Source organism: Lathyrus oleraceus, unplaced genomic scaffold (assembly GCF_024323335.1).
Source record: "Lathyrus oleraceus cultivar Zhongwan6 unplaced genomic scaffold, CAAS_Psat_ZW6_1.0 chrUn0001, whole genome shotgun sequence".
NCBI classification, from domain to species: domain Eukaryota; kingdom Viridiplantae; phylum Streptophyta; class Magnoliopsida; order Fabales; family Fabaceae; genus Lathyrus; species Lathyrus oleraceus.
The window spans coordinates 506457-578545 of record NW_026112392.1 but is presented as its reverse complement, the minus strand read 5'-3'; the positions used below and the strand labels follow the sequence as shown (position 1 = coordinate 578545).

The 72089-nt window shown below is 35.9% G+C and overlaps 2 protein-coding genes and 1 non-coding gene across 3 annotated transcripts; 1 reads left to right on the top strand and 2 right to left on the bottom strand.

The window, feature by feature from the left end:
* The first annotated feature begins 29970 nt into the window (after positions 1-29970).
* On the top strand, positions 29971-32668 carry LOC127110540 (mitochondrial arginine transporter BAC2). Its single transcript, XM_051046117.1, has 2 exons — positions 29971-30591; positions 31749-32668. Exons 1-2 carry the CDS (start codon positions 30355-30357, stop codon positions 32427-32429), a joined length of 918 nt encoding a protein of 305 aa, XP_050902074.1. The 5' UTR covers positions 29971-30354; the 3' UTR covers positions 32430-32668.
* Positions 32669-34307: 1639 nt separating this feature from the next.
* On the bottom strand, positions 34308-35803 carry LOC127110538 (pyridoxal 5'-phosphate synthase-like subunit PDX1.2). Its single transcript, XM_051046115.1, has one exon. The coding sequence runs from the start codon at positions 35530-35532 to the stop codon at positions 34564-34566; it is 969 nt and encodes a 322-aa protein (XP_050902072.1). The 5' UTR covers positions 35533-35803; the 3' UTR covers positions 34308-34563.
* A 16759-nt stretch (positions 35804-52562) lies between these two features.
* LOC127110551 (small nucleolar RNA R71) lies at positions 52563-52669 on the bottom strand. The gene has a single exon (XR_007797337.1). It is a non-coding gene; the product is annotated as a small nucleolar RNA R71 (small nucleolar RNA).
* Positions 52670-72089: the final 19420 nt, after the last annotated feature.

Genomic DNA, 72089 nt, shown 5'->3' with positions numbered 1-72089 from the left:
TTTTCACCCTTATGCCTGAAAATGCATGGTGAACAGTACGAATTTTGATCCAATTTCACTCAAAATGTTGTTTTGAAATCATTTGTAATGGCCAAAAGTTCAAATAATTCACCAATTTTAAATATTGAAATTTCCCTCCAAAAATCCAAAAATTTGCAAATGAACATGTGATGATAATTGGTGTAATGCAATGTATGTTTTGGAAACTAGAGGTTAAAAGGAGAAGAATGCAAAAAGAGCCACTTGAATTGGAGTTTTGGTTGAGAAGTTATGCCCATTTGAAGTTCCATGTTCACTTTGTCAAGTTTTGATCATATCTCCTTAACCACACATGAGAAATTGATGATCTTGGACTTTTTGGAAATGGGATAGAAGGATCTACAACTTTCATGTTCAACAAAGTTTCATTTGAAGCTTTCTTGATGATGTAATCTTGAGTTGAAAACCTTTCCATTTTTGGCAAATTCAAATTACAAGTCACTTTCTATTTTTGGAAAGTTTTGTCCTGACTTTATTTTCTTCAATGTTGATGTTTGAAATGTCAAATGAGACTTGTTTGAACATGAATGAAGTATTTCCACTCACTTCCCACCTCCAAATCCAACAGTTGACTTGGCAGTTGACTTTTGTAGTTGACAAAGGACTTGGCCATGCACAGATGATTTTGAGCCTCAACCTCTTGATGAAATGGCTCCAAAAGGAAACCCTAGCTTATAAAAGCTCAATAAAATCATATGATGATCTCCATCCCACTAAAGACCTCATCTCCTTGAAAAACCTTGATTGGTATAATGCAACTGATTAGGGTTGACCAGAGGTCAAAACCCTAATCCCAAGGAATCTGAGCAGAAATAATAAACCATGATGATGATGTACCATTTCAACCAAGATAATACCCAATCTCCTTGAGGAACCAAAAAAACCCTAATTGAAGCAACAACCTCAGATGGCTAGTGATCAATTCATGAGACCCTTAGGCTTGCATCTCTTAACCTCTCCATCTTCTGATAAAGACCTAGGAGGATGACTTGCTTACTTCACATGATATGCAATATGCAAATGCCTAATGTCCTACAAAATGAAATGCAATATGCTAAGCTAGTCCCAAGAGAGGAGGGCAAATTTTGAGGTGTTACAGGGCCACATACACTTAAGTGGGCTTTTTAGCTTGCGGCCCACACAAGTGGTTCTATAAATAGAACCATTATGCAGAAGCATATGTGCAGTTGCAATTTCGTTTCTCTCTCTCTCTCTCTCTCTCTCTCTTTCTCTCTCTCTCTCTCTCTCTCTCTCTCTCTCTCTCTCTCTCTCTCTCTCTCTCTCTCTCTCTCTCTCTCTCTCTCTCTCTCTCACACACACACACACACACACACACACACACACACACACACACACACACATATACACACACACTCAAAGCCTTCATTCGTAGAAGGAATCCGTTCGTGTGGACTGAGTAGAGGCGTTGTCACCATTCAACGTTCGTGATCGCTCCGTAGATTTGCATCAAAGGTTTCAATCGCCACAAGAAGTAACGATTCTATCACTGATCATTCCCATTCGTAAGAATCACTAAAGGAGAAATTTTTAAATTCCGCTGCGTTTTGGATCGCCCTTCTCCTTCAGTGGTATCAGAGCCTGGTTACGAAACCATGCATATGATAGCTGTTTATTTTCTGTATTTTCTGTATTAATACGATTAAAAGACAAAATGAATCAAAGAATAAACGAGTAATTAAATGTGGCATCATGTGTGTACGATTTGGATGATTGATGTTGACTATGCTTTGGAATCCGACGTTAGTATGGTGAAGCAGCGATACATCGATTGTCCATAGGTTACGCAATTGAATTGATCAAGTTATATATATGATATAAGTAATCCTAATGCAAAATACGGTATATATGATATATTTTTTCTATTTCGTTCATTCAAACATTTAATCGTTGTTTTCCTTTGAGCCATCAATGGTCATTTGCTTCTTGATCCGACATTAGTATGGTGAAGCAATAACGTGTTAATCAATCATACTGAATTAACAATCAAGGTGTGTTTGACGGTCTGAAATTAGTGCATTAGGGTTCATGGCGGTACAAGGGTTGTGATATCAAAGAGTTATGCGATTAGGGTTGTGACTGCGCAAGAGTTGTGCTTTAAATTATCAAGTGTTGATGCAAAAAACAACGTCGATTTCAAATGAATTATTCATTAAAATTTTGCGTCGGGGCGCTGCCCCCTTGACTGGGCAGCGGAACCCCCGGCTAACTCTGCGTATTGTGATCGGTCGGCGAAATTTAATTTGGTTTTAATTAATTAACATAATTTGAATTAATAATGATAATGTGTTTATTATTATTGTCTTGTGGTGATCGGTTATGGCCTTAGTTTTCCTTTATTTTGTTTTGGGATTTTAAAATACGACTTGTGTGTCGTGCCTCTCTTTTAATCTCTTAATGTAACTTCTTTTCTCATCTCACTCCCTCGTATGTAAAACGAGTTTCTTTTATGTAATGTAATGTTATGAAGAAAGAGAAGAATATAATATCAAAGGAGGACAACCGTGAAGATCTTGCTTGGAGAAGCTTAGATCGTTATTAGGTTAGCTTATGTTCTCTCATTGGCTTGGGAGAACAATTGTGCTAGGGGCCATAACTGTTTCATTATGTTTGTTGATGCATGTGAATGTATGTTGATGCATGTGAGAGACGATTTATATGATAAATAAGTCGGTGAGATCAAAATAATTGCAAATTCCCTCAAATTAAATATTAAATTTATGCTTTCCAAGTTTTAGCACTCATCAAGATTAGTATCGAATAACGTAGGTTTCGCCTACGCGAGGAGCATGTTCTATATTAGTAAGGTGCGATGGGATAATTCTAATATCCAATTGCTAAAACAATGGGTCAAACTTAACTAAAAAAATTATAATAAGATTATATATGTTTAGAAACAAGAGTTGGAAATGATCCATGTGATGGATTGGAATAAGGAGTTATTCACCCAACTAAAATATTCGAGAGTTGTATTAGATACAATTGGAAGGAGTTCCTACCTAAATAACCTAGTTTTGTATAATCCGCCTACGCGGACTTAAAACAAAGTGAAATATGGATCTCGACCCACTAGAAAATCTTCCAACGGGATTTTCCAAATCAAATGGTGAGGGTCATTTGTTTTGAGTAAAATAGTGGGAGCATATTTAATTAAAGGCATAATTAAATATGTTATTGATACTTATATTTTCATTATTTTCATGTAGATTACCATGACAACAAACACCTCTAACAACATTTTACGATCAATCATTGACAAGGAAAAATTGTCTGGGAGAAATTTTCTGGATTAGCACCGAAATCTGGGGATTATCCTCAAACATGATAGAAAGCTGTATGTCTTGGAGAAACCTGTTCCTGAAGAGGAACCTCCTAGTTCTGCACCTAAGGCAGAAAGATATGCTTATAAGAAGCATGTTGATGATGCCAATGAAACTACTTGCCTCATGCTAGCTACCATGAACTCAGAGTTGCAAAAGCAACATGAGAACATGGCAGCGTTCGATATGATCGAACACCTGAAGATGCTTTATTAAGAAAAAGCAAGGCATGCAAGGATTGAAGTTTCAAAAGCCCTTTTTCAAGGCATGTTAGCTGAGGGAGCCCCTGTAGGTCCCCATGTGCTCAAGATGATTGGGTATGTGGAGAACCTTGAGAGGTTGGGTTTTCCCCTCGGAAAGGAACTTGCGACTGATTTGATCTTGCAATCGTTTCCAGATAGATTCAGTCAATTTGTCCTTAATTTCAATATGAATGATATGGACAAATCTCTTCCTGAACTGTTGGCCATGTTAAGAACTGTTGAGCAGAATCTGAAGTCAAAAGGGAAGTCCATTCTGATGATCGGAAATGGAAAGAGACAGAACAAAAGACCCACCAAGCAGAGTGATAAAGGGAAAGGAAAGGAAGTTGCCAAACCCAAACCCACTTCTCCATCTTTGAAGCCTAGTGGAGGCATAGCAAAGGAAGGCACCTGCTTCCATTGCGGTAAGATCGGACACTGGAAGAGAAACTGCCCAAAGTACCTGGAAGATAAGAAGAATGGAGTAGAGACTTCAACTTCAGGTATTTTTGTTATTGAAATTAATTTATCTACTTCTGCATCATGGGTATTAGATACTGGATGCGGTTCTCACATTTATACCAATGTGTAAGGGCTAAAAAGGAGTAGAGATTTGGCAAAAGGTGAAGTTGACCTACGAGTTGGCAATGGAGCAATGGTTGCTGCTTTAAGCGTAGGAAGTTATGTATTGACTTTACCTAGTGGTTTAGTAATTCAGTTAGAGAACTGTTATTATGTACCTGCAATTAGCAGGAATATTATTTCCGTTTCTTGTTTAGACAAGTTTGGTTTTTCATTTATAATACAGAACAATTGTTGCTCCATTTATTTGAATGATATATTCTATGCTACTACACAAATGAACAATGGACTATATGTCCTTGATCTTGAAATGTCTATTTATAACATTAATACTAGAAGGATGAAACCTAATTAGTTAAATCCAACTTACCTTTGGGATTGTCGATTAGGCCACATAAATGAGAAACGCATTTCCAAACTCCATAAAGATTGACTCTTAGACTCTTTTGATTATGAATCATATGAGACATGCAGATCTTGTTTAATTAGAAAGATGAAAAAGTCTTCATTCACAGGAAAAGGTGAAAGAGCTAATGATATTTTGGCCCTCATACATACTGATGTATGTGGACCACTGAACATACCAACCAGAGGAGGTTTTCAGTACTTCATCATATTTACTGATGATTTCAGTAGATATGGTTATGTGTATTTAATGAAACACAAATCATAGTCCTTTGAAAAGTTCAAGGAATTCAAGAATGAAGTACAAAACCAACTAGGTAAGAATATTAAAACTCTTCGATCAGATTGAGGTGGTGAGTATTTAAGCCTAGAGTTTGATGACCATCTGAAAGAGTGTGGGATCCTATCCCAACTTACTCCTCCTGGAACACCCCAATGGAACGGTGTATCTTATAGAAGAAATAGAACCTTGTTAGACATGGTCTGATCCATGATAAGTCACGCCGATCTTCCAAACTCCTTTTGGGGACATGCACTATTGACAGCAGCTTACACACTTAACCGTGTTCCATCCAAAAAGGTTGAGAAGACACCATAAGATATGGAGTGGTAAGAAACCACATATGTCTTACCTGAAGACTTGGGGTTGCGAAGTTTATGTGAAACGACAAATTTCAACTAAGCTTGAGCCAAAATCTGACAAATGCTTATTTGTGGGGTATCCTAAAGAAACAAGAGGGTATTACATTTACAATCCTTCTGAGGGCAAAGTGTTTGTCGCTCGAACTGGAGTTTTCCTAGAAAAGGACTTTATTTCCAAAGGAATCAGTGGGAGGAAAGTAGAGCTTGAAGAAATTCAAGAATCACAAAGCATTGATACACCTATGGAGGAATTAGAGCAGGAAACACAAGTAGTTGTGGAAGAGCAACCTGCTCAAGTAGAACAAGACCAGCGTAGGTCAAGCAGGATACGTCACCTACCTGAGAGACATGGATATCTTATAACTGATCAAGGTGATGTATTGCTCATGGATCAAGATGAGCTTGTGACTTACCAAGACGACATAATTGGTCCCGAGTCCGAGAAGTGGCTAGAAGCCATGAAATCTGAAATGGATTCCATGAACACAAACCAAGTTTGGACCTTGGTAGAGCCTCCTGTAGGAGTTAACCCTATAGGATTCAAGTGGGTCTTCAAAAAGAAGACTGACATGGATGGTAAGGTACATACCTATAAGGCAAGACTGGTTGCAAAAGGATATAAACAAATTCATGGGGTTGACTATGATGAAACCTTTTCACCAGTTGCAATGCTTAAATTTGTTCGGATTTTACTTGATATCGCTGCATATCATGATTATGAAATATGGCAGATGGATGTCAAAACTGCTTTCCTTAATGGGAATATTCTTAAGGATGTGTACATGACACAACCTGAAGGATTTGACATACCAGAAGAAGCCCAAAAGATATGTAAGTTACAAAGATCAATCTATGGATTGAAGCAAGCTTCCAGAAGCTGGAATCTTTGTTTTGATGAAACAGTAAAACAATATGGATTCATCAAGAACGAAGATGAGCCTTGTGTCTATAAGAAGGTTAGTGGGAGCATGATCGTTTTCCTGGTATTATATGTAGGTGACATATTACTCATTGGAAACGATGTCCCTACCCTGCAACAAGTAAAGTCTTGGTTGGGGAAATGCTTTTCTATGAAGGACCTAGGTGAATCGGCCTATATAATAGGAATCAGGATCTATAGAGATAGATCACAAAAATTACTTGGCCTAAGTCAGAGTACATACATAGACAAAGTGCTAAGACGCTTTAATATGCATGATTCCAAGAAAGGATTCATACCTATGCAACATGGCTTGTGTCTATCAAAAACACAATCCCCTTCAACTAAGGAAGAAAGGGATCGCATGAATAAGATTCCATATGCATCTGCAATAGGATATATCATGTATGCCATGTTATGTACTTGACCAGATGTCTCGTATGGTTTAAGTGCAACGAGTGGGTACCAATCTGATCCCGGTGATGCTCATTGGGTAGTTGTCAAGAATATCCTTAAGTATTTGAGAAGGACTAAGGACTCATTCTTGATATATGGAGGTCAGGAAGAGCTTGTTGTAATTGGATACACCGATGCTAGCTTCCAGACAGATAAGGATGACTTTAGATCACAATCTGGTTATGTGTTTTGCTTAAACGGTGGCGCTGTGAGATGGAAAAGTTCAAAGCAAGATACAGTTGTTGATTCTACAACTGAGGTCAAGTATATTTTTGCCTCAAGTGCAACAAAGGAAGTTGTTTGGATCAAAAAATTCATTAGTGAACTTGGCATAATTCCTAGCATTGTGGATCCCATTGGTCTCTATTATGATAACAATGGTGTTATCGCACAAGCTAAGGAGCCTAGATCTCATCAACGATCCAAACACATACTTAGGCGGTATCACCTTATTCGAGAGATAATAGATAGAGGAGATGTGAAAATATGCAGAGTACCTACACTTGACAATATTGCTGACCCACTGACAAAGCCTCTTGCGCAGCAGAAGCATGATTGCCATACTAGATCTATAGGCATTAGGGGTATGCCTGATTGGCTCTAGTGCTAGTGGGAGATTGTTCGTGTAAGCCCTAGAGGCCAATACTTTTGGTACTTGTATCGAATTATTTATTAATAATAAAAGGCTTCTTCTTTATTATGTTTGTTTAATAAAGCCCCAAGAATAGTTAGTCCGTTTAATGTATCAAGTGTGACTTAATCATGAGATCACATTAAACATAAGGATATTATTCTTAAAGTATCTGTAGTCGAGCTTTATTGTGAAGTGGGATAACATTAAAGCATTAAGACTATTATGTATATAGACTGATGATCACATCTCATGGATCATGGATAAGGAGTTATCAAGTCTTAAACATAGGTATGAATATTAAGAGTAATATTTATACTGGATTGACCCGCTATGAGAATACTATATAGAATGTTATGCAAAGTGTCATAAGTTATTCTCATGGTGATAATGGTGTATACTACCCTTCGACCTGAAACCACTATGGACCCTAGATGTAGAGTCGAGTGCCTTATTGCTGATCAAACATTGTCCGTAACTGGATGACCATAAAGACAGTTGATGGGTACTCCACGAAGCATGCTGAGGGACATGAGTGACCTAGATGGAATTTTCCCATCCTGCGTAACAGGATAAATATTTATGGTCCCAATATTGAACTAGACAAGGATGACACAGTTTATGCCTTGTGTTCAATATAGACATAAGGGCAAAAGGGTAATTACACACATAAGTATTATCACAAAAGGATTTGTCAGATCACATGAGATTTTCGTGTCTTGGGTAGCAGTGATGTGTTTCTAGATACCGCTAATTGTTTATCATGTTAAATACGTGATTTAATATAATTGCTAATGTCGCGAAAACCTACAGGGTCACACACAAAAGGACAGGTTGATGAGAGATAGAGTAACTAAGGAACATCGTAAGGTACGATGCACTTAAGTGAATTGTAGAACATCGTAAGGTACTGTGTACTTAAGTATAATATGAAACACCGTAAGGTACCACGCACTTAAGTGATTTTGGTGTAACATAAGATATGGGCCACATACACTTAAGTGGGCTTTTTAGCTTGCAGCCCACACAAGTGGTTTTATAAATAGAACCCTTGTGCAGAAGCATTTGTGCAGTTGCAATTTAGCTTCTCTCTCTCTCACTCAAAGCCTTCATTCATAGCAGCTAGCACTGAGATTGAAGGAATCCGTTCGTGTGGACTGAGTAGAGGCGTTGTCACCATTCAACGTTCGTGATCGCTCCGTAGATATGCATCAAAGGTTTCAATCGCCACAAGAGGTAACGATTCTATCACTGATCATGCCCATTCGTAAGGATCACTGAAGGAGAAAATTTTTAAATTTCGCTGTGTTTTGGATCACCCTTCTCCTTCAACATTCTCCCCCCCCCCCTTAAATTGAAATTCGCCCCCGAATTTCCTTCACTCAACAAACGAACAATTATTGCATTAACGTCTTAGACCAAATTTAACTTCTCTTCGATTTCAAGCCTCTGACATACTCATTATTCTAACTTGTCCTTGCTGACAAATTTCCTTATAAGTCTTTCAACACTTGCAACAAGTTTTATAATCTGTGTATTTATATTCTTATTAACTTCACTTGACCTGGTACCATATACTACAATCTTCAACACCTGATGCTTCACTTCTCTCGTACCATTCTATTAAAATAAAACACTTGGCGTGAGATTCTCTTAGTTCCATTCCTACGAGTAGTTACCTCTCAGGTCCTCCACAAGACTCCATAATTCTTTCCTATTTGAAACTCTTTACTATGCAATTCCAATTGAACATCAAGGAACAATCGGATCTTAGAGATATCCTTGACTGGCTTATAGGACTTCGTAGAAAATCCATATCTTCCAGCACCAATTGACCAATTATTAATGTTATAAAAAATGTCATCTCTTGTACTTATTAATATTAGTCTGTCTCTTTTATTAATAATTAATCTCGTCAGAGTTCAATGGTTACTCTATTGGTCCCAACCGACAACACTTAGAGCACATAGGAGCTCTAATTGTTCCAACTGACAAAAGATAGAGTACACAGGAACTCAATTGATCTCAATTGACAACTAATTGAGCATTTAAGGGAATATGGGATATTACATTCTCCCCCCCTTAAATCGAAATTCGCCCCCGAATTTCCTTCACTCAACAAACGAACAATTCTTGCATTAACGTCTTAGACCAACATTTGACTTCTCTTCGATTTCAAGCCTCTGACATACTCATTATTCTAACTTGTCCTTGCTGACAAATTTCCTTATAAGTCTTTCAACACTTGCAACAAGTCTTACAATCCGTGTATTTATATTCTTAATAACTTCACTTGATCTGGTATCATACACTACAATCTTCTACACCTGATGCTTCACTTCTCTCGTACCATTCTAGTAAAATAACACACTTGGCGTGAGATTCTCTTTCTTCCATTCCTACGAGTAGTTACCTCTCGGGTCCTCCACAAGACTCCACAATTCTTTCCTATCTGAAACTCTTTACTATGAAATTCCAATTGAACATCAAGGAACAATCGGATCTCAGAGGTATCCTTGACTAGCTTATAGGACTTCATAGAAAATCAATATCTTCCAGTACAATTTGACCAATTATTAATGTTATCAAAAATGTCCTCTCTTGTGCTTATTGAAGGAGAAGGGCGATCCAAAACGCAGCGGAATTTAAACTTTCTCCTTTAATGATCCTTACGAATGGGCATGATCAGTGATAGAATCGTTACCTCTTGTGGCGATCACGAACGTTGAACGATGACAACGCCTCTACTCAGTCCACACGAACGGATTCCTTCAATCTCAGTGCTAGCTGCTACGAATGAAGGCTTTGAGTGAGAGAGAGAGAGAGAGAAACAAAATTTCAAGTGTGACAATGCTTCTACACAAGGGTTCTATTTATAGAACCACTTGTGTGGGCTACAACCTAAAAAGCCCACTCAAGTGTATATGGCCCATATCTTATAATATGCCAAAATCACTTAAGCGTGTGGTACCTTGCCATATTTCGTATTCTACTTAAGTACACCGTACCTTACGATGTTCTATAATTCACTTAAGGGTACCGTACATTACGGTATTCCTTAATTACTTTATCTCTCATCAATCCGTCCTTTGTGTGCGACCCTATAGGTTTTCGCGGCATTGGCAATTATATTAAATCACGTATTTAACATAATAAACAGTGAGCGGTATCTAGCAACACATCACTGCTACCCAAGACACAAAAATGTCATGTGATCTGACAAATCCTTCTGTGATAATAATTATGTGTATAATTACCCTTTTGCCCTTATGTCTATATTGAACACAAGGCATAGACCGTATCATCCTTGTCCAGTTCAATATTGGGCCCATAGACATTTATCCTGTTACGCAAGATGGGCAAATTCCATCTAGGTCACTCATGTCCGTTAGCATGCTTCGTGGAGTACCCATCAACTGTCTTTATGGTCATCCAATTACGGACAACGTTTGATCAGCAATAAGGCACTCAACTTTACACCTAGGGTCCATAGTGGTTTCAGGTCGAAGGGTGGTATACACCATTATCACCATGAGAATAACTTATGACACTTTGCATAACATTCTATATAGTATTCTCATAGCGGGTCAATCCAGTATAAATATTACTCTTAATATTCATACCTATGTTTAAGACTTGATAACTCTTTATCCATGATCCATGAGATGTGATCATCAGTCTCTAAACATAATAGTCTTCATGCTTTAATGTTATCCCACTTCACAATAAAGCTTGACTACGGATACTTTAAGAATAGTGTCCTTATGTCTAATGTGATCTCATGATTAAGTCATACTTGATACATTAAACGGACTAGCTATTCTAGGGACTTTATTAAACAAACATAATAAAGAAAAAGCCTTTTATTATTAATAAATAATTCGATACAAGTACCAAAAGTATTGACCTCTAGGGCTTACACCAACACTTATTAATATTGGTCTGTCTCTTTTATTAATAATTAATCTATTTAGAGTTCAATGGTTACTCTATTGGTCCCAACCGGCAACACTTAGAGCACATAGGAGCTCTAATTGTTCCAACTGACAAAAGATAGAGTACACAGGAACTCAATTGATCTTAACTGACAACTAATTGAGCATTTAAGGGAATATGGGATATTACATTCTCCCCCCCCCCCCCCCTTAAATTGAAATTCGCCCCCGAATTTCCTTCACTAAACGAACGAACAATTCTTGCTTTAACATCTTATACCAACATTTGACTTCTCTTCGATTTCAAGCCTCTGACATACTCATTATTCTAACTTGTCCTTGCTGACAAATTTCCTTATAAGTCTTTCAACACTTGCAACAAGTCTTACAATCCGTGTATTTATATTCTTATTAACTTCACTTGACCTGGTACCATATACTATAATCTTTGAACACCTGATGCTTCACTTCTCTCGTACCATTCTAGTAAAATAACACATTTAGCGTGAGATTCTCTTACTTCCATTCCTACGAGTAGTTACCTCTCGGGTCCTCCACAAGACTCCACAATTCTTTCCTATTTGAAACTCTTTACTATGCAATTCCAATTAAACATCAAGGAACAATCGGATCTCAGAGGTATCCTTGACTAGCTTATAGGACTTCATAGAAAATCGATATCTTCCAGTACCAATTGACCAATTATTAATGTTATCAAAAATGTCCTCTCTTGTACTTATTAATATTGGTCTGTCTCTTTTATTAATAATTAATCTCTTTAGAGTTCAATGGTTACTCTATTGGTCCCAACCGGCAACACTTAGAGCACATAGGAGCTCTAATTATTCCAACTGACAAAAGATAGAGTACACAGGAACTCAATTGATCTCAACTGACAACTAATTGAGCATTTAAGGGAACATGGGATATTACATTCTCCCCCTCCCCCCTTAAATTGAAATTCGCCCCCGAATTTCCTTCACTCAACAAACGAACAATTCTTGCATTAACGTCTTAGACCAACATTTGACTTCTCTTCGATTTCAAGCCTCTGGCATACTCATTATTCTAACTTGTCTTTGCTGACAAATTTCCTTATAAGTCTTTCACCACTTGAAACAAGTCTTACAATCTGTGTATTTGTATTCTTATTAATTTCACTTGACCTGGTACCATATACTACAATCTTCTACACCTGATGCTTCACTTGTCTCGTACCATTCTAGTAAAATAACACACTTGGCATGAGTTTCTCTTACTTCCATTCCTACGAGTAGTTACCTCTCGGGTCCTCCACAAGACTCCATAATTTTTTCCTATCTGAAACTCTTTACTATGCAATTCCAATTGAACATCAAGGAACAATCGGATCTCAGAGGTATCCTTGACTAGCTTATAGGACCTCATAGAAAATCCATACCTCAGTCTGAGCACTTGCTCCCAAAACCTTACCAGAACCTTACCAATCATTCACAGGAAGAATGGTCTTCTTACTGACACACAGAAGGAGAAACGCAATAGCCAACTAGAGAAATAATACCAACAAGAAATTCCAATTCATTGACACTAACACACTTTTAAGGAACCCTAATCAAACCAGAATATAATTGTGTGCTTCCTTAATACTCACAGAGTCACACAACTCATTCACACATTTTGGGATGACATCACACCACCTGACAATAATTATTCCTTCCTATCATCTTGCTTCATCTCATGGGAACCTTAGCTCGTGTTCTTACGAATATACAATCCAAGTTACATACTTACACTGATGGATATCTTATCTCTATCCTCTCTCCTGGGAGAATAACTTACACATCCTGTCGACATAGTATAATAGCATTGTGTATAATCGGTACCGCTTCCATGGCAGGTCTACTTCTGACGCCATACATATGAGCAACATGTCTAACCACTTACACGTTACTGACACTTACCAGATACTAAACTGATCTCTTGAGATCACCTGACTAAGAACTCCACTCTGGTCATGACGACTCAAACTTGTTAAACTTTGCTAGAAGTTTCCTCTCTCACAAGACTAGTAGGACCAATCCTTAGATATTCCTCAATCTCTTATGGAGTACGAATACTGATAAGGATACTATCAACAATTACTACTAACCAATAAGACTCTGTTATAAACCATATACAATCACTTCCTCAAATATCCACACACATCTCCATGAATTCAACATTGCACGAGAATTTCAACCCTGGTTCACCACTTCTTTACTATCCTCATGGAATCCAATCATGGAAATACATCAAAATAACAAGAACAATGCAGTAAGAGCACAACCTCAACTTCATGGATCAACATCCACAAGTTCTCCACCGTGAGGTTTGCATACATAGGTGTAATGTCACAACGTAATTCATAACTTACTATTAATCCCAAAATGAGTGAAATATAATAAAGAAGTGGAATATGAAAGCTAAAAAACCTATTTATATATTAAAAAATATTCTGGAATTTTCTAAATTGGGTTGTGTCCTTTATTTGAAATAAGGTGTTGTATCTGTGTCCGTAGCAATTAAATTTCTTTTTCGTTTGACATTTTAAAAACGTGTCTGATACGTATCGTACGTGTGTCGGTGTCCGACACGTCGTGTGAATGGTATATCGAAACTTCATAGGTTTGTACCAGCCGGTATTCCATTTTTTTTATGATATATTGTTTTTGGATTTTGTTCCCTTATTATTTCATAGAGTTTTTGAATTTATAAGGGATATATTTGATTTGTATGTGAGTTTAGTTTAATTAGTTTGTGATGGTGTTTTGTTTATGAAATAACTTGGGGAGAGATAGAGAAAGAAGAAACTATTTTTACTTCATAAAGGAGAAGAGTTTTGAGTGTTAGTGTGAGAGCCTCTTCATGCAATTTCTGAAAATAGAGAGACTTCATATTTGTTTCGTTGAGAGAGTTTTGAGAGTTGGTGTGAGAGCCTCTTCATGCGATAGAGAGACGTGATCTTTGTTTCAGGGAGAGAGATTTCATATTTCACTTTTCAAATTCTAATCGTTCAATATTTGGTCATTTAATTATGATTAAGCTACTTATTAACTTATTTACTTCATGATTATTATTAATTATTATTATTATTAATTAGGGATGGAATAGTGTTGGGTCAATTCACATTTGTTAAGTCCATTTAACTTGTTTTCATGTACTCTTTTTTTATTTTTTTCACCCTTGGTTATATTTTATATATCTCATTATTATGATCATTTATATTCATTGTATTTTGGGATATTTTAATCTTCGATGACTTTTTTTCTTCTCAAAGTAATTGCTCTCACTCAAGTGCGGTCATTATAAAAAAAAAATCAAATCAGTTTCAAAGTCTCGATCCGTATTTCTTTAATTTGGATGAAAAATGAGGGTTGGGTTTAGACCTTTTTCATTCCTCAAATGTTTGGGTGTAGAGCTCTCAGTTCGAACTTTCGGCTCCTATTTTAAAAACACGTTAATTATTAGAATTAAGTTTGAGTCTCCTATAAAAGAAAAAAGATTGACTGGATTTAGACCCTCCTCAGTCTCCGATTATTTAAAAACTGTTCTATAGCTCCATTTGTGAATGATCGTCTTCCTTTAATGAACCATGACTTAATTCGCCACACATTCTTTCGTAATCCTTAAGAAAGAAAAATGATTGATCGGGTTAATATATATTACATACTTAATATTTTTTTTAACAAATTAAATAAATTATTACATAATATTTTTAATAAATTTTAAAAATTAAATAAAAAATTAATAGTATATTTCGTACATAAATGTATAATATAATTTTTCCTGCCCAAATAATTTTTCGGTATAATTTTTTCCCGCGTAAACAATATTATAATATTATTTTTTCATTCCATTAGGTTTTCTATAAATAGAGGAAGCATAAGATAGATGAATATATTAGTTGTATCAAATAATTGTTCCACATATTTGTGAATCATGTATGTGTGTTGTATTGTGTTTTTTAAACAGATAAGCACATGAGGGTTTGTTTGAATCCACAATGAAAATTCAGACAATTGGTTTCTTCCATCAACGCTAGTTTTGGACAGCTGGGTGGTCCGATTCAACGTGTTTGAAAAATTGAATATTATTGTCCTTACATAACTCTGACGGATGCTAGCCCAGATGGTACACACATGCACTATTGGGATCGTGTAAAAATGATTTGGATGTTACTTGTATGTTTTCTGCGCATAATGGAGAAGTTAGTCGAGGTGTTGAAGATCCACTTGTTTTAGTTGTTGTCGTTTAATATGATAATATGATAAAAGGTGTTGGAGTGATTAGCTGTTATAAAGTGTTGGAATAGTTGTTGTGTTTTATCTTTATTTGAAGTTGTTATTATGTTGTCACCTTTCATGTGTTGTAGACGAAAATGTTACACTCTAAATAAAAGTTGTTGTTGAAAAAGAAAATACACGAAATATAACGACAATTGAATAGACTAAAACTTCAGACATAACTAAGTAGAAGAGTCTGGCCTGTTTGGACATTTTCTGCGCATATGTCTGATTTCTCGACAAATACCACACCTCCTTTTTTTCTTTTTCAACGTTGTCCATTTCAGTTATAATCCGGTAACTGTTTGGACAACCTTTCTTTTTTTCTCCGCATGTTGTCGTTGTGGCATAGCGTGTCACCTTCATATTGCGGCCAAGTTGTTTCAGTCGGGATCCCGAGGAAACTCTCATCGTAGACCTTAAATATGTTTACAACTTTGAACACATCAGCTATATGCACAAAATAGTCTTATCTTATGCTTGAACACGTTGCAATAACATGTGAGCAAGGGACATGAAACGTTGGGAATCTTCCACACTCACACGTCAGACTCCGAAGGTCGACGTTGTAATGGGTAGTCGGCTTGCCGTCATTATGATGCACAGTTTCTTGGACCAGGAAGCAGAACCTCTGACGATCAAATTGTATAACCGTGTGGCTATTTGATTTGATTATCTCCTCCTCAATTCCCTTCATGCAATTATCAATGAACAGTTGGCCAGAACCCAACATTTTAGTCCAGTCATGTCCTTTTTTCCCAAATAGTGTGCCTAATCGATAATATGTTGATTTTACCAAAGCAGTAATAGGTAGGTTGCGCGTGGCTTTTAAAACTGAGTTCATTGATTCAGCAAGGTTGGTAGTCATATGACCCCATCGTTTCCCTCCATCGAATGATCTTGTCCTATTTTCTCTTGGAATATTGTCTACCTATTGTAACGCTACTATGTTAACTTTACGTATCTCTCCCCTGTAGTATTCATATGTTGCCTCGTTTAATGCATACCCTGTGTACGAAAATGAAAAATAAATTAGTATATAGAAGTTACTGTTAGATATGTTAACAAATATATGTTTAGGAAAATACTCATGTTAACAACTTTTTTTCGAAGTTCCTTGTCTCTGAATTCCCTCATAAAATAAGGAATCCTAATTGCGTTGTTTTTATAATAAGGTGGAATATGAAAGCTAAAAAACCTATTAATTTTTTTAATTTAAAAAAAAATTAGAAGAGTTTTTATTTATTTATTTTTTTAAATTGAAATTTTCTGAATTTGATTGTGTCATTTATTTGAAATAAGGTGTCGGATTCGTGTCCGTAGTAATTAAAAAAAAATTCGTTGGACATTTCAAAAACGTGTCTGATACGTATCATACGTGTGTCGATATCTGATACACCGTATGAATGGCGTGTCGGAGCTTCATAGGTTTGTACCGACCGGTATTCCCTTTTTTTATGATATGTTGTTTATGGATTTTGTTCCCTTATTATTTCATAGAGTTTCTTATAAGGGATATATTTGCTTTGATCTGTATGTGAGTTTAATTAGTTTGTGATGGTGTTGTGTTTATGAAATAACTTGTGGAGAGATAGAGAAAGAAGAAACTATTTTACTTCATAAAGGAGAAGAGTTTTGAGTGTTGCTGTGAGCGCCTCTGTTGGATTAATTTATTATTAATTAGGTGTGACTCATGTAAATAATATTGGCTTAAATAAAAGACACATAAATGTGATGATTATTTTGGTAGATAGATAATTAAGTCAATGGGGGTTTTATTTTGAAATTCAAAATACAAATCCCTTTTCTCTCTCTTCATGACTGTTGGGACATGACTCTTGGGATGAAATATGACTGTTGGAATAAAGTGTCTATAAAAGGACACATTTAGGCAACCAACACGGACTTTTCTCATTCCTTCTCATTTTCTCACAAATACACAAAAGTATCTTCATCATCAAAGATACAAATAAGGAAGAAGGAAGAGAGGAGAAAACAATTGCAAACAAGGATCAATAAATCAGACAAGAATCGACGTCATGGATCCGGGTACGCTTTTAGGGTTTTATTTATAGAATCTAAAACACTGTGAAAATCATGATATCAAGATCCAACTTATTAATTGAGCGTGACTCATGTAAACAATATTTGGCTTAAATAAAAGACAACTAAATGTGATGATTATTTTGGTAGATGGATAATTAAGTCAATGGGGTTTTATTTTGAAATTCAAAATACAAATCCCTCTTCTCTCTCTTCATGACTGTTAGGACATGACTCTTGGGATGGGATTTTAATTATCCATCTACCAAAATAATCATCACATTTAGATGTCTTTTATTTAAGTCAAATATTATTTACATGAGTCACACCTAATTAAAAATAAATTAATCCAACAGCCTCTTCATGCAATTTCTGAAAATAGAGAGACTTCATTTTTTTTTGGTTGAGAGAGTTTTGAGTGTTGGTGTGAGAGCCTCTTCATACTATAGAGAGACGTCGTCTTTGTTTCAGTGAGAGATTTCACATTTCACTTTTTAAATTTTAATCGTTCAATATTTGGTCATTTAATTATGATTAATCTACTTATTAACTTATTTACTTCATGATTATTATTATTAATTAGGGATGGAATAGTGTTAAGCCCATTTAACTTGTTTTCATGTACTCTTTTTTTATTTTTTCACCCTGGATTATATTTTATATATCTCATTATCATGATCATTAATATTCATTGTATTTTGGGATATTTTAATCTTCCATGACTTTATTTCTGCTCAAGTTAATTGCTCTCACTCAGGTGCGGTTATTATCAAAAATAAATTTTAAAACAAATTCAAATCACTATCGAGCGTATTTCTTTAATTAAATTAAGCGTTTATGATCTTATTTTCACAATAATTTAGATGAAAAATGAGGAATTGGGTTTAGACCTTTCTCATTCCTCAATTGTCTGGACAATTCTGTAGAGTTCTTTGTCCGAACTTTCGTCTTTCATTCTAAAAACACGTTAATTATTATAATTAAGTTTGATTCTTTTATAGAAGAAAAAAGATTGACTGGATTTAGACCCTCCTCAGTATCCGATTATTTGGACACTGTTGTAGAACTTCCTTTGTGAATAATCGTCTTTCTTTGAATGAACATGACTTAATTCGCCACACATTCTTTCATAATCCTTAAGAAAAAAAAAGATTGATTGGGTTAATAAATATTACATAGTTAATATATTTATTACATAGTCAATATTTATTTTCAAAATTGATTACTTGCATTTTTTAATTTCAATTTAGTATACATTTATTTCATTAAACTGAATATATTTAAACTAAAATAATTATTTCATATATTTTAATATTAAAACATTATTTTAGTTTAATATTAATAAATGAATAGTGTAATATTAAAATATATGTAATTATATATAATATTAAATATATTAATTTCATATATTAATTAAATAATAAATATATGTAATATTTTAATATTAATTATAATATAAAATGACACAATTATTTTAATATTGTCCAATTATATTATAAAATGGCATAATTATTTCAATATTAAAATATATTAATTAAACGTTTATCAGTATTTGTTTACTTAAAACATTATTTTAACTATCTCATATATTTTAAAATAATTATTTCATTAAACTGAAATTAATATTAATATTAAAATGTATATATTATACATATTACATTAAGTATGAATATATATTACTGGAAAATTTCTGACCAAAAGAATCTTAAAATAATGAGCAAGAAATTTTTAAAATTTCTTGATTAAAAGAATCTTGAAATGACGAGAATGACATCTGTATTTTATTTTTTACAGAAGAAAATCAGAAAATCCTTAAATAATATGACTGTTTTTCCTTTTATATAAGAAAATCATAAGACCCTTAAATAAAAAGGATAAATACAAAGAGAGAAAATTAAAAATGTTTCTTTTATTTAAAAAATAAATTATTCCGAAAATAAAAAACATAATTTCTTTTTAAAAATAAAAAAATATACATGTTTTTGAAAAAAAATACTCCAAAAAAAATTTTAAAAAAATAAAATTATTTTATAATTATAAACTGATTATAACTAGTTTATAAATATAAACTCATTTTAAATTAAATTAAAATTATTTCAACAATTAATTATATTTTTATTAAAATAATTATTGCAAACTGAATTAAACTATAAATGTAATATTTCGAAAAACATAAATATCTTTAATTAGACACTTCTTTGTGAATTTTTTTTTTAAATATCCAGAATTTTTAAAAAAAATTCAAAATTAACCATTTTTTCAAAAATATTACACAAATGGGCAAAATTTGCCCTAAATGTGTACATAGGCGCCACCCTAGTTGGCGCCTACCCTTAATGGGTAGGGCAAGTCGCCACTAGGAGTGGCGCCTACACCCATTCCCAATTTTTTTTTATTTTTTTAACATGTTTTATTATTTATTTTTTTAATTTTTTTTTTTAAATATTAGATATTTGATAAATATATTTTTTTATAAATTATATTAATTTATATTAACACTTATATATAAATAAAATTATTACAAGATATATATATATTAATTATATATATATTAATTTATATATATATATTAATTTATATATATATATATATATATATATATATATATATATATATATATATATATATATATATATTAATTTAATTTATAAACAATTAATATTATACACATGTAAATTAATATATATAAATATTTATTTACAAGATATATATATATATATATATATATATATATATATATATATATATATATATATATTAATAATATATATATATATATATATATATATATATTAATATATATATATATATATATATATATATATATATATTAATAGTATATATATATATATATATATATATATTAATAGTATATATATATATATATATATATATATATATATATATATATATATATATATATATATATTAATTTATATATATATTAATTTAATTTATAAGTAAATAATATTATTTATAAATTTTTGGGAGAATTAGGGTTAATCATGTTAAGGTTAATCTATCAATTATAATTAGGGTTTATTGATCGGTTATAATCAGAGTTTGGTAGTTATGACCTAATTGAAACCCTAATTAATCAAGTGCGACACTAATTAGGGTTAAGTAGATTGGTGTACAACCCAGATCTTTTCCTATAAATAAAGTGTTATTTCCTTGCATTTGCTTCACCACTATTTCTTATCACTTTCTCTATCAAGTTGAGTTCATGGCATCTCCAAGACCGTCGTCATGGCAGCGAACATCATCAAGGCGCCCGGATCTTGAACAAGTAATCTTAAAAAGGGATGGGCATGTTATTTTTTCGCCTTTGAAACCCCCAATGGAGATGAAGTTTTGGAACATCCGTTCGTTGGACCAACTAAAAAGGTCATTGATGTCTTGGTTAGAGGGAGATTACCAACCTGGTGAAGTCATAAGAAGGATTCAGAGGCTTAGAACAAGGTTCTCATTTGAAACTGGAGAAACAATACGTTGGTGGGTTGAAGTTGAAAGCGACATTGATTGCATCCAAATGATGCATGGATCAGACGATATAGTGTTAACTGTTGTAATTTCTTAGATTTTAATGGTTGTCTGTCATGTTGTTGTTGTATTTGTTATTGTTCTAGTACTTGTTCTTGTTTTAGTACTTGTTTTTGTTCTAGTGTTTGTTTTTGTTTCTCAGGTAATTGGTGTTGTAATGTTAGATGTTTGTGTTTGTTGTTCAAGTGTCATCTTCTATTTGGAATAAAAAGTAAACTTTAATGATAAACAGCATTGGTACACAGATTTATGAAAATGAAAACTAAGTTGTGGAACTAGATCCACGATAGGGACATTTGTTCTTATTATGCCCTAGTTGTCTACATATGCTACACTTCCTCTGCATTTTCTCTGCGACGTCCATTTCAGTTCTAATGCGCCTGCTATTTGGGCGACCACTTTTATTCCGCCGCATCGATTCGTTGTGCCAAACAATTTCCCCGTCATACTCTGGCCAATACGCCTCCAATGCTACCACCGGAAAGGGATTGTCGTATACATTGAGCAATGTTGCAACTTTGTAGATTGGAGACACTAGCGATAATGCATCGAAGTGGCTGTGTGAACACGCTGCAATGACATGGGAACAAGGCATACGATAGGCCTGAAATTGACCACAGTCGCACCAACGGTCTGGTATTAGGACCCTATACTCTTGTCTGGGCAGCCCTTGGTTGTGGTCAATTGTTTCCTTGACACTAAAAGTATGGCCATGGCGGTCGAATTCCGTAACCCGATGGCTGCTGGCTTTGGCAGATTCCTGCCTCATAAACTTCATGCAGGCATCACTATATACTTGACTCGTCTGCAACACTTCATTCCAGCGCCTGCCTCTTGTTACGAACAACGTTGCCATCCGAAAATAGGTCACACTCACCAATGCGGTTACCGGGAGGTTACGTATTCCCTTAAACACGCCGTTCATTGATTCCACAAGATTTGTTGTCATATGGCCCCACCTCACCCCATCGTCGTATGATCTAGTCCACTTCGCTCTGTCGATATTATCGATCCACCTCCCTGCATCAGAATTTGCCAACACTATTTCTCGGCGGTAGTATTGGAATCCAGGTTGGTTTAATGCATACCCCGCGTTTATCAAATGTTGCTTCAAGAAGTTATCCTTGAACTCCCGCATAAAATTTTGAGCAATATGCCTGATGCAGTAAACATGGGTAGACGGGGGGTCATGCCAACCATTTGCTGGATTATTGTATGCACTGTCTATTGAAGCGTGCCTGTCAGAAATCACACAGATGCCAGCTTGTGGAGTCACGTGCGTTCGGAGATTCTTAAGGAAGAAACTCCAAGCAGCAGCCGTTTCTCCTTCTACCAATGCAAAGGCTATTGGGAAAATATTAGAATTGCCATCTTGTGCGACCGCCATCAGTAACGATCCTTTGTATTTCCCATACAGCCAAGTTCCATCGACTTGAACAAGTGGTTTGCAGAATGTAAACCCGATGATGCAGGGACGGAATGCCCAGAAAAGTCTATGGAAAATTCCATTACCTTCTAGACGAGTTCCGTCAGGGGATTGTGCAGGCAAGGTCTCCATTATAGTAGCCGTCCCAGGTGAGTACAATCGTAGTGCAGCCAGGTAGCGTGGTAGTTGTTTGTATGATTCCTCCCAGTTACCGTATACCAGTTCAATTGCCTTGGTTTTCGCTAACCAAGCCTTTCTGTATGACGGTGTATATTTGAAAACAGCCACACAATGGGAGATAATTGTTTTGACCTTCAGTGACGGGTCAGCCTCAACTAGAGGTAATATGGAATGGCAGATCATATCATGGCTAAGTTTGCGATGATCCTGTGCCATGTTGGTGTTGACGCAAATGTGAGCTTGAGATATGGACCCTATCACCCACGCATTATGTTTCTTCTTGTACGATGCCATCAACCTATACCCACACTCCGGATTTTTGCATACAATAACGTATCTTTCCGGATTTGATTTGATAACATCGTAGTCAACACAATTTTTCAAGTGCCAGTTCTTTATTGCTAACAGACACTCTTCCTTGGTCCGAAATTGGTCACCCTTCTTTAAGTCCTCATCAGACCTCATATATGGGTTGTAAAACATATCTGATGAGGGCTCATCCTCGCCCAAGTTAAGTGTTGTGAAGTGCGCAGGCGGTGAGTAGCGTTACGCTATAGGTATTTGAGCTTGGTCTTCGTCTTCAGAATGACGGTTCACCAAGTCATCAACCACGTCTTCAGCATCATCAACCACATCGTCTTCAACGTGGTGCTCAACATCTTGTTCGTCATCAATCACAGGATCAATAACCTGTGATTGAATATTCTGAGTTGGTTGAGGTTGTTCCAACACAATGTACAACACTATGTATTCGTAACCAGAGTACTCATGGTTACGAAGCATGTATTGTGTCTCCATGTCATTTTGAATCAATGACTTATAAAACTTGACAGAGTTGTTTTCTGAAAAAAAAGGTTGTTGATAAAAAATTTGGGACACGGGTTGTCTTAGTTTGGACTCAATCTTCCTTTTCAGGTAAGAGAAGTCAGCTCCTCTATTTAGACAAAAACGAGTGCATTCGGTGTTTCTAAATAGGAAGCCAGACATATCACATTCATAAGTCTCACCATTGACGTAAGCTTTGATTTTGTATTGTGATGAAGATGCCATGTTTTGTGAAGATATTGTGAAGGTTTTGTGAAGGTTTTGTGAAGGTTTTGTGAAGGTTTTGTGAAGGTTTTGTGATGATATTGTGATGGTTTTGTGAAGGTTTTGTGATGATATTGTGAAGGTTTTGTGAAGATTGCTGTGAAGATATTGTGAATACCTTTGTGAAAATGTGTGTGCATATTTATACTGCAAGATTCCGACACATCTTTGCATGCATGTCTTCAACCAAGCCTTCCCCAAGAGCAACGCATGCAAAACTTGGACACGTGTAAAGCATGCAAGAAACCAAGCCTTCCCCAAGAGCAACGCATGCAAAACTTGGACACGTGTAAAGCATGCAAGAATCTTGCAGGCAAGGTGGAACTGCATGCATGTAATAATTTTGACACGTCTACTGCCTATCCATCAAATGTATTCTCCACATAGTCTGAACTTAGTCTCAGCTTTAGCTTTGCTTGCACGAAAAACTTAAACTTCTTGAACTTCCAATACTGAATATCACACTTCCAATACTAAACTACCTCTTTTTTCCATTATGTGTTTAAACAACCTGATTAATTATTTTAAATAATATTCCCACGCATGCCTGATTATTTTAAACAACCTCATTTATTCAATTTTATTTAAGCTTAATTATTTATTTTAAACAACCTGATTATTTATTTTAAACAATATTCCCACGCATGCCTTCCACGTGTCCAAGTTTTGCATCATCAGATTCCACCAAGTCTTCCCCAAGACAAGACAAGTGCAACCTAGTCTGCACCAATGCATGCCAACACTACCACCTAGCCTGCACCTATTCTGCATTATTCCCACGCATGCCTTCCACGTGTCCCACCTTTGCATCATCAGATTCCACCAAGTCTTCCCCAAGACAAGACAACTCCCACCTAGTCTGCACCAATGCATGCCAACACTACCACCTAGCCTGCACCTATTCTGCAAGATTCCCACGCATGCCTTCCACGTGTCCAAGTTTTGCATCATCAGATTCCACCAAGTCTTCCCCAAGACAAGACAACTCCCACCTAGTCTGCACCAATGCATGCCAACACTACCACCTAGCCTGCACCTATTCTGCAAGATTCCCACGCATGCCTTCCACGTGTCCCACCTTTACATCATCAGATTCCACCAAGTCTTCCCCAAGACAAGACAACTCCCACCTAGTCTGCACCAATGCATGCCAACACTACCACCTAGCCTGCACCTATTCTGCAAGATTCCCACGCATGCCTTCCACGTGTCCAAGTTTTGCATCATCAGATTCCACCAAGTCTTCCCCAAGACAAGACAACTCCCACCTAGTCTGCACCAATGCATGCCAACACTACCAATGCATGCCAACACTACCACGCATGCCTTACAGTTGTCACATTTTTGCATATTCAGTCTACTTGAAAACGAGTATAAATAGAGGGTCATTTTTGCAAGTTTTCATCAACCACTAACACTTTTATTCAGAGAACTCCGACGAAACTTCTCATCCACCCCACTTCGTTCTACATTGCAGTCATGTCTCTTCTTACCATGGGCCAAGAACACAGAGGCACTAGGGCAAACATTGCCTCATTCGTAAGTTTTTCTTGAACATTGCCTCTTTCATATGTTTGTAATTAGTTTTTTAAAAGTCCAATCTAATGATTGTTTATATTGTTTGTTTTTAAAGGATCCCAAGAAATTTCGTCAACGTTCACACCCAATGCCTTATCCAGACCCATGGTGCGTACCTTACATACAACGTGCGGGTTTCGGTCATGTTATGCATGTCGTAAATGCCACAATTGATGTCAAATTCATTTTGGCTCTGTGTGAACGTTGGAGACCTGAGACACACACTTTTCACCTACCATCTGGTGAATGTACCGTCACATTAGAGGACGTGTACATGCTTTTGGGTCTTAGAATAGATGGTAAGCCTGTCACCGGAAATGTTCAACAGCCTAACCAAATATGTGTTCAAATGTTGGGGGTAGATCTGGTCGAGGGTGAGGGGTCTGCCAAAGCAAGGGGTCAGGGTATTAAATTATCTAGCCTACAATTGTACCACGACTCCATAACTTTGACTGAGGAATCCTCCGAACAAGAAAAAGTCATAAAAACCCGAGTTTACATTATGCTATTGTTTGGGAACTTGCTATTTCCCGAAGGGACGGGAAATAGCATAAACTTTATGTACTTGAGTTTGCTCGGGGACATTGATAGAATAAGCACATATAGTTGGGGTTCTGCAGTATTAGCATTCCTATATAGCTCTTTGTGTAAAAATGCACAAAATGAGCACTGTACATTTTCTGGATGTGCTTTCTTGCTCCAAACATGGGGGTGGTGGAGATTGCCGAGGCTAGCCCCAGAAAATCCTAATGTCTACTCCTTCCCCTACGCAACTAGGTAAATTTATGATGTTATTTCATTTTGTATATTTATTCTATACATATTTGTAACTAATATTATTTATCTTTTTTTGTTTAGGTTCATTACAACCGGACTGGATTACAGTCTTACCCCTAAAAATAAAATTATATTTTATCGTCAACTCTTGGATCGTCTCCGAGCACAAGATGTATTACCACTAAATCACTCAGCTTCTAACTGATTTATTAATATCATGCATTCTCGATAAATAACATATTTACTTTTTTCTTTGCAGTTTATTTGGAGGCCATATTTGGGATTGGAACATCAACCCAACCCCGAAGATGCAGCTGTTTGGACAGCAAAAACGGCCATAATGCGGTTCACCACTGTGGAGATGCACCAAAGTGACCGTGTCAAGCTTCAATTCGGAATGCATCAAGAAATCCCAGGCCCCCCAATGTCTATGGAACCTTGGCATCTAAAAAAAGTCAGCCACCAGTGGTATGCCCAAAATTGGAAGGAATTTGCTAAGGAGTTTCGTAAAATGTGGAAAGACTGTGCCCACTATGTTCTACAATTTCCGGTGGCGCCCAACGAAATGAAGCCGACAAGGGAATATGTGGATTGGTATAGAGCAAATACAAATCCAGAAATGATTGTGTCTGACCCGTTCTATTTGGACGATCCCTGGATGCAACAGCCATATTTCCAACAACAACAACCACCACAGTATTCCCAACAACAACAACCACCACAGTATTCCCAACAACAACAACCACCACCTTATTACCAACAACAACCACCACCACCATTTTACCAACAACAACCACCACCACCTTATTACCAACAACAACCACCACCACCATATTACCAACAACAACCACCACAACACATGTCCACCCCCCAACCAAATCAACAATACATACCACAAACTCAACCCCAATACCATGAAGACTACCAACAACAAACTCAACATTCCCACCACCATCAACAGTCCCAACACCTACCACAATATCAATCCCCCCACTTCCACCAATCCCAACACTTTCATCACGACAATGTCCCGAGCTCTTTCAGTCCTCCACCTAGCCCCGACACGGGTATACAAGAGGACTACCAACAGGACTACTACACACCACAACAAACACTGCACTTTGGCCAACCCGATTCAACCCTAAACTACCAAAGACCACAATTCGAGGGCGCACCCAGCAGTAGTCAGTTTGTCCCACCGAGACAAAGCTTTGAGGGCGCAGAGGGGACCCGTCTTTCCTACAGCACTGAAGGGACTTCGACCCAACCACAACGGCAAACGGCAAGGGGACGCATTAGGGCAAGGGGTGGTAATAGGGAAGCACCACCACCACGTGAACCGTCTAGGCGAGTAACTAGACCTCCCCCGTGCGGATCGTACCAGGGACCGCATCATATGTGATTAATCATATCTTTGTAATATTTGTCTTGTCTATTATTTAAATAAAAATATTTTCTGTTTATTATCTTTATATCTTTATCTTTATCTTTAAAAATATTGTCTATCATATCTTTATATATATATATATATATATATATATATATATATATATATATATATATATATATATATATATATATATATATATATATATATATATATATATATATATATATATATATATATATATATATATATATATATATATATATATTAATTTACATGTGTATAAATATTTATTTACACGTATATAAATTAATTTTTTTTCCAAAAATTTAATAATAATATTAATTACTTATAAATTAAATTAATATATATATATATATATATATATATATAAATTAATATATATATATATATATATATATATATATATATATATATATATATCTTGTAAAAAAATTTATTTATATATATCTGTTAATATAAATTTACATGTGTATAATATTCATTTTATTTATATATATGTGTTAATATAAATTTTATTTTATTTATATCTTGTAAATAAATATTTATATATACTAATTTACATGTGTATAATATTAATTGTTTATAAATTAAATTAATATATATATATATATATATATATATATATATATATATATATATAATATAATATATATATATATATATATAATTAATATATATATAAATTATATATATATATCTTGTAATAATTTTATTTATATATAAGTGTTAATATAAATTAATATAATTTATAAAAAAAATATATTTATCAAATATCTAATATTTAAAAAAAAAATTAAAAAAAAAAATAATAAAACATGTTAAAAAAAAAAAAATTGGGAATGGGTGTAGGCGCCACTCCTAGTGGCGACTTGCCCTACCCATTAAGGGTAGGCGCCAACTAGGGTGGCGCCTATGTACACATTTAGGGCAAATTTTGCCCATTTGTGTAATATTTTTGAAAAAATGGTTAATTTTGAAATTTTTTTAAAAATTCTGGATATTTAAAAAAAAAAATCCTTCTTTGTTGAAAGGGTTGAAGTACTTGAAAAAAACTTCCATTAATAGACACTTATTTAGAAAAAGAAACTTATTTACAAAAAGAAACTCGTGTCCCTCCTTTTCCATTCTAACCATGCACGCAATATTAAAAGAACAACTCAATCATATAAAAATAAAGCTCATTGGACCACACTCCAATGCATAATTTAGAATCTGTGCATAGAGCTGATGTCACACTGCCCAACAAACAAACCTGTAACTTTCAAACTTTTCCATAAAGAAATTAAAAACATACTAACATGGCACAAACAAACAAAGTTTTCTGCAAACTCTCGTGCTCTTCCAACGCTCAAACCTTTTCTTTTTAAGTACTACTAACATGTTTCTTTATACAAACATAAGTACTAAAAATACCATATTTGTTGGCTCATTTGATATATCGTATTCAATTTTTAAGAGGAATTTTTTTGCATTAAACTAATAGTATTTGTAATAATATTCCATGACAAACGGCATTGATTGAGTTCCTTCACTCACAATTACACGTCTCTAATTTCGTGTCACAATGAAACGGTTAAACCAATTTTAATTGGAAGCAACACAAAAGTTTCAAAATTTCGGTGAACACTAGGCAGGAATCAAACTTGATTTAGACAACTAGAGAAACATTCAACATGTTAACCATCTATTGGTCACATGATTCTGTTGATGTTTTATTTGTTGTCCTTTTCTTAGGACAAGAATCGTTTCATCAACTCTTACTCTAATATCACATAGAATTTTTTATTATTCTCTACCTTCTTATCAAAATTAATATTAAAGACATTTGCAATTTATTTATATAAATTAAAGTTTAAGTGACTTTGAATTTTTTTTATTTTTCAGAATTAAAAAATATTTTTTTATATTTTGTTATTTAAAAAATATTTTTTTATTTTTAGAAGAAAAAATTAATTTTTTTTCTAAACAAATTATATTTTTAATTTCCAGAATAAAAAATATTTTTTTTATTTGAAAAATATTTTTTTCGGATAAAAAATATAATTTCGAAAACAAGTATTTTTTTTGGAATAACAATTATTTTTTATTTTCAGAAAAAAATTATATTATAATTTTTCGGAAAAAAATATTATTTTCAAAAACAAAATTCAGAATTTCTTTCTTCCTAAACATGTATTTTCTTTTAAGAAAAAATTGTTTTTATTTTATTTTTGGGAGTAAATTTTTTTTTTATTTTTCAGAATTTTTTGTTTTTACTCTCAACTGTTTTCCTTTTTATTTATATATTTATATGGAAAACTATTTTATATAATTAAACTAGTTTATAGAGAAATTTTCTTTTATAATTTTTTGTTTTTAATTTGTTACAAGAAAAAGAAAAATAAGTGTTTTTTTTTTCTATAAACAGTTACGGGGGGGAGTATTGTAAATGTGTGTTTGTCTTTCTTTAATACATCAAGAATAGCAAACAAAATAGCCACCGTTGCCTTTTGTTTTTGCCTTTATCTAAACAAAAGCTGAGATTAGGATTCAATGTTTTTTTCATCTTTCCTTTTTCTCTCCAAAATCATATATATGGTAAATTAAAAGATCTGATTTTGATAGGAACAAAGTTATGTATATAGTAATATAGGAACGTTAAGGAAAAAGTAACCATTTTTATATAATAAAAAAATCAAGAAGGTGGCCATAATTGAGATTTCCATGAAGGTTGGATTTTTATGCATATTTTATAGATATTTTTAGTGATAACATTGTTTGGAAATCAGAAAATCAAAAGGGTGATTTTTGTTTTTGTGGAATGAGAGTTTGGAGAGAATGGATTTCTGGCCAGAGTTTCTTGCAAGTAGTTCAGGTAGAGAGTTTGTGGCAGGTGGATTTGGAGGCATTGCTGGTGTGATTTCTGGTTATCCTTTGGATACTCTTAGAGTCAGACAACAATGTTCAAAAAATAGTGGTTCTGCTTTTGGAATCCTTAGAGAAATGGTGGCTAAAGAAGGAGCAGCTTCTTTGTACCGTGGCATGGCTGCACCATTGGCATCTGTAACTTTTCAGGTAGATTTTTGTTCTTTTTTTGTTTGTGGATTTGTGCTATTATTTATCAGTTTTCGATGTTGATAAGATTCTTGGATATGAAACATATCTTCAATTGGGTTTATGTTTATGTCATTTATAGTTCACAAAACATCCTTAATCTTGTCATGTTTTTAATGAATTTGGTTTGGTGAATGATTCTGTAATGTTTCTTTGAATATATGATGGATGCATCTGAAAATATTGTTGATTGATAGTTTTTTATTTGGAATATACTCATTGTCATCCATGAGAATGCTTAGTTCCTTTTGAAAATGCCATGGATTTTATTAATTTTAAATTAGTGAAAATGCATTTTGGGTTTGCTTTTTGAGTTGTTTAGATAAAGGATTAGGATTAGATTAAGATTAGGATTATGACTTGTTGACACATATTTTTCAACTTAAGCAATATTAAATATTTTCAAACTGGCCAGGTGAAATGAATCTGAATCCCCTTTAGGTAGGTAGGAAAAAAAAAATTGGGACCATTAGAAGAGCCTCTAAAGCACGGACGCCTTTGGAAAAAATAGGTATCAGTGTTTGTGTTGGTGTCGCCGACATTGATACTATGATTACGTTCAATTTATTTAATCTTTTAATTATTATAAATATTAACGTGTTAGTATCACTATCGTGTATGATGTCTGCGTCTGTGTCCATATTTGATATAATCGCCTATGTAATGTGATTCGATTCAATGTCTAAAAATGCATGTTTTTTTTTAATTAATATTCTGGCTATGGTGGTGAACAAGCACAGCTTTAAATTTGTTTTCAAACTCTTCGCCTAAATTGTCCGACACGTTTTGTATGAGTGCAATACGGGTGTCAGGTGTCATACAAGTAACTTTTCCGATATTTTTTTAGCTTTCGGATACTACATGTCATACAAGTGTCGGACATTGTGTCACGTCTACTACTTACGAGTGTTTGTGCTTTATAGCTAATAAATCAGATATTGCAACACTAATCGAATCGAGTAGGACCATGTGGATCTATTCTATTCAAATCTTTCAATGCATCATTGATTCATTTTGTTCTTTCTTAATCCTTCATATTATCTCTTATTATGACATGTTAAACTGCAAATGAGGTTCACTGTCTTTCATTAACAACTCTTTTCACTTTTCTGTCGCAGAATGCATTAGTTTTTCAAACATATGCAGCTCTCTCAAGAGCATTTGATCCATCTGATTCTGCTAAGCACCCTCCATCCTACAAAAGTGTCGCGTTAGGCGGAATCGGCACAGGCGCTCTTCAAAGTTTATTATTGTCACCAGTAGAACTGATCAAAATTCGACTTCAGCTGCAAAACACAAACCAGTCAAAAGGATCAACAACAAGAAGTCCTACAAAAGTAGCTAAAAACATATGGAGAAAAGAGGGTCTCCGCGGCATTTATCGAGGACTCGGCATAACTGTAATAAGAGATGCACCTTCTCATGGAGTCTACTTCTGGACATATGAATACATGAGGGAACAGCTCCATCCAGGTTGTCGAAAAGGCGGTAAAGAAAGTCTGAATACTATGTTGGTGGCCGGAGGATTAGCGGGCGCAGTCAGCTGGGTTTTCTGCTATCCTTTTGATGTTGTGAAAACAAGACTGCAGGGTCAAACACCTTCTGCAATAAAATACAAAGGAATTTACGATTGCTTTGCGAAAAGCATCAAAGAAGAAGGTTATGTTGTGCTGTGCCGCGGTTTAGGAACTGCGGTTAGCAGAGCATTTGTGGTGAATGGTGCTATATTTGCTGCTTATGAGTTTTCATTAAGGTTTCTGTTTGACAATGAAAACATTCAAATGCAGGAAACACTTTAGGATAGAAAGTGAACTCAAAAAATAATCAAAACTCAAGTAAATTGTTATATTCAATATATAACATTTTTATTTTATCTTGACACACAGTATAATGTTAGATTATTCGATTACTTGTGTTAGAAGTTTTCTGTTTTTTCTCTTGCATTGCTTTACTTTAGTTAGTTAGAGTGTTGGTTACTTGTTTGTTAAGTTTGTTAACCAACCTCTCTTCATGTACTCTATATAAATAGATTGATTCATTGTTCATTGTAATCATCATTCAAGCTTCATCTTGCTTCCTTTAATAAGAATACAGACTATGATATGTGGAAGGGGTTTAGGGTTTGATTTGCCAAAAACGTTTTTATTGTTTTTTTTATGAACCTTTAGCCCATTTTCACTCCATTTTGCTTATGCTTCACACACCAATAATCATTTTCCACCCCTTCCTTTTTTATGTCTTTTATTTAATTAAATATTTTAATTAATTAGTCTAATTAAATTAGTTAATTATATTGAACTACTATTTTCAAAATAAAAATTTTGATCAAAATCAAGTGGTTTTCAAATTTTCATCACTCTTGGTCGTTAAATCAAAGCCTTTCTATTCGATTCCAAACCAACGCAAATCAAACGTTCGATCTTATCACGTTTATTTCTAAATCAAATAACACTTAATCATTTCAAACACTTTTCATAAAATGGAATGAAAAATGAATAGTTTGGCGTATGTTTCTCTTTTCCTCGAGTACTTGGGTGTCTGCTGTATAACTTGTCTTCCAAGTACTTGTCATCTTTAAAAGATTCTAATTTATTATTAAATATTTTTCGTAAATAATTTGGATGAAAAATGATTAATTAGACATATGCCCCTGTTTTCCCCGAATATTTGAATATTTGTTGTATAGTTTGACTATCTGAATATTTGTCTCCGCCTAAAAACAAACTGAAATGATCAAACTATCTTTTATCGCCCCCGCGCGATAAAAAATCTTTTCAAACAAATTGTCTTAGCATCCGGTCCAATTGACCCCTAAGAAACTGAATTTCATATAATCTATGTTGTTGTAATATTCTAAAAAAATAAAATATATTAATACGATAATTCTTTTACCATTTTATAAAATAAAAAATACAATTTGAAAAAATGTTAAACACATTTATTTTTTTCTTCAAATCATAGCTTCAAGCTCTCAAAGAAAACTTTGAAGAATGATTCATTTACCACGGATTAAAACCAGACTCTAAATGGTTGAATTTTAAAATAAAAAAGTTGACATCTCTCTAACAGATTGACCAAATACATATAGATATAATAGTAGTTAGGTTAATGTATCCCTTACACACGAGTAACTTAAAGGCCCCTAGTTTGATTTATCGCATCAATTATACACATGGCATATACAATTATTCTTATTATTTTTTATAATAGTAATTTTATAAATTTTGTATTTGATCTATTATTTGTTTTTGGTTAACAATTATATAGTTTATAACGATTTGATCCCCAATTGTCAATTGAATAACAAGTTTTTTCTTTATCCAGAAAAATTCCAAGACTATTTTTTTTCTATCTTTGACCTCTATTCCTCTTCTCGTCTCCTTAATTTCTTTCTTACTTTTTTTTTTTTGAGATCCCCCTAGACCAAATTATTCCACACCTCATGCATAGCATCTATATATACTTGATTGAATTCTTACTATAAAAAATCAACATAAGTAACATTTAATACAAAACCAATAAAAACTAACCTATGCGATTCTTGATGTAGTTTAATGCTATTATTACTACTATAATTGTATAACTAAATGTGATTTCTCCAGCTACTCATGGCCCCAATACAGTACACATCTTTAAAACAAAGTGTCCATGCCACAATGATCTAAATGCAACCAAGAGAAACAAACCAAAAAAACTACACATTATCATCACCAAATGAAATTCAGAACACCCAAGATGCAAAACAATGCAAAAATATTCAATCTTCATTGATACAGAATCATGAGAATGCTATCATTATCATATATCAACACAATCCTTATTGATACAGAATCTTTATTTTTACTAACCAATGACACAAAATCATGTAATGCTATTATCAGTGTACTATATCAACAACACAAAAGAGTAAAACAGAATACAACAAAGAAAAAACTAGATATCTTCATCATCAAACGACCCATCTTCATCATCAAACGACCCATGTTCAATCCTATTATCACCATCACCACCAAGACTAAGACCTATCATCATAGCTTCAACCAAAGCATGAGGATCATTGTAATTCCTAACAGCTTGAACTATACCCTTAACACGATTGAAAGCATCTCCATAGTCAAAAATCTCAGACCCCACAAACACTCCATTACAGCCCAGTTGCATCATCAGCGCCGCATCGGCGGGAGTCGTAATCCCGCCGGAGGCAAAATGCAAAACAGGAAATCTCCTCATCTGTTTGGTTTGCGCTAGAAGATCATAAGGCGCTTCGATTTTTTTGGCGAAAGTGAAAACTTCATCATCATCCATGTTACTGAGGACTCTCAGTTCTTTCTTCAAACACCTTACGCTCTTGACGGTTTCGGAAATGTTACCTGAGTTTGTTAACTCTCCTTGGAGTCTTATGATGATTGCGCCTTCTCTGATTCTGTGAAGTGCTTCGCCGAGGCTGCGGGCGCCGCTTATGAACGGGATTTTGAAATTGCGTTTGTTGATGTGATTCTGATCGTCGGCTGGAGTGAGAATTTCGGTTTCGTCGATGTAATCGACGCCGATGGCTTGGAGGATTTGCGCCTCGACGAAGTGGCCGATTCTTGCGGCAGAGATGACGGGGATTGAGATATTTTGTTTGATGGATTTGATAAGGGAAGGATCGGACATTCTTGAAACGATGAGTTTTCCGGCGGGGATTTGGTCGAGGACAGCGACGGCGCATGCACCTGCTTCTTCGGCAATTTTAGCTTGATAAAGATTGGTGACTTGGAAAATTGCGCCGTTGCGGAGGGATTGGGAGAGGGCTACATTGAATGCGTAGTATTTATGGATTGGATCGGTGATTGCGGTGGCGAGGTGGTAGATGCTGGCGGTGGTGGAGTTGTAGAGGGTGACGGTGGTGTCTTGTGCCATTGGGAGCAAGGTGTTTGTGAAAATGCGTAACTGAAGATTGGAGTTGGAACTGTTTTGTGATGGGAAATAAGAGAAGTGAGGTGAGTAAGTAAACTAGAGTCAGAGAGAAAGAAGGATCCAGAAGTTTCAGTTTGGGTTCTTGAAAGTTCGAAGAACAGAAAGAAGACTTGTATGAGTTGAAATGGTGAGAGAGCTGAGTTAAAAGTTCAAAACCGTTTTTCTGATGGAATATTCAGATAGAGAAATTAGTTAGTTAGTTAAAGGAATTAGTTACATAGTGTTATTTGGAGTTTGTTATAGTTAGGTAATTTGTTATAGATATTTAAAGTTTGTTATAGAATTTAGTTAGTCAGTTAATTTGAGTTTTTTTTTTTTAAGTTTTAGTAATTTTATATAAAGTTTAATTAAAACGCATTCACACGCTTAATTATAGTACTAATTGTGAAAGTTGAATATTAGAATAAATTTGAATTTTATTTTAAATATTTATAGAGTAAGTTGAACGGATAATGGTGATGAATTGAAAGTGTAAAATATTTTATACTGATGTAATTAATCAATTTTTATATATTAAATATCTTATTTAATTTTTTAAAATTTTTAATAATATAAAAAAAAATATTTAACTACTTAATTTAACACATATAATGGACATGACATGATCGAGTTGTTCACAAAATAGACGTTCATAACTGTCATATAATAGGCATAATAGAGAAACCAAAATAAGTTAAATGTGGTAATCTAAGTCTGTGAAAAATCAACCTACTCGAGTTAAAAAATTTATAGTTTTAAAATGCAATAATTTTTGTGTAAAAGAAAATACAATAATTTTTGTTCCAAGAAAATCTCTAAGAATCTCATTAATATTCAACCTATCAATCTTTCTTTCATCTTCGTGAACCACTCGAGCTCTTCTTTCTCTTCTCCACAATCACAGGTGATTCTTATCCATTATATGTGAAATCCTTGTCCTATGTGTTGTTTCGATTCTCGTCGTTTTTTTAATTATCTTCTTGCATGCGTGTGTCCTTCTCAAATCCGATTATTTATAATCTTTTCCCAATTTGTGTCGCATTTCTGGTTTTTTGATTTCATTGATAATTTCTGATTATGGCAGGGCAATCGGACTCCAACCTGCAGGTAGCAAACTCCATGTTTGGAAACATTTTCCACATAGACACCAACTTAGATCCTGAAATCTATCAAGAATCGAAGAACCTACAAGCCAATACAAAGGGTGTTAACATATCAGAAAACAGACCCAGAAATATCATCAGAAGTCGGCATAACTTGGGGAAATTAACAGTTCCATAAAGATTCATGAACCAAAATAGCAGAGAGAATCAGCATGAGCAGAGCAAATCAGAAAACTCTAATCAAGAAACGCCTAAAGGATAAGATTTTTTTCGTCCACGAGGAAGAAGAAATTCAAGATCTTAGGAATAATACTTGTAACGTGATTCTAGGTAAAATAGTCAAGGAAAAACCGATCCACAAAGATTCCATCCAAACGGCGTTATCCAATATCTAGTACAACCCAAAGAACCCATTTATGAAAGAACATGAGTCAAATATTTTCGAAATAACAATGGATAACATAGAAGATCTGACTAGGATTCTAAAAGGCAGTCTCAGACTTTTCAGGAACTCATGGCTAATACTTTAGGAGTGGAATGGGATCTCACCCTTAAACACCTTGGATTTCTCAAGAGCTCATATTTGATTTCAAATATGAGGACTAATCAATCACCATTTGTGTTGTAGTTATTATCATTTTAACATATGAAAGTAGGTGAGTTATTTGTATTTTTTATATAGTTTGAGTGGTTTATATGTCAGTTTCTTTAATTTCTTATTTATCTATGTTTTAATCATTTGAGGTGTTTTTTATTCTTTTGGGAAGGTTAACGTGTTTTATAGGTCGAAGAAAGTCAATGATATGGTCGGAAAAGGAACACGGGGAATTTTTAGAAAAATTAGAAAAGTCTATTTTTCAACATGTTTTACATCATGATAGACGTGTGATATTTTGATCATAACTAGAGCGTTGTAACTCGGAATGACGTGGGACCGGCGGAAATGAAAGGCAACATCCATGGCTACAACCTTTATGAATACATCAAAGGCTAATTAGGAATTTTCTATCCATACGCATATCAAACTTGGTCATACGCGTATCAGATCTGAAAAAATGCATGTTTTTGTCCATACGTGTATATGGCTTTCCCTCATACGCCTTATATGTGTACAAAACATCCAAAATGCATGTTTTAGTTACCCCAAGAATTTCATGAGCTTTAAGTAATTGAAGACTTATTTCATCTTTAGATCTGTAATGTTTATGAATTTTACTATGTTTTTCTATGAGTAGTTAAACCCCCTAATACTAGGGGGTGTCCCTGATTCAGATTTGTAATGATTTTGAGTTAGTATGTGCAATAACAATATTTTTTATTATAATTGATTTGTTCTCATGACTGTTCTTATTGCTTTCTCTGTCGGGCAAATGGAGTTTGATGTATGTGAAACAATTAGGTTGGACCGTCATTGTTCATGATCTGCTTGAGAATATATCATAGTAGATATCACCTAGGACTAGGAATACCCTATAATAACCGAATTATTCTTGATATAATAATGCTTAATTTCATTCGTTATTTTCTATGGAAATAGTAATTAGGTTAAATGATTAAAGGTTTTCTCACTAAGGGCTTAGGAGTAAACACCCTCAAGAACCGGTAATCAATTATCTAAAATGCGATGTTGCACTGTGAGATCTGAATCGTTACATGATTGGATCATACACCTTCCCTAGCATACTACTCATATCTGTTTTAATCGCTCAAATACTTTATTTACTTTATTCGCTATTGTTTTTCTAATTTCATCAAACTAATCCCAAACACCCAAGTTTTTGTTTTATTAAAATTAATCCAGAACTCTGTATCGCCAAGCAGTCCTTGAGATCGATATTGGGGATTTCCCCTTTTTACTACTACATTGGCAGATTAGTACACTTGCTAATCTACTGATCAAGGTCTACCTATTCATGGGAAGAAAACTCAAATGGGATTAAAACTTGGTGAAAAGTTAGGGGAAGTATGTGAAGTAAATGTTTTTAATATGCCTGGTCGATCGGTCATAGTGAAGGTGAAGGAAAAAATTAGCGTTCACAAGCCATTGGAAGTTAGTATGTACATTGGCCGAAAAGCCAGTGGGGTTAACTGGATAGACTTTAGATATGAGAAGTTACCCATGTCCTGATTTACTTGTGGAAATATGGGACATAGTGAGGAACATTGCAAAAACCCCACGAATCACAAGCATGGAATCACATAAGTAAACTCGTTTGGGCCATTGCTGAAGACAACCCAATCGGGGAGAAGGTAATTCCAGCTGAGGGAAAGAAACTACATCAGTAACCTAACAAGAAAGCCCATATCATTCAGTACAACCCCGTTCCTCAATCCATTATGGTCTGACTGGCTAAGCTAGCTATAGTAGGAGCAAAAGGCGTTGAGAAAAAGGCAGGAAATTGTGTTAACAATAAGAAAGGAAACTCTTGGAGATTGAGTATGCATGAACATCTAAAGTTGCAAAGACAACAAATAATTTGGCAAGCCTTCTAGAGGAGGCTTCAAGTGAACCATGAGGATATTATCTTGGAACTGTCGGGGGTTGGGTGACCCCTCAATAATCAAAGATCTTACTCAGCTAATGTCTTCTAACTCCCCTAATATTGCTTTATTATGCGAAACCAAAGCATGTGTTAATGAGAAAGTGTATGTCAAAATTAATAACGTTGGTATCGTAACCAGCAATCATATTGTTAGTTGTTGCACTATGGAGAGGCAGGGCTGAGGGGTTATCCTTTCATTAGGGAAATTATGTAAATTTTCATATTTTGGATTCTAATACTAATTTCATTGATTTTTATGTTGTGACTCACAATAATGTAGATAATAATGATTTTATTTAGAAGGGTACAGGTAACAACGGATATCCTAAAAAAGAGCAAAAAAACTCTCACTTGTAATCTCATTACTAATCTTGCCCAAACATACAACTATGATGAATGGATAGTGTTTGGTGATATGAATATTATAACTAATGAAAACGATAAAACTAGGGGAATCCCATTGATGCTAATCTCTACTTTACTATTAATAATACCTTGGATGCTTGTGGTTTAATTGGCCAAGGTTTCACTAAAGCTATGGAGACTTGGAGTAAAAATCAAGAGGGTGACCAGTACATCAGGCCAGACTGGACAGATTCATAACTAACTCAAATTGGATATATTGGTTCCATAATTATTGGAATATGCATCTACCTAGACACAAATCTAATCACAATCCTATTATGCTAACTTTCAGTAATATTATGAGGGGAAATAATAGAGATTGGTCCAAAGATAAGCCTAAAAGATTCGAAAGGATTTGGCATGAGAATCCTAAGGTAACTAAGGTTGTTAGAGAGACTTGGAGATAGTCAAAACCCAGCCCAAAAGTGAAACTAAAGATCACTCTTGATAATTTGTGGGATTGTGGACGAGAGAATTTTGGGATCAACAAAAGGAAGATTAAGGAACTCCATCAGAAACTTGAGGATGCTCAGGCCTATAACCAAGGGAATGTCAACAAAAATGATATCAAGAAAATCCAAGATGATATTGATACCTACTTGAAGCATGGATAATTATGGTGGGTCCAACAAGCCAAAGTGAATTGGATTCAAGAGGGGGGAGAAATACAAAATTCTTTCACCAAAAAGGCAGTCAAAGGAAGAATCAAAATAATATTATTAGCGGTTATTAGGTTTATAATAGTAAGGGCTTCCTACGATGACCAAAATCCATGTATGGTGGTTTTGTGGTGTTTATGGTGGTACGAGAAGTCAGCTCATGTACGGGTAGAGGCTATGTGGGTTATGGGATATGTTGTTACATTAGGATCCTCATTTCTCCCATTATGGGAGAAGTATTTATAGAGGCTCTTGGGGCCTAATACTTAAGAAACCCTAAAAGGTGGTAAGTACTCCCCCTTGACTGAGGGAGGTTATTGATTACCTATTCTTCATAAAGTTATGGTGTGACTCAATCGGCATAGTTGGTGGAAGGATAGTGGCATTTACACATGTCTCATTAAATTGGTGAGCCCTAATACTACAAAGGTGGCGCTCATGCGTCACCTCATGGGGGCGGGAACGCTTGTGTTTCCCTTATTTGGGAATTCTCACAAATATAACAATGCAATCAACGAATACATATATAACATCTAACATTTCTTGTATTACTGCGTAAGAGTTGTCCATTTTAGAATCACTTCCAACATACAACAAAATGACAATGAGCATAAGCACAATATTTGGATTCCAATAACCACCTCGCGTCACCGTGTATGGTGTCATAACCAAAAGCATGACAATGCGCTTTGATATAGGGCAAGGCAGGAAAAGGAAAAACCTATAGCTTATTCCTTTAAATACACAAGAGAAAGGAACTTTGAATCTTTACCTTGAAATTGATGAACATGATGATTGTTAAAGGTTTCCTTGAGTATATGATGTGAAGACATCGAAGTAATGGACGATATGAGACTATTAACGAAGAAATGGGCAACTGAAAAGAGTAGAGAAAGAACTATTGGAGTTTCACAAATGGAGAAAAAAGGGACACTTACCTCAAAACCCTTATTTTACACCCATATATAATACATGTCTAGAAATACATATTATTCATAGTTATAATGTTGGTACTGAAATACATAAGTTCCTAGTGGCAACATTGTACATATTACATGCCCAAAAAGAAACTACAACTATGGCACGATATATATAAGGATGTCCAAAATAAAACTAGGAACTAGATCATTATAGAATGATCTTAAAAGAGATATCTACACAGGGGAAAAGCCATCCAAAATAGAAAACAAGAAAGGACAGTAAGTTATCTTGTCCTTACCCTTCACCTGCTCAGAACAACCTGGAAAAAATAATCAACAACATGGGGTGAGATAATAATCCCAGTGGGTTCCCTATCGTATGGTTCCACTCGGCTTTATAAGGTTCTAATCAAAATCTAACTCAAGTCACAAATGGGAAAAGACTTGAGCACACACAACTTGCAATATATGGAAACATGTCTATTGAGTTCATCAACTCAAACAATCACTAATCGGGAACCATATCAAGGTATCTTTCCCTGGAAATCCCTAAGTCTAGGGTTATCAACACGGGTCATAGGTCATTGTATCATAGGTATATTTCCCCGTCAAGCCCTACATCTAGGGTTATCAACACGAGTCATGGATCATATCACATATTTTGACATGCACATGGATTTCGGATTCGAAGGGATAACATTCACCTTAATAATTGTCGCTTCATATAGGACTCCAAACCAATTTCAAGCCTTTTACCCATATGGGATTCTAACCCACCATGAGATCCACCACCTTTGGGAATCAAACCCGGATCATTCAAGTATCGGTGCATACATCCCAATTCTTACTCTATATAAGCTACGCAACTTGGGAAGGCACAATCAGGGGGTTGTTTTCGACTACGTGATTAGATAAAACATAACATGATTGTATTCGACAATCACAAGGTGATCACATTCACCATGACATTCACAACAACAACACATGTTCCATACAATGCCTAACATTCCTAGTTAAACAACTACTTTTTCATGAAACACACCTAGGTATCATTGTGTACAAGCATTTCCATCTAAGTCATTCATCATACCCTAATTATCCTTCTAATTTATTCAATTAGTCTTACTCCTAAGGTTTCCTCACCAATCATTATGAATTTCCAATCATTTAATCACATTCATACATCAATTAAGTCATAACATATTCATCATGATATCATATATGAAATATAGTTGAATCAATGATAATTTCATGCCCACATATCATAAGACAAGTTACTTGACCCTTAGAATAGCTTAGGAACCATAAAAAAACATGATTTTTACAAAAACCAATGGTTGCAATCGATTGCACAAAACCCACAATCGATTGCACCAAGTTCTAGAACTCTCTGTTTCTGATTTTGAAAAGAATAATCAATAGTCAATATAGTGCAATAAATTGCATTGTACTAGATTTGTGTTTTCATCTTTTTGTGAAGGAGGAATCGATTATAAGACAATGACAATCGATTGTCACTGTGTGTTTTGTCAAAAATACATGTTGAAACATATTTCTATCCATTCCTAACCATCCTTAAGTTCATCTAACAACAACCATCCATAAGACACAATATGTTCATGGTACAATACACCAAAATCCATCATTCTAACAACAACAACATTCACTCATTTTGCAATACAACAAGCATGGAAAAAATAGAAGTAAATCATGTATTCATAGACATGAATGAACATTCATCATGAATCGTACTACTATTCTCTGATTCTATCAAAACCCTAATTTCTAAACTATAAAGGTTCTACCTATAACCCACCTTGAAAATAGACGGAGAGAATTGCTGAAAGATGTTGAGATGTGATGATGATGATTCTAAGTTCCTTCAAGTTCTTCATCTTTTTGTCACAAGTTTTTATTCTCTTCTTTTTAGTACGTTCCTCTAATGTTTTCCTTCTTGAGTCTTTTCCTTTGTTAGTTCTACTGATAAGTGGAAAAAGTTACCTAGAAAACATGTATTACTAGATGTGGTTGTAATTTAGTCAATGGTAGAAAACATGTGATCATAAATGGGTTACTAGAATTGTGTGAGTAACAAGTAATTACGAAAGTAGTAACAAATATACTAAGTGGTACTATACTTAATATTTGTTCTACTAGAGCAATTGACCCATTATTAATGTTATCAAAATGTCTCTTTTTGTACCAATTAATAAAAGGTCAATCTCAAATAATATTAATTGAGTCAATCTGAACTCACTAATTACTCTATTTATCCCAATTGATAACTATCATAGTACATAGGAACTCAGTTGATCTCAACTGATATGAATTTGAGTATTTAAGGAAACACGTGGTATTACATCCTCCCCCCTTAAATAAAAATATGTCCTCGAATTTATAGATTACTTGGAAAAGATGAGGATAAACTTCTCGTGTGTCCTTTAACAAGAGGAATGTCCTTGTATCTCAACACCTTAGCTTCTCTTCCCACAATACGACTTGGTTGAGGTTTAAAAGTTAGGTCTGCTTCTACTTCCACTGAATCTGGAAGAATAGGCTGAAGAGAATCAGGAATGAACTTTCAGAGTTGAGTTACGTGAAAGACATCATGCATCTCAGACAAAAAAGGTGGTAAGACTAATTTGTAGGCTACTTCACCAATCCTCTGTATGATATGATATGGCCCTACATATCTCAGACTTAACTTTCGTGATTTAAACGGTTCTTTCAGTCTTAATTATCTACATAACTCTTCTGATGATCCTGGGTTTTCTTGATCTTCTCGTGAATCATTCTTATCTTTTCCGTAGTTTTTTGAACAATTTATGGTCCTAAAATCCTTCCTTCACCAACTTCTGTCCAACACAAGGGTGTTCTAAATTTCCTTCCATTAAAATCTTCATAAGGAGCCATTATGATACTTGTATAGTAACTATTGTTATAGGGAAATTCAATCAGTGGTAAAAGCTCTTTCCAATTTCCTCCACTTTCAAGTACACAAGCTCTTAATGTATCTTCCAAAGTCTATATCATCCTCTCAATCTGAATATTCATCTGAGGATGATTAGACGTACTCAAATACAACTTTGATCTCATGACCTCCTGAAACGCTCTCAAAAATGTTAAGGCAAACTTTGGATCTCTATCGGATATAATACTAATGGGCACACCGTGTAATCTTACAATCTCTGAAATAAACAACCGCGCAAGATGACGTGCCTTGTAAGTAGTCTTCACAACTAGAAAATTTGCAGACTTAGTTAATCGATCAACAATCACCCATATGGAATCATAACCACCTTAAGTACGAGGTAAACCAATTGCAAAGCCCATTAAAATACTATCTCATTTCCATAGTGGAATCTCTAAGGGTTGCAATAAACACCTGACTTATGATGTTCAATCTTTACTTGTTGGAACACTACACGTTCAGACACATACTCCGTTATATCCTTTTTCATTCCAGGCCACCAATAATCCTTCTTTAAATCTTGATACATCTTTGATGAACCTGGATGTATGGTAAATGAACCTTTGTGAGCCTCTTTTAAAACTTTTATTTTCGGTTCTACATCATTCGGAACATAAATCCTTTGATTAAAAATAACAACTCCATCTGAAGCTTGAGTGAAAACTGGTTGAATCAACATCCCTTGCAACTTCTCATCTATCATTTGCCCTTGTTGGATTTCTCCTCTTAGATTGGAAGTAACATTCAAATCTCTCATTATCACACCATTTTTTGTCCAATTAAACTTAAGGTTAATATCTCAAAACCTTTCCAACAATGCATACTCTAACATCATCAACTCAGCTTTGTGCATCTCTTTCTGACTTAACGCATCTACAACTTTATTCGCTTTGTCTAGATGGTACTTTAACTCAAAGTCAAAATCTTTCAAGTATTCCATCTGGCTCCTCTGACGCATGTTCAACTCCTTTTGATTAAAGAAGTATTTCAGACTCTTGTGGTCACTAAACATTTCAAAACATACTTCATATAAGTAGTGACACCGCACCTTCAAACTAAAAACAACAGTTGTTAATTCAAGATCTTGAGTTGGATAATTCTCTTCACGAGTCTTCAACTGACGAGAGGCATATGCTACAACCTGACCACCCTGCATTAACACTCCTCATAATCCCTTCTTAGAGGCATACAAAATACTTCATAAGGCTTATTGGGATCAGGAATTATTAAAACATGAGCAGTTGTCAACCTTTCCTTTAAACTCATGAAACTCTGTTCACACTTGAATCCCAACTAAAAGAAGTCTCCTTCCGAGTAAGTCAGTTTATTGGTAAAGACAACTGAGAAAACCCTTGAATGAACCTTCGATAATAACTCGTCAATCCTAAGAAACTTTTGACTTTAGGAGCATTCTTTGGTCTTTCCAAATTAATAGTTGCTTCAACTTTAGGTGGATCCACTGTTACTCCTCCTTATGATATGACATGACCAAGAAACTTAACTTCGGTCATCCAAAATTCACACTTACTTAACTTGGTAAAACGTTTCTTCTCTTACAGCACTGACAGAACAATCCTTAGATGTTATTCGTGCTCTTGTGGAGTACGAGAATAAATAAGAATGTCATCAATAAAGATCACCACAAACTGGTCCAAGTAAGGTTGGAATATCAAATTCATATAATCCATGAAAACAGCAGGAGCATTCGTCACACCAAATGGAATTATAAGAAATTCATAATGGTCATATCGAGTTCTAAATGCGGTCTTTGGTATATCATAACTCTTAACTCGAAATTGATGATAGCCCGATTGCAAATTAATCTTCGAGAACATTGAGGCTCCTTTCAATTGATCTAACAAATCGTTTACCCTTGGTAGGGGATACTTGTTCTTAATGGTGACTTTATTCAACTAGCAATAATCAATACATAAACACATACCACCATCCTTCTTCTTCACTACCAACACTGGAGCTCCCCATGGTGAAACACTAGGTCAAATGAAATGCTTGGTTAACAACTCTTCCAATTGATTCTTTGACTCTCTCATCTCAAGTTGTGTCATACGATACGAAGAAATGAATATTGGGGTCGTTCCAGGTACTAGATCAATAGAGAATTCAATTTCTCGTTCAGAAGGGAGAGAAGTGACATCCTCGGGGAAAACTTCTGGAAATTCATAAACTATAGGAATTTGCGCAACCTTCAGATCGTCACTTGATTCTTTGGTGAGGACCAAGAGAATAGACTTTTCTTTCTTGAACAAGAAATTAACCTTGCCAACCGTACCTTCCAAAATAGTAGTCAATACATCCTTTGGAGTAGCTTCACTAGATGGAATGATAATAATTTCTCTTCACACCTAATAATCCCTTAATTGGCAGAAAGTCAATCCATCCCCAAGATTACATCAACCTTCTTAAGTGGTAAACATATAAGATCAATATGGAAAACTCTACCATTCACCGATAGCGAACAGTTTTCACAAATCAATGGTGTCTCTACAACATCATCCATGGTGGTAGTTACCACCATATGAGGTGACAATGGAAATACTTGGAAACCAAGACGATTCATACATTGAATTGACACAAAAGAGTGTGTTTCTCCACAATCAAACAATATAAAACAAGGATGATCACTTACGTGACATGTACCAGCAATCAAAGCATTGTTACCCTTAGTCTTCTTTTCATCCAAAGTATAGACCCGACCAGTAGTCTTCCCTTGCATCTGAATCTTATTCTGAGGATAATTTATAGTCATGTGTCCTTCCCTCTGACAAGTAAAACACTTAATTACACCACCAGTACACCTTCTGAAATGGAACTTCTTACACAATTGACACTATGGAGATTGGGTAGGTTTTGCATGATACACTTGTTTGCCCTTGAAAGGTTAAGGTTTAGGCCTAAACTGATGACTTGATCTTCTTTGGTTCTTCTGGCCAACCCCATATTGACCCCTCTCCTCTTGAAACTTCTTCAAACTATTCTCAATCACATAACATTGCCTCTACAACTTTGTAGTGAACTCTCTTTCTATGTTTGGTATCCACTCATAAGCTTTCACAGGATGTAATCCACCATGAACTCAGGGGATTCATGCAAAAGAAACCCCGGAAACTACCACTTATAGCTTCATGTGGAACCACTGGAGATTGAATACTGACATACCATTGTTGCATCATCTGCATCATGAATTGGTTCTGCTACTATTGCATTTGTTGCACAAACTAAGCCCACTGAACACCATCATTTCCAACTGCTGGTTTTGAGTCTGAATTCTGAATTATGGGCCTACATGGACCTCTGCATCTACCAACCATGATTCTGAACATCATACAAATAGGATTAAGTTTATCATGCTCAATAGTATAAATATGACATAAAGAACAATGATGACAACACACATATGAGGCAGAAAGAAATACCCATAATATTTCATGGCTATGTCGAGGATTCGACCTGCTCTGATACCAATTGTAACACCCATATATAATACATGTCTAGAAATACATATTATGCATAGTTGTAATGTTGGTATTGAAATACATAAGTGCCTAGTGACAACATTGTACATATCACATGCCCAAAAAGAAACTACATCTATGTCAAAATATATACAAGGGTGCCCAAAATAAAACTAGGAACTACATCATTATAGAATAATCTCAAAAGAGATATCTACACAGAAGAAAAGCCATCCAAAATAGAAAACAAGCAAGAACATCAGGCTATCTTGTCTTTACCCTTCGCCTACTCAGAACTACCTAAAAAAATAATCAACAACATGGGGTAAGATAATAATCCCAGTGGATTCCCTATCTTATGGGTTCACTCTGATTTACAAGGTTCTAATCAAAACCTAACTCAAGTCACAAAGGGGAAAAGACTTAAGCATACACAACTTGTAATGTATAAAAACATATCTCTTGAGTTCATCAACTCAAATAATCACTAATCAGAAACCATATCAAGGTATCTTTCCCCGGCAAGCCATACGTCTAAGGTTATCGACACGGGTCACAGATCCTTGTATCATAGGTATATTTCCCCGGCAAGCCCTACATCTAGGGTTATCGACACGGGTCACGAATCATATTACATACTTTGATATACGCATGGATTTTGGATTCTAAAGGATAACATCCACCTTAAGAATCATCGCTTCCTATGGGACTCCAAACCCATTTCAAGCCTTTTACCCATATGGGATTCTAACCCACCATGAGATCCACCGCCTTTGGGAATCAAACCCAGGTCATTCAAGTATCAGTGCGTACATCCCAATTCTTACTCTACATAAGCATCAAAACTTGGGAAGGCACAATCAAGGGGTTGTTTCGAATACGTGATTATATAAAACACAACATGATTGTATTCGACAATCACAAGGTGAACACATTCACCATGACATTCACAACAACAACTCATGTTCCATATAATTCCTAGAATTCCTAGTTAAACAACTACTTGTTCATGACACACACCTAGGTATCATTGTGTACAAGAATTGCCATCACAGTCATTCAGCATACCCTAATTACCCTTCTAATTCATTCAATTAGTCTTGCTCTTAAGGTTTCCTCACCAATCATTATGAATTTCCAATCATTTAATCACATTCATACATCAATTAAGTCATAACATATTTATCATGCTATCATATATGAAATATAGTTGAATCAATGATATTTCCATGCCCACATGTTATAGGACAAGTTACTTGACCCTTAGGATAGCTTAGGAACCATAGAAAACATAATTTTTGCAAAAACCAAAGGCTACAATCGATTGCACAAAACCCACAATCGATTGCACCAAGTTCCAGAACTCTCTATTTCTGATTTTGAAAAGAATAATCGATTTCCAACACAGTGCAATTGATTGCACTGTACCAGATTTGTGTTTTTCAGCTTTTTGTGAAGGAGCAATCAATTGTCACCGTGTTTTGTCAAAAATACATGTTGAAACATGTTCTTATCCATTTCTAACCATCCATAAGTTTATCTAACAACAACCATCCATAAGACACAAGATTTTCATGGTATAATACACCAAAATCCATCATTCTGACAACAACAACAACATTCACTCATTTTGCAATACAACAAGCATGGAATAAATAGAAGTAAATCATGTATTCATAAACAAGAATGAACATTCATCTTGAATCTTACTAATATTCTATGATTCTATCAAACCCTAATTTCTAAACTATAAAGGTTCTACCTAGAACCCGCCTTGAAAGTAGATGAAGGGAATTGTTGAAAGATGTTGAGATGTGATGATGATGATTCTAAGTTTCTCCAAGTTCTTCATCTTTTTGTCGCAAGTTTTTCTTCTCTTCTTTCTACTATGTTCCTCTAATCTTTTTCTTCATGAGATTCTTTATTTTCCTTTGCTAGTTCTACTGATATGTGGAAAAAGTTACCTAGAAAACATGTATTACTACATGTGGTTCTAATTTGGTCAATGGTAGAAAACACGTGGTCATAAATGGATTACTAGAATTGTGTGGGTAACAAGTAATTATAAAAGTAGTAACAAATATATTAAGTGGTACAATACTTAATATTTGTTCTACTAGAGCAATTGACCCATTATTAATGTTATCAAAATGTCTCTTTTGATATCAATTAATAAAAAGTATGTCTCAAATAATATTAATTGAGTCAATCTGTAAATTTATTAGTTACTCTATTTATCCCAACTGATAACTTTCAGAGTACATAGGAACTCAGTTGATCTCAACTTATATGAATTTAAGTATTTAAGAAACACGGGGTATTACACCTTATATATTCTTTAAGAAATTGTTTGATCCTCATCAGCATGTGTGGGAAAATGTAATCACACCACCAACGGTCGTGATCTCGCATCAGGCTCTCTAGAAAACTTGAGTACCCTTAGTTAAAAGGGCATCATTATTGATAGTCCTAAAGCCACTCGTCACAACCCTTCAGTGAGGCGTTACGAGTTATAAGGAAAACATTTAATGTGCATTGAGAACATGAAATAATATCACATTTTTGGACTCGATTTAATTAAATTATATTATTATTTGTTTCGATTTATTTTATATTATTCGATATTACTTGGTATTTTCCTTCTATTTATTCCAGACAACATTATTTGAAGCATACGTGAAAAAGAAGAAAAGGAGGTGCAAAAAGATGATAAGAAGCAATTTCCACTAAAGCCCAGCCCATAACTATCAACCAGAAGCGGTGAAGCTGTGACGACCGCCACACATGGTGTGGCGAGCGTCACGCCCCCCTGCTTTGTGTTACGAACGTAACACATGGTGTGACGAACGTCACACCTCCATTCCTATATTTTTGGGTTTGACGCGTAACAGAAGCACGTTCATCCTGCTTTTTCGCTTGACCAGTAGACTCGTTGAAACCTACTGAATGGAAGAAACGGTCACTTGGTGGATTAATATAAATAGGACCAATTGTGGAACCCTGCTGCTCTGGCTCAATTTTCCAGTTTTCGACACCGCATTATTTTTATTGTTTTTCTTATTTTCCAGCACTCTACTTTCCTAGCAATTTTTATTTCCTTTTCTTTTCCAGTCAATTTTGAAGCATTCAATTAATTTTCTCACAATAGTTTCTACACCGGAAACTATTGTGTAATTTTTACTGGATCTAACCTTACGTTAGATCGTAGTATTTTATTCCTTCGTTTTTATTTTCTTGTCCGATCGAAGATTGTAAGAACAAATTCAACCGGTTTTTGGTGGAGAGTTCAAGCATCGAAGCTAGGAATAATCAAGACTTCTATTAATTTTACAAGTTCTTTAATTTTATTGCTTAAATTTATATATGCTCTGCACTGCTATTTATTTATACTGTCTGTCTGATATGGCTGTATGTAAGCATAATTATTGTTTAGGCTTGTTTAGCATGTCTGGCTAAATAAACTTAGATATCGGTATGTAAAGTAAGCGGAATGAAGGAATCAAAACTAAGTTGGTTTAATTTTGTTTAAAAACATAATCACTCTTTTTATGGTCTCAATTTACAGAGTTAATACCAAGGTTTTTGTACGAGAGTAAAAGACATAAAGAAGTTAAAATCAATAGAACGACGGTTTGAGCTTTTAACTGGACAGTGTAAATTGGACATTAATTTTAAATCAGGGCGAAAGCAATTTTTAGAGTTAATTAAATTCTAATCATTTTCAAAAAGTATTTTTAAAGGTTAAATGTGAGGACGAGAGTTAAGCATTTAAGTTTAATTATATAATCTAAGTCAACAGAGCGAGAGTTTGAGACAAGGGTGTTTAAATGGTTAGCATTTTCTTAAAAAGAGTTTCTATATATTCTATTGTTTTCAAAAAGTGATTTTGGACTTAACTAATAAGTGACAGCGCACGTTAAAATAAAGTCATAGTCTATTCAACAGAGCGAGAGTTTGAGAAAAGGCTTTTAACTCAATAGTGTCTACTGAAAAGATTTACTTTAAAACTACGAAACCAACGAAGATTTGATTCCCTAATTACGACGAACTGCATACCGATATCCACTTATTTGATATTTTATCTAGATCTTATTTTAGTTTTATTTTTTTCCCCTAATCAACAAAGTATCATCCGCCTTAGCTTTACGAAGTAACCTTAGAAAACGGTATATCGATTCATAAGTCCCTGTGGGATTGATATCTTTTATTACTACGCGATTAGACTGTGCACTTGCAGTTAATACCCCAATAGACTCATAAAGTCGCGATTAAGTTTTTGGCGCCGTTGCCGGGGACTTTTATTTAGTCGATATCGTAACTCTTCTGTTACGCTGTAGAGACTAAGGCAATTTTTATTCCTTTCTTTCGTTGATTTATATGCCACACACTCGCTCACAAGGCGAACCGTATTACTTACGAATCAACGATGTTGAACGATATCTCTGAGTCTTATGACGAATTCGGGAGTATCATGCTGCAAACAATCTTCCGCCAATCGAAATTCCTGATCTCAAAAATCTTCTTCCTTCGTCGATACCCGAGATGGCAGAACCAGCTCGTGCTCTTCGAGATTACGCTGCTCCATCGCAAGACGAGCCGCATTCGAGTATTGCTCCACCCGCAATCGAAGCAAACAACTTTGAACTTAAACCTTCGCTGTTACAAGCAGTGCAACAGAATCAATTCTCTGGAAATCCTACCGAGGATCCAAACCTTCATTTATCTGTATTTGTTCAATACGCTGATACTGTTAAAGCTAATGGTGTCACTTCAGAGGCAATTCGACTTCGTCTTTTTCCTTTCTCTTTAAGAGATAAAGCTAGAAGATGGCTTCAGTCTCTTCCTTCCAACTCAGTCACCACATGGAATGAGTTAAAGAAAGTCTTTCTTGCCCGATATTTTCCTCCAAGCAAAACAGCTATGTTAAGAGCCCAGATAAATGGATTTAAACAGAAAGCTAACGAGTCTCTTTTCGAAGCCTGGGAAAGATACAAAGACATGATGAGACTTTGCCCACACCATGGTTTAGAGGACTGGTTAGTAATTCATACCTTCTATAATGGTCTCTTATACAACACAAGATTAACAATAGACGCCGCCGCAGGTGGTGCGCTTATGGATAAACCTTACGCTGACGCTTATCAACTTATCGAAAGCATGGCCCAAAACCATTATCAGTGGGGAAGCGACCGAACAATGGTAGAAAAACCTCAAACGAAAAGTGGCATGTACGAGATAAGTAGCCTTGATCATGTTAATGCAAAAGTGGATGCTCTTGCCCAGAAAATTGAAAGTTTAAATGTATCACCTCCAGCCGCCGTGGTTGTCGTGACTCAAAATTGCGAAGTCTGTGGAATCCAAGGTCACACTCCTACAGATTGTCAACTCCTAACAGGAATCCAAGCAGAGCAGGTGAACTACGCACAAGGAAATCCTTACTCGCATACCTATAACTCAAACTGGAAGAACCATCCTAATTTTTCATATAAGAGCAACAATGCCTTATACGCACCAGGACAAGCTCCCAATCAAGCCCCAGCTATACCACCTGGATATCAAAAGCCGACCCCATCTACACCTAACAATAACGTTCCTAGGAAATCCAACTTGGAAATCATGATGGAGAACTTCATAGCTTCTCAACAGCAAACCAATAAAGATTTCTTAAACCAGAATGTACACACTAACGAACAGATTAAACAACTAGCAAGTAAAGTAGATGCCTTGGCTACCCGTAACAAAATGCTGGAAACACAAATCTCACAAGTAGCTCAACAACAAGCGCCTACTGCTGCCCCAATTGGTACATTTCCTGGACAACCCCAACCTAACCCGAAAAGCCACGCTCATGCAATTATATTAAGAAGTGGAACAGAGGTAGAAGGACCATCTGATCCAAGAATGGAAGACCAAAACTCTAAAAAGTCAACTAAGGAAGAAAATAAACCTAAGGAAAAGGAAGAGAGTAATAAGGAAACCGTAGAAAAGAAAGAACCTTATGTACCTCCACCACCTTACAAACCACCTATCCCTTATCCTCAGAGGCTAATTAAAACCAAAGACGCGGGCCAATTTAAAAAATTTGTTGACCTACTGAAACAATTAAACGCCACCATTCCTTTCACAGAAGCTATTACACAGATGCCCTCGTATGCTAAGTTCTTAAAAGAAATTCTTTCTAATAAAAGGAAACTTGAAGATAGCGAAACAGTTACACTCACTACTGAATGTAGCGCTATAATCCAGAATATGCCTCCAAAACTTAAAGATCCTAGTAGTTTCTCTATACCCTGTCACATAGGAAAATTTGTCATAGACAAAGCTTTATGCGATTTAGGAGCCGGTATCAGTGTTATGCCCTTGTCCATATGCAAGAGACTTGAAATGGGAGAATTAAGACCAACTAAAATGTTTGTGCAATTAGCAGATCGTTCCGTTAGATATCCTGTAGGAATTCTTGAAAACGTTCCCGTGCGCATAGGTCAATTCTACATTCCAACCGATTTTATAATTATGGACATAAGAGAAGATGAAGTTACCCCCATTATATTGGGAAGACCTTTCTTAGCAACAGTCGGTGCCATCATAGACGTAAAACGAGGACGACTCACTTTCGAAGTAGGAGAAGAGAAAATTGAGTTCATTCTTTCCAAATTTTTGAAAGCACCTGCAATAGATGACACATGTTACTTCATGGATATCATCGACGAATGCATAAAAGAAACAGAGTTAGAAAATGACAAATCGTCTGACTATCGTGTAGAAGACAGACTGAACCATTGTTTAGCAATGAAACTGGATCCTACGCAATGCCTTAAGAAACCAACCCTCGACTTGAAAACACTTCCCAAAAATCTGAGATATGAATTCCTAGACTCAGAACTTGAACTGTAACACCCCAAATAAAGTAAAAGAATTATTTAATTAAGTTGATAATATTATTTTATTAATTTAATTAAATTAATTTGGATTATTGGATTATTATATTATTATTATTATTATTTTGGGAATAATAATATTTGGAAAATATATATATGTGGGGATAAGAGAAAAAGATTCTCATTAGGAACAGAAGGGTTTCACGTGAAAAGTTGGAAGGCTGCAGAGAAGAGGAAAAGGGCGAAGAGCGGTAGAGCAAAGACTGAAGAACGGAAAAGCTGAAGCTTAGAGATTGCCGGATTATCTGAGGTAAGGGGTCTGAATCTTATTAAATGATAATATGCGAGCAATTCCATGATATGTGTTGGATTGTCGATGAATTTTGGGGATTTTAGGGAGATGGGAAAGTTGGGGTTTTGATTAGAAATTCCCCGACCTGTGAGTTGTTGAGTTAGATGCATGATAATCGAAGTATGTGTGTATATATGACTGAATAATTGTGTGAGTCGCGTTTTCCCGAACGCGTAGCTTTTTACGGAAGTTGAATCGGAGGTCCGGAAGTCCTCCGACGGCGGAAAGTGCGGAGAATTCTGCATTCTGCCTTGTGTTAGCGCAGGAACTACTGTTTCGTCTGCGTTAACCGGTTAACCCAGGGTGTTAACCGGTTAACACTGTTATAACTTGAGAAAATGTTGAGTTTTGCCTGCGTTAACCGGTTAACCCATAGCGTTAACCGGTTAACACTGTTGCGTTTTGCCTGTATGTGTATTTTCCTGCGTTAACCGGTTAACCTATAGCGTTAACCGGTTAACACTGTTCCAGTATTGAAAAATGACTAATTTTTATGTTGAAATTGTGATTTGGCCTATTGTGGTTGATTGTGATGAATCCATGTGTTAAGATGTAATGTTGTTGTTTTGTTGAGTTGTATGTCATGCTATTAATGATGAAGATAACATGATCATATGATGTTGTTGTTGCGATGTTGATTATGATGCATGTTTGGTGTGCATGCATTCATGAAAGGCCGATGCCTAGTGATGAACGGACTGAGTTCCAATGATGTTGTTGACTCCGGGCTTGTTGAGAGGCTTGGTTCCTTACGGGGAACTCGGATTCTATGGTGATGAATCTGGGAGTGGTGATCCTGTAGTTGGTCACCAAATGGGTATACCGAGTCGTGTTGAGTCATGCATGGGTGTGTGCATTGCATTTGATATGTTGTTTCGTTGATGTTCATGAGTATGTTGATTATGTTGATTTTGATGATTATGATGAGATGTGTTGGCATATGTGAAATATATTTATGTTTATATTTCTGTCGTTATATTATTATTTAATAATGTAATTCTCACCCCTTCTGCATGTGTTTATGTTCATCTATGATGAGCAATGTGCAGATAAAGAAGAGTAGCTATTGTCGAGGTTTGAAGAATAAGTGTAGAGTTATTCTACAAGTCGAGTCAAATGCTCTGGTCATGTGACACCGGGGTTATGGGATTCGATAGAGAATTGATTATTATTACGTTGTTTATGATGACTATTATGTTGAAATGGTTGTTGAGACGATAATGAAACATTATTATGAATTGTTATATGTTGAAAGATTATAATTGTGTTGTTGTCCGCTGCGAAGTTTTAATAAATAAATAATATGTTTTATGTTGTGATACGATAAAAGTGTTATGTTGAAAGAAATGTAAACTCTTCTACATGTTGTACTCTGATAATCTATTTAATTATGTCGTTTGGGGTAGAAGGGTGTTACATTAGTGGTATCAGAGCATTGTCAGTCCAGTCGGGTCATAATGTAGTGTTTTCCCTGTTGGTCGATTAGTGTAAATGACACTGTCGATATTTGACGGTTGTGGTCGTGTTGTGCAGAGAGTATGGCTGGAGAAAATGACCTTGCGATTGCTGAGGCTTTGGCTGCTATAGCGCAGGCTATGCAGGCGCAGCAGAATCCGCCGGTCGACGAGTTTAAGAATTTGGGAAGGTTTCTGAAGAATAACCCTCCTACATTCAAAGGGCGCTATGATCCAGATGGTGCTCAGATTTGGCTGAAGGAAATTGAGAAGATTTTCCGGGTGATGACGTGTACTGAAGCACAGAAGGTGCAGTTTGGTACGCATATGTTATCTGAAGAGGCTGAAAACTGGTGGGATAACACTCGCCAGAGGATTGAAGTACCAGGTACTGAGATGACTTGGGAAAGGTTCAAGACGGCCTTTCTGGAGAAATATTTTCCTGCTGATGTGCGATGTAAGAAGGAGATGGAATTTCTAGAACTGAAGCAGGGTAACATGTCTGTTGCTGATTACGCTTCGAAGTTTGAGGAGCTGGTGCAGTATTGCCCTCATTATAATGGTGCTGATGCTGAGGAATCCAAGTGTGTCAAGTTTGAGAACGGGTTGCGCCCCGAGATCAAACAGGGCATTGGTTACCAGGAGATTCGTAGGTTTCCTACACTGGTTAATAAGTGCAGGATATTTGATGAAGATAGCAAGGCTAGGACTGCGCATTACAAGAGTCTTAGTGAGAAGAAGAATAAGGATCGTGGTAGTCCTTATGCATCTCCGAATGGTAAAGGTAAGCAGAAAGTGATAGATGAGAAGAAGCCAAGTGGGGGAGGATCTTCCATAGCTGGTAAATGTTTCAAGTGTGGCGAGCCAGGCCACCGTGCTGATAGCTGTACCAAGAAAGTGTTGAGGTGTTTCCGATGCGGTCAGACTGGTCATAGAGTTACTGAATGTAAGGATGCTGGTCCGACATGCTTTAATTGTGGCGAGAAAGGCCATATCAGCTCGCAGTGCTCGAAACCGAAGAAGGCGGCTACTGCAGCTCATACTACTGGTAGGGTGTTTGCTCTGAGTGGGGCTGAAGCTCCTAAAGAGGATAATCTGATTAAAGGTACTTGCTTGATTAGTAATGTTGAATTGCTTGCTATTGTTGATACTGGTGCTACTCATTCGTTCATTTCGTATGAGTGTGCGACCAGGATTGGTGTGATTATGTCGTCCCTAGGCGGAAGTATGGTGATAGATACTCCTGCTAATGGTTCCGTGCAGACTTCTGTTGTCTGTCGAAGTTGTCAATTGACGATCTTTGAGAGAGAGTTCGTGGTTGATTTGGTGTGCTTACCCTTGCACCGAATTGATATTATTCTAGGAATGAATTGGTTAGAATTCTATGGCGTGTTTATCAACTGCTATAGTAAGACGGTGCGGTTTTCTGAAGTTGGTGAGAATGATGAAGCAAGATTTCTATCTGCTAGGCAGGTGGGGGATTTTGTGAAAGATGAAGCTCAGATATTCGCTTTATTTGCGTCTCTGCAAGCGGATAAGAAAGTGGGGAGTGTAGATTTGCCTGTTGTCTGCGAATTTCAGGATGTGTTTCCGGAGGATGTAAGTGATTTACCTCCAGAACGTGAAGTCGAATTTGCCATTGACTTAGTACCAGGTACGAGTCCAGTGTCGATGTCTCCTTATAGAATGTCGGCAACTGAATTAGTTGAATTGAAGAAGCAACTTGAAGAATTGCTTGAGAAGAAGTTTGTGCGTCCAAGTGTTTCTCCTTGGGGTGCACCAGTATTGTTAGTGAAGAAGAAAGAAGGTACGATGAGGTTGTGTGTCGATTATCGGCAGTTGAATAAGGTGACTATCAAGAATCGGTATCCATTACCGAGGATTGATGATTTGATGGACCAGTTGGTTGGAGCTCATGTTTTCAGTAAGATTGATTTACGGTCGGGTTATCATCAGATCCGAGTGAAGTCAGATGATATTGCGAAGACTGCTTTCCGTACGAGGTATGGTCATTATGAATACACTGTGATGCCGTTCGGTGTGTCTAATGCTCCAGGTGTGTTTATGGAATATATGAATCGTATATTTCATCCGTACCTTGATAATTTTGTTGTGGTATTCATAGATGATATATTGATATATTCTAAGACGGAAGAAGAGCACGCAGGACATCTGAGGATTGTTTTGCAGGTGTTAAGAGAAAAGAAATTATATGCAAAGTTATCTAAATGTGAGTTCTGGTTGAAGGAAGTGAGTTTCCTTGGCCATGTGATTTCGAGGGGTGGAATTTCTGTTGATCCTGCTAAAGTTGATGCCGTATTACAGTGGGAGACTCCGAAGTCTGCTACTGAGATACGCAGTTTTCTGGGGTTAGCTGGTTATTATCGCAGATTTATTGAGGGCTTCTCTAAGTTGGCATTGCCGTTGACGCAGTTGACTAAGAAGGGCCAAGTGTATGTGTGGGATGCAGCTTGTGAAGCGAGTTTTGTTGAGTTGAAGAGGCGGTTGACCAGTGCTCTAGTGTTGATCTTGCCTAATCCTGGTGAGCCCTTCGTTGTTTATTGTGATGCTTCTTTGATGGGTCTTGGTGGTGTTTTGATGCAGGATGGTAAAGTTGTAGCTTATGCTTCTAGACAGTTGAAAGTTCATGAGAGGAATTATCCTACGCATGATCTAGAACTTGCAGCTGTTGTATTTGTGTTGAAAATGTGGAGGCATTATCTATTTGGTTCCAGATTCAAAGTGTTCAGTGATCACAAGAGTCTGAAGTATCTGTTTGATCAGAAAGAGTTAAATATGAGGCAGAGAAGGTGGTTAGAATTACTGAAGGATTTTAACTTTGAATTGAGTTATCATCCCGGTAAGGCTAATGTAGTTGCAGATGCGCTGAGTAGAAAGTCTCTACATATGTCTATGATGATGGTTCGAGAGCTTGAGTTAATTGAACAGTTCCGTGATATGAGTTTGGGTTGTGAAGTTTCCGCTGATAGTGTAAAGTTGGGTATGCTGAAGTTGACTAGTGGAATTCTGGAAGATATTCGGAATGGTCAGCAAGTTGATGTCGCTCTAGTTGATCATATTACTATGGTTAACCAAGGTAATGGTGGTAATTTTGAGATTGATGAGAATGGCATCCTGCGATTTAAAGGTAGAGTTTGTGTTCCTGAGGTATCTGAATTGAAAAAGAGTATTCTTGAAGAGGGCCATAGGAGTGGATTGAGTATCCATCCAGGTGCAACTAAAATGTATCAAGATTTGAAGAAGTTGTTTTGGTGGGCTGGTATGAAAAGAGATGTTGCTAAGTTTGTGTATGCCTGTTTGACTTGTCAGAAGTCAAAGATTGAACATCAGAAACCGGCAGGTATGATGCAACCTTTGAAGATTCCTGAATGGAAGTGGGATAGCATTTCCATGGATTTTGTGACGGGATTGCCGAGGACGGTGAAAGGTAATGATTCTGTTTGGGTGATTGTGGATCGATTGACTAAGTCGGCGCATTTCTTGCCGATGAAGATTAATCACTCTTTAGAGAAGTTGGCAGAGTTGTATATTGAGGAGATAGTGAGGCTGCATGGTATTCCATCCAGTATTGTGTCTGATAGAGATCCCAGATTTACTTCTAGATTTTGGGAAAGTTTGCAGAAAGCGTTGGGGACCAAGTTGAGGTTGAGTTCAGCTTATCATCCTCAGACTGATGGTCAGACTGAAAGAACTATCCAATCCTTGGAGGATTTGTTGAGAGCTTGTGTGTTGGAGCAGAGTGGTTCTTGGGATAGTTATTTGCCGTTAGTGGAGTTTACTTATAATAATAGTTTTCATGCTAGTATCGGTATGGCTCCATATGAAGCATTGTATGGTAGGAGGTGTAGAACTCCATTGTGTTGGTATGAATCAGGTGAGAGTGTTGTACTCGGACCTGAGATTGTGCAGCAGACGACTGAAAAGATTAAGATGATTCGAGAGAAAATGAAGATTTCTCAGAGTCGTCAGAAGAGTTATCATGATAAGAGGAGAAAGGCACTTGAGTTCCAAGAGGGAGATCATGTGTTCTTGAGAGTTACTCCGACGACAGGTGTGGGTAGAGCTTTAAGGTCTAAAAAGCTTACTCCAAGGTTTGTGGGTCCGTATCAGATTTTGAAGAGGGTTGGGGAAGTGGCGTATCGGATAGCTTTACCGCCGTCGCTTTCTAACCTGCATGATGTGTTTCATGTATCTCAGTTGAGGAAATATATTGCGGATCCTTCGCATGTTGTTCAGTTGGATGATATCCAGGTGAGGGATAATTTGACCGTTGAGGTGTTGCCAATTCGGATAGATGACCGAGAAGAGAAGACCCTGAGAGGTAAGAAGATTGCTCTAGTGAAAGTTGTTTGGGGAGGTCCAGCTGGTGAGAGCTTGACTTGGGAGCGTGAAGATCAGATGAAGGAGTCGTATCCGACTCTATTTGCTTGAGGTATGTTTTCGAGGACGAAAACTTCTAAAGTGGGGGAGAGTTGTAACACCCCAAATAAAGTAAAAGAATTATTTAATTAAGTTGATAATATTATTTTATTAATTTAATTAAATTAATTTGGATTATTGGATTATTATATTATTATTATTATTATTTTGGGAATAATAATATTTGGAAAATATATATATGTGGGGATAAGAGAAAAAGATTCTCATTAGGAACAGAAGGGTTTCACGTGAAAAGTTGGAAAGCTGCAGAGAAGAGGAAAAGGGCGAAGAGCGGTAGAGCAAAGACTGAAGAACGGAAAAGCTGAAGCTTAGAGATTGCCGGATTATCTGAGGTAAGGGGTCTGAATCTTATTAAATGATAATATGCGAGCAATTCCATGATATGTGTTGGATTGTCGATGAATTTTGGGGATTTTAGGGAGATGGGAAAGTTGGGGTTTTGATTAGAAATTCCCCGACCTGTGAGTTGTTGAGTTAGATGCATGATAATCGAAGTATGTGTGTATATATGACTGAATAATTGTGTGAGTCGCGTTTTCCCGAACGCGTAGCTTTTTACGGAAGTTGAATCGGAGGTCCGGAAGTCCTCCGACGGCGGAAAGTGCGGAGAATTCTGCATTCTGCCTTGTGTTAGCGCAGGAACTACTGTTTCGTCTGCGTTAACCGGTTAACCCAGGGTGTTAACCGGTTAACACTGTTATAACTTGAGAAAATGTTGAGTTTTGCCTGCGTTAACCGGTTAACCCATAGCGTTAACCGGTTAACACTGTTGCGTTTTGCCTGTATGTGTATTTTCCTGCGTTAACCGGTTAACCTATAGCGTTAACCGGTTAACACTGTTCCAGTATTGAAAAATGACTAATTTTTATGTTGAAATTGTGATTTGGCCTATTGTGGTTGATTGTGATGAATCCATGTGTTAAGATGTAATGTTGTTGTTTTGTTGAGTTGTATGTCATGCTATTAATGATGAAGATAACATGATCATATGATGTTGTTGTTGCGATGTTGATTATGATGCATGTTTGGTGTGCATGCATTCATGAAAGGCCGATGCCTAGTGATGAACGGACTGAGTTCCAATGATGTTGTTGACTCCGGGCTTGTTGAGAGGCTTGGTTCCTTACGGGGAACTCGGATTCTATGGTGATGAATCTGGGAGTGGTGATCCTGTAGTTGGTCACCAAATGGGTATACCGAGTCGTGTTGAGTCATGCATGGGTGTGTGCATTGCATTTGATATGTTGTTTCGTTGATGTTCATGAGTATGTTGATTATGTTGATTTTGATGATTATGATGAGATGTGTTGGCATATGTGAAATATATTTATGTTTATATTTCTGTCGTTATATTATTATTTAATAATGTAATTCTCACCCCTTCTGCATGTGTTTATGTTCATCTATGATGAGCAATGTGCAGATAAAGAAGAGTAGCTATTGTCGAGGTTTGAAGAATAAGTGTAGAGTTATTCTACAAGTCGAGTCAAATGCTCTGGTCATGTGACACCGGGGTTATGGGATTCGATAGAGAATTGATTATTATTACGTTGTTTATGATGACTATTATGTTGAAATGGTTGTTGAGACGATAATGAAACATTATTATGAATTGTTATATGTTGAAAGATTATAATTGTGTTGTTGTCCGCTGCGAAGTTTTAATAAATAAATAATATGTTTTATGTTGTGATACGATAAAAGTGTTATGTTGAAAGAAATGTAAACTCTTCTACATGTTGTACTCTGATAATCTATTTAATTATGTCGTTTGGGGTAGAAGGGTGTTACATGAACGACCAGTGATAGTTAATGCAGACCTAGGAAAACTCGAAACCGAAAAACTCCTACATATCTTAAGAAAATATCCAACCGCACTAGGATACAACATCACCGATCTTAAAGGGATAAGTCCTTATATTTGTATGCATCGCATCATGCTAGAAGAAGACTGTAAAACTTCTAGGGAACATCAGAGGAGACTAAACTCGATCCTGAGTGAGGTAGTGAAGAAGGAAGTAACGAAGTTATTAGAGGCAGGTATCATATATCCTATATCTGATAGCAAATGGGTTAGTCCTGTACACGTAGTACCAAAGAAAGGAGGTATAACAGTTATCGAAAATGAAAAAGGAGAAACTATAACCAAACGAATCGAATCGGGATGGAGAATGTGCATTGATTATAGAAAGCTAAACAAAGCAACCCGAAAAGATCATTTTCCTTTACCATTCATAGACCAGATGTTAGAACGATTAGCCAAACATTCTCATTTCTGTTATCTAGACGGTTACTCAGGCTTCTTTCAAATACCAATTCATCCTGATGACCAAGAAAAGACAACATTCACATGTCCTTTTGGTACCTTCGCTTATCGACGAATGCCGTTTGGATTGTGCAATGCTCCTGCAACCTTCCAAAGGTGCATGATGGCAATATTTGCCGATTTTCTCGAAAACATCATGGAAGTCTTTATGGATGACTTTTCCGTATGTGGGCAAAGTTTCGAAGAATGTCTTGAAAACCTAGAAAGAGTTCTAGAACGATGTGTAAAAGTAAACCTAGTACTTAATTGGGAAAAATGTCACTTTATGGTACAAGAAGGAATTGTTTTAGGACACATTATATCAAATAGAGGAATTGAAGTAGACAAAGCCAAAATAGAAGTAATCGAAAACCTTCAACCTCCGAAAACTGTGAGAGAAGTACGAAGCTTCTTAGGACATGCCGGTTTTTATCGACGATTTATTAAGGATTTCTCTAAAATAACTAAACCTTTAACCGGATTATTAATGAAAGATGTTGAATTCATCTTCGACAATAAATGTTTAAAAGCATTTCAAACGCTTAAACAAGCATTAATCTCCGCGCCCATAATGCAGACTCCGGATTGGAATGAACCATTCGAAATAATGTGTGACGCAAGTGACTACGCCGTAGGCGCTGTTTTAGGACAACGAAAGGATAAAAAAACTTCATGTCATATATTATGCAAGTAGAACTCTAGATGAAGCACAAATGAATTACGCCACGACCGAGAAAGAACTTCTAGCAGTAGTATTTGCACTAGATAAATTTCGTTCTTACTTGGTCGGAGCAAAAATAATCGTTTACACTGACCACGCTGCCCTTAAGTACCTCCTAACAAAAAAGGACGCTAAACCTAGACTCCTAAGGTGGATCTTGTTGTTACAAGAATTTGATTTGGAAATCAAAGATAAAAAAGGAACTGAAAACGTAGTAGCAGATCACCTTTCTAGACTAGAAAATCTGGAACCAGAAAGAACATCGATCAACAATGACTTCTCGTACGATAAACTTATAGCTAATTTGGAAGAAAATAGAGTTGATAAACAAGTAGAGACCACCTTGGTTGTATGCGTTACACCATGGTACGCCGATTTTGCCAATTATTTAGCTGCCGGAATAGTTCCACTTAATTTATCCTACCAGCAAAAGAAACGATTCTTCCATGACTTGAAACATTATTATTGGGACGACCCTTTACTTTTTAAAAGAGGCCCCGATGGTATTTTCCGTCGGTGTATACCTGAAGAAGAGATAGAAAGTATAATCCAACATTGTCATTCCGCTCCTTATGGTGGACACGCAAGTACATCCAAGACCTGTTCTAAAATCCTACAAGCCGATCTTTATTGGCCAAACATATGGAAGGATGTGCATGCTGCTGTCAAGAAATGCGATAGATGCCAACGCACAGGAAACATATCTAGACGTGACGAGATGCCACAAAAGGGCATTTTGGAAGTAGAGATTTTCGACGTGTGGGGAATAGATTTCATGGGACCTTTTCCACCTTCTTTCGGTAACAAGTACATACTCGTAGCGGTTGACTACGTATCAAAATGGATTGAAGCTATAGCTTCTCCAACAAACGACACACGAGTAGTAACTAGACTCTTTAAGAATATAATCTTTCCAAGATTTGGTGTCCCAAGAATAATAGTCAGTGATGGTGGATCGCATTTCATATCTAAGATACTCGAAAAACTATTGTTTAAGTATGGTGTAAAACATCGAGTAGCGACACCTTACCATCCTCAAACCAGTGGACAAGTGGAAGTGTCTAACAGAGAAATTAAGCAGATATTGGAAAAAACAGTCGCCACGTCAAGAAAAGACTGGTCATCAAAATTACCTGAAGCCTTATGGGCTTATCGAACTGCTTACAAAACTCCCATAGGAACAACCCCATTTAGGCTTATTTACGGAAAATCTTGCCACCTCCCGGTAGAATTAGAACATAAGGCCTATTGGGCTATTAAAAACTTAAATTTAAACTATAAGGCCGCCGGTGAAAAGTGAATCCTTGATATAAACGAATTAGAAGAACTTAGACAAGACGCATACGAAAATGCCAGAATCTACAAGGAAAGAACGAAAAAATGGCATGATAAGCGCATATCAAGGAAAACTTTCAAACAAGGCGATGTAGTCCTATTGTTTAACTCTAGACTTAAGTTATTCCCAGGAAAACTACGCTCTAGATGGTCAGGCCCTTTCCAAGTCACTAATGTTTTCCCTAGTGGAGCTGTGGAAATTAAGGGAAAATCTATGGAAACATTTATCGTAAACGGGCAGCGTCTGAAACATTATCACTATGATGAAAATAATGAAGATTCGCAAGTCCTGCATTTAGACGTATTGTCTCCTAAATCTATAGATTAACATTTACTAATTTTATGTTGAGCTTGCGACATTAAACAAAGCGCTTTGTGGGAGACAACCCACAACTTTCTATTTTATTTTCTATTTTTATTTTATAATTTTTTATTCTTTGATTATCCCTTTTGATTTTATTTAGTATTCATTCTTCATTTATTTTATTTTATAAAACTTTTCTTCTTTTCTCCTTTCGGCATCTAGCCAAATCCTGACTAAATTCTTGTTTTTTTCTTTAGTTAACACTAACCTGATGGGACAAATTGATCGTATGGGTATCAAATTCAGAGGGAAAGCTCAGAAACAAAAGTTTGAAGAACTAGCAGAGAGAGAAATGCTACCTAGTTTCTATGCTGATGATTGGGCAATGACTGCCCTTGGACTAAGAGAGAGTGTCATGTATCTGCTGAGTCAAATAGGGTGGGAAACCACTCCTATACGAAGACAATTTGTCACTTACCGGAGGCTAACTCTAGAATTCCTTAGCTCCCTGATCTATCTACCCAGCCATGGAAAAGGAATAAGCAGAGGTTTCATTCAGTTCAGGATGTTCAATATGGAGTATCAATTTAACATTCAAGACTTTACTAACCTTTTAGGGTTTCCTACCTCTTTTGATACATTCACTATGAGCCAAGAAGACCTTTTTGAATATAGAGAACTTGAACATTTTTGGGGAAGTTTAACGGGAAATGACGACCCTGAGGAGCATGAGTTTCTTTCTGGAAACATACATAACCCAGCTTTTCGTTATTTCCATAAAATCCTAGCACACACTCTTTTGGGAAGAAATCAAACATTACCACAGTTTCACGTGATGAACTCTTCATCATATTTTGTGCTTCCCAAAACCGTCCAGTGAATGGTGCCACTTATATGTTGGCGAATTTTGACCGCCTTATTCAAGATGACCGAGCACCAATTCAAATAGGCGGATTGATAACCATGATTGGTAATGCTATCGGATTACGCCAACCCATGCTTGACTTGAGCCCTTTTTGTGGCATTGCGCCTATGAGTATACCCTTCCTCTTCAACACTATGTTTATAGGAAACCTAGGACCTGAAGAGTTTGAGCTAATAATTAACAACCAAGTTCTTTGCCTATTCACCTTGCCTAGCCCGAGGACTAGTGTTCATAACCGAAACAATTGGCTCTACAATCTGAATGGAATACCTTCTCCTGTTAGATCTACTGAATCCATCCAAGACTATGAGATTTGTGACGACCAGATTCCTTATGCTGAGTCTGATCCTCAGACACCATCTGGTTATTATGATATTGACTCTCCACCTCATCCTATCCCGGCCGAAGAGTCGGCAATACCTGATCTTAGACATCATATGCCCGGAACTGATTATAACACCGCCATTCAAGCCTTGATGTCAGAACAAGAAGCCATCAGAAAAGAGCTAACTAACATGGGACATGAATTTCTGGGATACATGAGCAGTATGACAAATCAATTCCACGAGTTGCTAAACCGTGTAAATTCCTTTGCTCCTCCAGCCAAAGATCCTGCAAGTGGCTAGAAGTTTTTAGTTAATTAGTTTTAGTTTTAGGCTATTTATAGTTTTGTTTCACATTACTTTTAATCTTAGTATTTGTTTTTTTTTCGCATGTTTGCCTTTATCTTCCAATGTTACATTATGGTTATTTTATGAAGCTATTGCATTATTGGTTTATTTTATTTTATTTCGATTTATGCAATATCTACAATTATCAATAATGATCTTTACTGTATGCTACTTACATAGCCTATTAGAGAAAAAAAATATATTTACACTATGGTGTAATAGAGTAGCATGCATGGTATTTCTAAAATATATCAATAGCAAAATAAAATAAACATAAGCAAAACAAAACAAAAACAATAAAATAATAAAAACATATTATGAAGCACCCACGTAAGTGACCGTTGCAAGCTGACTGGTGTGACGAGCGTCACACAAGCCATCACGGTCGTCACGCAAGTGCATGTGACGCCCGTAACACCTTCCGTCACGAGCGTGACGGCTTCAGAATAGGTGAACGTTAGTGACCGTTGGGGACACGACCGTTACCCACCCTATTTTTTATTTTCCCCATTCATTCACCTTTACTCCATCCCAATCACATTCATCCACATTTATTTTTCTTTCACCCACTCATCTTCCAACTTCCAAAAACTTTTCCTATAAATACCTACACTCCATTTCTCCCTAAACCACACCATTCTAACAAACAATCCTATACAAATACATTTTCATCTTCTTTCCTTCTTTCAACCCACCTATCAATATGGCGGAAAACCAACAATTCGGAAATATCATCTTCCGATCCGAAGATGATAACTATCAACGAGAGCAATTCGATCGGTTTCAACAACGAGGTGTCGTCTCTACCAGGTATCCCGATTTAAATTGTTTACAAGAATTAGGATTACTTCAAGGTATACAATGGATGCTTAGGCTTGCTGATTTAACTTTTCTTTGCACACACAATCAACCTACCTACCCATCACTCACCTTAGAATTTTTAAGTTCTTGTTCTTACAACACTCCAACCGGTGAAGACGAGTACTTAACCGGTACCGCAACTTTCCGCATGTTCAACACCGAGTACTCACTATCCCAGGATCAGTTGAGTGCCATGCTACAGTTCCCTGTAGGAGACCGAGTCCACCCAAGAATCCCTCCGAACTCACAGTGGCCCATAAACGCCTTCGACCTCTTTAGAAAAATATCCGGTGTGGAAACCGATAATTGGGATGTACTACTTGTTTCCCACATACACAACCCAACCATCCGGTATTTTATCTGCATTCTGCAAAACACCATTTTCGGTCGACCCAACAACAGCAAAGTCAATGCCAAGGAATTATTCTTCCTCCACTGCGTCTTTGCAATGGATACACAGGTAAACACTGCTTCTTTCTTATTTCACCATATCCACACCCTGTGTGCTAGAGGCCGCCAACCTTTCGTGATTGGAGGATTAATAACCTCCATAGCACTTGGCTTAAATCTAGGGGACCGACTTCAAAATTTACAAGCTCTCCCACCCCTATTTATGGATATAAGCTATTGTCGCTCCAGCCGCTTAATCAAAAATAGGGTAGGCGGAAGGTATTATCTTATGGTGAATAACCAAGAAGTCTCAAGCGTTGTTTTACCCAACATTGCCCTCACAGATGTCACCAACCCCGACCGATTCATCTACGACCTTAATGCTCCCGAAGCTACCGAGCCTACACAAGCAAACCCGGCCCCGAACGAGTTTGAAGAAATGGAGCAAGGTGATCAAGGTCTTGAACAACAGTCAGCCCCGCTTAACCCTTCCGATAATGCACCCGGTCCATCCTCCCGACGTCGTCGAAGAAGAAGGCCAGCAACTAATGATGACATCATGGATGCTATTGATGCCATGCATGCGCATAATACCGAAGTGATGCAACTGATGCGCCAGATGCAACAACAACAGGAAGCGAGGAATGCAATAACCGACCAGCGGTTCACTGATTTGCTCAACAGGTTTGATGACTTGGAAGTTCGTCAACGATCACCGAGCCCGAGAACACGAGGACGTCGGCAAAATTAAGCATATTTATCTATTTATTTCCTTTCTTTTCGCTTTTCTCTAAAAACATTGGGGACAATGTTTCATTTAAGTGTGGGGGGGAAAACTTTGTTTCAGTTATGATTACTCCTCTTTCAATATTTCTTTTTCAAGTATGTATTTCCCTTTTCATTGTTATTTCCCTTTCATTTAAATGTTTATATATATATATATATATATATATATATATATATATATATATATATATATATATATATATATATATATATATATATATATATATATATATATATATATATATATATATATATATATATATATATATATATATATATATACTTATTTTAAAGTTAAGTCCCTAGTGTGAAAAAATTTTATTATCTATTCCCCTCAATTTTCTTGAGCCATAACAAAAATTCAACACACTTAATAAGTATAAAGGTTGCCTATTTTATCAAACTTGAGTAAAATTAAGACAAAAATTATTACCGCCCCAACGCTCTAAAAACCTCAACATGTTAGATCAGAAAAGTACCTATTATACCAATCCCTTGAACTTTTAGTTTTATAGTAACCCCGAGTAGTTTATACGAGAAGTCGGCACCATCCTAATAGCAAACTACGTGGAGAGCCGATGAATATAAGTGAATGATTCCCAAGACAATATATTAGAAAAAAATCAGGAAATTCACTAATTAAGTTAGGTGATCCTTACCCGATCATTTAATCCAAAGGTTGTGAATCCTACAAAAACATTGTATGAACGATCCATTGTGAGTTGGTTCAGCGGTTTCTGGTGCTGAACTTGGTAGGGCGGACTACGGTCCGATCCCCCGCAATCTGCAATGGACTGAATGACGAAGTTATCCAACTTGTGTACCAGAACTTCAAGCTAAAAAGGGAATCAAAATCACTAACCAGTTACTCCACTATATGCGCGAAAAGATAAAGGGCTTAATGTGATTTCGCTAGAATGAAAACGGGTGAAATAAGAGTAAAGGAACTAGGATAGCTATAATAGCGTGACTCGAACTGGTTTGCATAAGGTGGGGTTATCTGAGGTTGTAACGGTAGTTGTTAATGTTAAGATTAAGCTCAGGCTATTTCTAATTGAGATTTACTTGCAACCTAGCACGAATTGATGTGTGTTTAGAAATTTCATCTGGCTAATATTTTAAAACGATTTCTATATTGTATCTTGCTTGAGGACAAACAAAAGTCTAAGTATGGGGAGTTTGATAACATGAAATAATATCACATTTTTGGACTCGATTTAATTAAATTATATTATTATTTGTTTCGATTTATTTTATATTATTCGATATTACTTGGTATTTTCCTTCTATTTATTCCAGGCAACATTATTTGAAGCATACGTGAAAAAGAAGAAAAGGAGGTGCAAAAAGATGATAAGAAGCAATTTCCACTAAAGCCCAGCCCATAACTATCAACAAGAAGCGCTGAAGCTGTGACGACCGTCACACATGGTGTGACGAGCGTCACGCCCCCCTGCTTTGTGTTACGAACGTAACACATGGTGTGACGAACGTAACACATGGTGTGACGAACGTCACACCTTCATTCCTATATTTTTGGGTTTGACGCGTAACAGAAGCACGCTCATCCTGCTTTTTCGCTTGACCAGTAGACTCGTTGAAACCTACTGAATGGAAGAAACGGTCACTTGGTGGATTAATATAAATAGGACTAATTGTGGAACCCTGCTGCTCTAGCTCAATTTTCCAATTTTCGGCACCGCATTATTTTTATTGTTTTTCTTATTTTCCAGCACTCTACTTTCCTAGCAATTTTTATTTCCTTTTCTTTTCCAGTCAATTTTAAAGCATTCAATTAATTTTCTCACAATAGTTTCTACACCGGAAACTATTGTGTAATTTTTACTGGATCTAACCTTACGTTAGATCGTAGTACTTTATTCCTTCGTTTTTATTTTCTTGTCCGATCGAAGATTGTAAGAACAAATCCAACCGGTTTGTGGTGGAGAGTTCAAGCATCGAAGCTAGAAATAATCAAGACTTCTATTAATTTTACAGGTTCTTTAATTTTATTGCTTAAATTTATATATGCTCTGCACTGCTATTTATTTATACTGTCTGTCCGATATGGCTGTATGTAAGCATAATTATTGTTTAGGCTTGTTTAGCATGTCTGGCTAAATAAACTTAGATATCGGTACGTAAAGTAAGCGGAATGAAGGAATCAAAACTAAGTTGGTTTAATTTTGTTTAAAAACATAATCACTCTTTTTATGGTCTCAATTTACAGAGTTAATACCAAGGTTTTTGTACGAGAGTAAAAGACATAAAGAAGTTAAAATCAATAGAACGACGGTTTGAGCTTTTAACTAGACAGTGTAAATTGGACATTAATTTTAAATCAGGGCGAAAGCAATTTTTAGAGTTAATTAAATTCTAATCATTTTCAAAAAGTATTTGTAAAGGTTAAATGTGAGGACGAGAGTTAAGCATTTAAGTTTAATTATATAATCTAAGTCAACAGAGCGAGAGTTTGAGACAAGGGTGTTTAAATGGTTAGCATTTTCTTAAAAAGAGTTTCTATATATTCTATTGTTTTCAAAAAGTGATTTTGGACTTAACTAATAAGTGACAGCGCACGTTAATATAAAGTCATAGTCTATTCAACAGAGCGAGAGTTTGAGAAAAGGCTTTTAACTCAATAGTGTCTACTGAAAAGATTTACTTTAAAACTACGAAACCAACGAAGATTTGATTCCCTAATTACGACGAACTGCATACCGATATCCGCTTATTTGATATTTTATCTAGATCTTATTTTAGTTTTATTTTTTTTCCCTAATCAACAAAGTATCATCCGCCTTAGCTTTACGAAGTAGCCTTAGAAAACGGTATATCGATTCATAAGTCCCTGTGGAATCGATATCTTTTATTACTACGCGACTAGACTGTGCACTTGCAGTTAATACCCCAATAGACTCATAAAGTCGCGATCATGCATATTCTCAATGCTATCGGACGCACGCCTATCTCATTCCCTTCGACCAAGGGCTAGACTAGAAAT

Bases quoted from the DNA above. Each gene is read 5' to 3' on its own strand.
- LOC127110538 (XM_051046115.1), bottom strand. From the start codon at position 35,532: ATGGCACAAGACACCACCGTCACCCTCTACAACTCCACCACCGCCAGC.
- LOC127110540 (XM_051046117.1), top strand. From the start codon at position 30,355: ATGGATTTCTGGCCAGAGTTTCTTGCAAGTAGTTCAGGTAGAGAGTTT. The intron at 30,592-31,748 runs GTAGATTTTTGT...TTTCTGTCGCAG, and splicing joins TGGCATCTGTAACTTTTCAG to AATGCATTAGTTTTTCAAAC.